At 42.0% G+C, this 72,089-nt stretch overlaps 3 protein-coding genes across 3 annotated transcripts in view; 2 read left to right on the forward strand and 1 right to left on the reverse strand.

Annotated features, from left to right (window-relative positions):
* LOC115822673 (cAMP-dependent protein kinase catalytic subunit PRKX-like) overlaps positions 1–5,475 on the forward strand; it is a 22,454-nt gene extending 16,979 nt beyond the window's left edge. The window contains exons 7-8 of the mRNA XM_030786587.1: positions 4,724–4,801; positions 5,350–5,475. Of these exons, the coding sequence (XP_030642447.1) occupies positions 4,724–4,801; positions 5,350–5,475 (204 nt within the window). The remainder of the gene's footprint in view (positions 1–4,723; positions 4,802–5,349) is intronic.
* Positions 5,476–24,409: 18,934 nt separating this feature from the next.
* On the forward strand, positions 24,410–34,665 carry mxra5b (matrix-remodelling associated 5b). The gene is made up of 8 exons (XM_030786588.1): positions 24,410–24,588; positions 25,239–25,368; positions 25,613–26,003; positions 26,415–28,432; positions 28,744–28,804; positions 28,965–30,476; positions 31,423–32,323; positions 32,757–34,665. The coding sequence occupies exons 1-8, from the start codon at positions 24,410–24,412 to the stop codon at positions 34,663–34,665; spliced, it is 7,101 nt and encodes a 2,366-aa protein (XP_030642448.1).
* A 20,150-nt stretch (positions 34,666–54,815) lies between these two features.
* Positions 54,816–66,361, reverse strand: arsh (arylsulfatase H). Its single transcript, XM_030786877.1, has 11 exons — positions 66,250–66,361; positions 64,401–64,448; positions 64,166–64,294; positions 63,734–63,855; positions 62,851–62,973; positions 61,236–61,659; positions 60,384–60,520; positions 59,603–59,737; positions 57,878–58,040; positions 56,669–56,790; positions 54,816–56,112 (listed from the first exon to the last, which is right to left on the reverse strand). The coding sequence occupies exons 2-11, from the start codon at positions 64,418–64,420 to the stop codon at positions 55,742–55,744; spliced, it is 1,746 nt and encodes a 581-aa protein (XP_030642737.1). The 5' UTR covers positions 64,421–64,448; positions 66,250–66,361; the 3' UTR covers positions 54,816–55,741.
* Positions 66,362–72,089: the final 5,728 nt, after the last annotated feature.

The raw sequence follows: 72,089 nt of genomic DNA on the forward strand, positions 1-72,089 counted from the left end.
AACCTTTAAGGGGAGTGTGTTCACCGTGGCCATACGCAGCAGAGGCGGAATACCACTTATAGGCCGTGAGGGGGAGGGATTGAATGCGACGCTCCGAGATGGAGAGGAATGTTACAAGCTCGACTCTCTCCCTCGGAACACGCCCAGCGGCAGGAAATGATGACGGATCAGGACTCACATAAAGGAAACCGTCGCTCAGCGTGAGCGTCTCGAGGGGGGGGGGGGTAGTTTCACCTTTGACTTTTGTTAAACCTCCATAAAGCGCTTGCATCCCTCCAGTTTGGACCAAGGTGTTCCCTCGTTTTTATGCACGGCTCGAAGGTCAAAGGTCAGCAGATTCTCAGACAAAATCTCTGACTCTTTTGACCGCCCTAGACCACCCCCCAAAAGCCATTAATGCTGTAAGAAAATGGACTAAATTTTCGGTGGAATCTTACTTAAAGCCACCATTGTAGCGCATGCTAAATGCAAATGCGACTGAAGTTTTAACCACAAAAGAACCTCTTTCAAGAGGTTGTGTAGTAAACGATTACGACATTTCTTTGTCGTCAGAAACACGGAGGCTGCTAAAAGCCAGTGGAGAGGACTAAGAAGTTGTTAGCCTATTTTGAAACATTATAGTAAAGTGCTAATCGATTTGTTCTTATAGATTTTAAGCACTGTGTGTCATTGTGTAAAACTTCTCAGTAAGACAAAGAGGGTGCACATAGTTAAGTTTCTTACAAACACAGATTCCATCGTATCACTGTGGAATACTGTACACATTACTGTACCTTTATGACCTTGTCGCACCATTGACTGAATTCATTGAGTCAGTTAGTGTGTTAATGGCAAGTTATGGAAACACTTATGTTTATGAGCAGAATCATTGTTTTTAGCAGATGTTATTAACCTTCCCTAGAGTTGCCTTAAATTCAAAGGCCAAAGTATATAACAGTGTTAATGCTGGCAGCATCTAGAGCTTCGAACGGTTTCTGATCCCGAATGGGTTTTTTTTAGTGTTCTCTGGGATGCAATTCGTGATGTGTGTTTTCACAACTGCAGCCATAAATATGGAAAAATGTAATATTTGGAAATATTAATGTGCCCCCATTTGATCATGAAGTAGACCAGATCAGACCTACCTCATAAATCTCCTATCTAGCATCTGTCTGGATCCGTGCATTCATAGAAATATTCATAGTCTCCGTTTAGGCTCAGCCAAGAGCTGTTTAATTTGGTTGAAATTTGAAAATAATACAACCCTGTCTTCTCTTTCCTAAATAACGCTGACGCGCGTCCGTCGTGCCCTGGGTTTTTCACAAAACGTTACTGGATCCCTCCGGTCGTATAATATCTTGACACTAATTTGCTTTGTCTGTCATCAGACTAAATGAGATGTCTGGAAGTGAGCGACTGATCCAGATAGATCTGTCCAACGTATCGGCGCTGACAGAAAAGGTTTCTGAAGACAAAGCTTGCACAGAGGCGTAATGCTTGGCTCCATAAATCGCATCGTTTTTTCGTTAAGAAGCACCCTTTGAGGTTCTAAAAGAGTCTCACAATATCTGAAAAAGCATTAAAGCCTCCAGACAGATCTATATATCTACATATATATATATATATATATCCATAGATCTATGTATACATATAAATGCACTTTTGCAAATATGCATTCTTCAGGGCATATAAATGTCACATGTTTAGACAGAGTGTCTGGTTTTTGCACATAACAGCCCAAACCACCAGACGTAAGCTGTGCTTTAGAGAACCTGGACTGTCTGTTCTCCTCACAATTGCAGGTTGTTTTAGGGGGGCTGGACTGGCTCAGTAGGAAAAGAGCTCCGGGACAAAAGCCTGGTGGTAGCATTTGTTTCCAGTTAGCGAGAGAGATCAAGGGCTTTTCTGAACAAGCGGTTGCACCATGGTGAGACTTCTTCCTCATCAGTTCTCTGCTGATTTACTCTCCAATCAGCAATGAGCATCTGTTCTGTGTGAACTTCACCTGAAAAAAGAAAAAAGTATCATTTTACCCCCCCCCCCCCCCAAAAAAAAACAAAAACAAAAACAAAACAAAAAACAAAGGCTCAGGTGTATGAAAGCAACAGTGGTTGAAAGTCTATGACCACTGTTGGTTTTAATGACCTCCTAATGATAATTATTCAGTCTTTAATGTGGATTGGACTCAATGGATGTTAAATTTTGGAAGCTTAACGCGGTTATACTGAGAACACCAACAGACCTCGAGGTTTAATGGGATAGTAATGAGTGTAATTTGAAATTCCCAGGAGCACGGTTTTATTTTCTACGCTGCGGCAACATACAATTCCACACGCCAAGGCCTCTCATTAGAACCGTTCAGACCATTCTGGATTCTGATGTCTTTCTCAGACTTCATCATTTATACTGGTTTTAGCTGGCACAATGGATTTTTACATTCTTTTGGCGTTAACATTATTAGTTCTAACACTCAAAAAAGTTTAAACGTTTTTTTTTTAAAAAACAATACCAGAGTAACAGAAAGGTTTTGTGCCGTGTTTCTTACGACTCCAGCCCAGTGGGCAGTGTACTCGCACACTCTCTCAGTTCTTTCTCTGCCCGTGTGTGGTGTGGTGTGCGTTAGCTCTGTTAGCATTAAGACTGATCTCAGCAGAGCTTTCAGTCTGAGAAGACCGCACATCTGGTGGCTGTGTTGTGTTTGCGTCTGCCTCACTGTTTGTTTTATTAGAGAGCCGTGCCAAGTGTGTCCGTGGCGTAGGGAGAGTGTGTGTGTGTGTTGCGTGCATGTGTGTGTTTGTATGTATGTCACAGTGTGTTGGTTTATCTTGTCGAAAGGAAGTTCTTCTCTGCAGTAGAGACAGCTCAGCATTAGGCTTTTTTTCAGAGAGCCTAGCCAAGTGTGCACACAGTGCAGGTAGTGTGTGTGTGTGTGTGTGTGCGTGTGCATGTGCATGTGGCTGTGAGTGTGTGTGTGAGTGTGCAGGTGAGTGTGTGCGAGTGTGTGTGTGTGTGGGTGGGTGAGTGAATGTATGTGTATGAGTGAGTGTGTGGATGAATGAATGTATGTGTGTGTATGTGTGTGTGTGAGTGAGTGTGTTAGCAGCTGTGTTGACACAGATTACCACGGGGAAGAGCACTCTTAACACCCCTCTTCCCCAGCGAGCCTCACACACAGCAGCCAGACGAGCTGGAGAGCCAATGTTTTATCTGGTCCCCGAGGACGGCCTGGGTTTACATTGTCACGCTTTAAGTCTTTTAACAACGACCTGAGTGAGGTGAACATACAGTCAGCGAAGCACCTCTCTGTCGTGTGATAAACCCTGACTAAACACAGTCCAGTGTGTGTGTGTGTGTGTGTGTGTGTGTGTGTTTTCTCTCTCTCTTTTTTTGATCTTTTGAATCACTTGACTCTCTCTTGAACCATCCTTGTGAATAGCTTTTGTCTTCTCCAGATGTCTGTTCCTAGCTCTCTTTTCTTTGGTTTAAGTTTAGCTGTTTTTTTCTGTTCTGTGACAGAGAAAAAGCTCAAGTGCAGATGCAGGAAGAATGTGATTTTTCAAAAAAAAAACAGCAAAAAAAGCGCTATAAGAGGAAAGCTTTTGATGTGCACTAACAGTCCAAATGCAGCCTTGTCTATCGCCGCTTGTTTCCTTTATGATTTACTATCAGGCCGGAGGTTAAAAATAAGGCCAGTGAGCATGTGTGTGTGTGCGCACGCGTGTGTGTGTGTGTGTATGTGTGTGTGTGTGTGTGTGTGTGTGAGCATGTGTGTGTGTGCGTGCGTGTGTTTGTGTTCACTTCTGTGTGTGTTTGTGTGTGTGTGTGTGCGTGCTTATTTATATTCTACATCCACTTATTCATCTTATATGTCTAGATACGTGTAATATCTGTGTGTTTGTGTGTGGTTGTGTTTGTGCACGTGTGTGTGTGTGTGTGCGTGCGTGCGTGCGTGCGTGTGTATGTGTGTGTGCGCGCGCGTGTGTGCGTGCGTGCGTGCGTGCGTGCGTGCGTGCGTGTGTGTGTGTGTGTGCGCACGCGTGTGTGTGTGAGGGTGTGTGTGTGTGAGTGTGTGTGTGTTTATTCGTGATAGAGAGTGGCGATGCCACTGTGACTACTCTCCGCGGCTGAGCGTTCCCAGACTCCTCTTTGGCAAAGCACAGCCCAGGGAACAAAGCAAATCTGGAGGGATTATTTTATCATGGATCTCTACCTCCTCCTCCGAACTTTCCCATGGAAAGTCTACAGGTTATAGAGGAGCGAGCAGAAAATGGGCCAGGCTTAGAGATGACAAGGAGATTGAAAGGAGAACATGCTTTGACGTGCGCTAGCTACATTAGGTCTAATAGATCCTATTCAGATGAGATAAGTGCCTTTTTAACCGGATTTGTTTACATTGCTGTTTTGGGCACAGAGCTAAAATTCTTAAATTCATGTTAACAAACTCCCCTGTTTTTTTTGTTTTTTTTTTTCACAACACAGTATTCACAGAAGTGTGAATGTCATTCTCATTTTATTTCCTTATCGGCTTCACTGACCGTGTACCCTCCATGGCATGTCAGTTAAAAAGGACTTGAAATCCCTTGCACGGTACAGCGTAATCATTTGTAATAAAACGTCAAAAGACGGTATGCAAGGCAGAAATTACGGTATGAGGTGTGTGCCACTGTCGTGGATATATGTAGCGGGAAAGTTCTTTTTTAAAAGGCCTCCCTCTGCTTTTGTGTCGTTTTTTTTTTTTTTTCAGAATGGAGCGGAGGATGTGAAGAAACACAGGTGGTTCAGACTAATAGACTGGGATGCAGTTCCTCACAGGAAACTGAAGGTGGGTGTGACGTAGTCTTAGCTTTCAAACTGGAGCCAGGTGGTGCGAGAAAAGCAAAGCACTTAGGAGAATGTATTTGCTTTGGCTTTCCGCTATCTCCTTTTTCTTCATTTCGCCCGCGTCTTTTTTTTTTTTTTTTTTTCACTACTGACCGAACCAAAAACGTGCGTTTGATTTGTACGCTTGAGCTCCCTCGAATTTTTACGTTCCTCTCGTAAAACGGTAGTTCCAGGGACCGCACGGTGGTGCAGGAGTGTCTTTTAATGTTGTTATTACCCCTGGTTAATGATGATTCATTGTACACAAGTGAAAAGGAGCAGGATTTGGGAAGGGGGGGGGCTGATTTTGGAATAAGGTTCGACATGAGGCTTTTGGGTTTTCCTCTCGCGGTCCAAAGCTCCAGATGTGTCGTCCGAATGCGAGAGTTTGACAGACAATACAGAATAACGGAGACCTGGCTGTCACCGTAATGAAAATATTTTCCCTCTTTTTCCCACTTTCATTCTCTCTTCTCTTCTCTTTCTTTCTCTCTCTCTCTCTATATTCAGCCACCCATAATTCCTAAAGTAGCACACGAGGGAGACTCATCAAACTTCGACACCTACCCAGAGGAGAAGAGGAAGAAGGAGCCGTCTGTTTCTCCCAAGGACTTGGAAATGTTTAAAAATTTCTGAATATCTATTTATCTGCATTTTGTGAAGTGTTTTAGTCTATGTTCTATGTGTTGCTATACAATAGTATGATCTATGCACTGGGGTATAAAAAGGGTAGGGAAGGGGATTAGAGACTCTATAAAGGACAGGTTTATCATTGTCTTTCACTGTTGTGTTCACCATTGTGTTCTTACCTCTGAGTTAGTCTAAGGCATTCTGCGGACAGTGATAGCTGAGCTTTAAGACCTGAATATTAGATTTCTTGAAAAAAAAAAAAGGCATAAACGTTGGCTTAGATTACTTTGAATCACGTTTTCATCGCGTATACAACTGTTGAATCATGAATCTCGAAATTCAGCATTCACTGCGCACCAAGAATACATCAGGTCTCTGTCAACAGAGTTGTTTTAAGGTAAAAACACGGCGATAGAAAAGATGAAATATTGATAAGCCGCTGCTTGAACTCACGGATATGTGTTACCGCTATATACACAAACAGCACCATGTCCTCAGCGATCCTGAACTGTTCTCTGTTAAAAGCATTTGCTTTGTTTAGCTTTGATGTCACACACACAAAAGCTTATGCATCGAATCACTAGAGAGTAAATTAGTGTTTTTTTTTCCCGCTCCGACCCAAAAAACAAGGCTACTCTCGGTAAGGCCTTTCTAATCCTTAGACTCAACACACCTGTCTCAGCTTGTCAAGGGCTTGATAATTAAATGAGAAGTTGAATCAGGTGTGTTAGCACAAGGCTTCGGCCAAAAAAAAAACTTTTGAGCGGGTTTCCCTCAGTGCTCTAAGAAAGAACCACCTCATTTGCAAATGGAGTCTGGGGAAGACCTGGTGTTTTTAGATAACCGTTTGGTGAAAACTTTGCATGACGTATCTTGTAAATTTCTCTTCCCACTTTGTTCTTATTCCGGACTATGGTGAACGACACAGTGAACGGTCATAAGTGATGAACAGGCTTTGGTTTCACATTTGTCCAGTTCATAATTACATTCATAGTGTTTCATCACCACAGCCTCCATCACTGAGGTCTATAAGCCATTAACAGCTTCTTCTTCTTCTTCCTCTTCCTCCTGTTGCTTTAAAATTCCCTTTCCAGTACAGGACCAGTGTTGAGATACATGTTGGGAAAATAATGGAGCATGAGAATTGGGTATTTTGGACTGATCAATACGAAACTGTTGGTGTGAAACTCTCTCTCTCAGTGGAGGATTGAATTTCTGTTAGCTGCCCGTGGAGGTGAACTTTCAGTATCTTTCAGTCATGCGTTCAGTATCTTTCTCCAAAGCTTGTAAAAGGGCAAAAAATGGAATGAGGCATGTGGCCCCGTCAGGCCTGGTTCATGCTATCACAGACCATCACTGAAACACAAAAGAAAAGGTTTGTCATGTCACCAGAGACTGTAATACTCTGGTTCTGTCACCTTTAGATTACGTTATTTAATGCACTAAACAATTAATATTAATGTGTTAATATGTTAATATTTGTTTCACTTGTCCCTGTCTAGTATAAGGAATTTCACCCATTGATGTTCTCCCATTTTGTGTTACGTGTGAATGTTTAGATGCAAATACACATTGTGTGATGAAATCCATTGCCCCTGTCTCCCAGGCACTGCCACTGTCATATCACTTCAATTCATTCACTCCTCTCTCAGGCGCTTAAACAGCGCTTTGCCATTTTCACTGAGTTAAAAGTACAAGAAATCAGAGAGAAATGTTCTCAGTTTGTCCACAACCTCAGCTATGACAATTTACCGCGATTATATCAATGCAAATTTCGCCCCCGGGATATGGCTGCACCCTCGAAGGGCTACGCGTTCAGCATGTTCTAGAATCTTCCGGAGACTCCGGAAAGACTGTATTGTGTTTGTTCCAGGCTTTCTCTACGTGGGGCCACATCCTAATGTCTATGGTTTACATTGGTGTAAATGGGCTGTTCTAGACCGATTAAAGGTAATGTGCCCTCTTTTAAAACAGGCCCCCATCACATACCCATAGGGAAGCGTTTAGGAAGCTATTCAGACGTGAGGCTCTCGCTCCTGTCTGGGTGAGTGTATGAAAATGGGAGGTTAGCATCACCTGCTCATTGGCTGTTGGCTTCCAAACAGGCATTGGTCCGAAGTCAGGGGTTCGTAGGCCAACCTCTGCATTGAGTTCATAGGCCAACCTCTGTATTGAGTTCAATGGCAAACCTCTGCTGGGCCCCTGGAAAAGGACATCATTTGTGTGAATCACAACCAGATTACCATCTCTGAAATACAGAACCTGAAACCTGCCCTAGGCTGACTGAATTATACCACCGTGTGATAAGCTGTTGAGAGAGCGGAAAGAACAAATTAAAAGTGTTATAAATCTTAAAAAAAAAAAAAAACTTTGAAGTTTTCCTGGAGTGGTGGGATAAAATTAGACCTTCTGATTTTTGTCTACCAGTTTGGCTTTTTTGGATAGTGGATCTCTAAAAAAAAATGGAAATTGGTAGACCTCAGACAGCTAAATGTAGCTGCCACAAATTTCAACTGGTACAGCTTCATGTTTTTTGGCATTTGGCATTTAAGGCAAAGATATTGTAGGACTTGTTTGTTTGTTGGTTTGTTTAATTTGGGAAAAGAGAAAGAGAGAAAAAGAAATCCAGAGAAATAGCAGCTAGTTGTGTTTTAAACACAGATGTGTGTTAATTACAGATCCCCTATCAGTGCTGGACTTCCTCCAGAGCTTTAAACATGTCAGCCCCTTTAAACAAGAAAACGAACTGCCTCCCTTCCCCTCCAGTGATGTTACACCACTGCAGTGTGTGTGTGTGTGTGTGTGTGTGCGTGCGTGCGTGCGTGCGTGTGAGTGTGTGTGTGTGTGTGTGTGTGTGTGTGTGTGTGTGTGCACATGTGATTATAATCCACCACTGATTTCATACACAAAAAGAAAAAACTTGGTAGTCAGCTGCTACCCAGTGAGAAGAACTTTTCCCCTTTTTTTATTTGATATCCAAGAGCGGTCGCCAGTAGGTTACGTAAGAAACTCTTAATGAAGAGAGAGCACATTTCAACACAGACCTGGAAAAATAGTATCCATAGCTGGTCATGCTTTATGAACACATTATCTGGACTCGACCTCTTTCTTTTTTTCAGCCTCTTACGGAACAAATTCCTGTTTTTGGTTGTTTTTTTTTTTCCTCACCGGCAGTACAGGAAACAGCTTGGGTGAAACTAGACCCCACAGGGTCACTCACCACCATTCTGGAACAATCCAATTATCCTCTTCTCTACCTGAAGTCAGCTTTGATTTAACCTGTCAAGATAGCCGCTGAGGTCTTTTGCATGTTTATTGCTAGATATTGAATGTGCAAAAGTTTGAAAGTGTTTCCCTCTGAAAGCAATTTATTCTTGGTGGTCTCGGCAGTGACCCCAGAATCCTTTTAAACTGGGAATATACACATATGCTACTGGGATAACGTATGTGTACTGGGAGGAGTGAATTCCCAGTGCTAGCTGAACTTGACCTCTAGCTGTGTTTACAATGATTGCTTTGTGTAGGGCGTATGTTTTTATGCATTGTGTTATTTCTCACACGGACTGCCTTTACAAAGCACTATTGGACAAGTATATGTTAATAAAGGCTTATTCATTTGTTCATCACATAAATGTCCCTGAGTTTCAGTTGTGTGCTGCCTGCTAACAAGTGCATGGCATTTTCAAATGCTGAGTTCTTTAAATGACTGCATCTATGACTCGTGAACTTGTGAAACTGGCTTTGATATAAGCTTATGTAACAAACGGCTAAATCTCTGCTCTTGTATTTTGACAGTCTGTTCTCAACTGCTTCTCCAGGTTCTGTTGCTTTTGGCATCTGTCGCAAGGACAGATAAAGCTTCGTTAAAATTGATCGTCCTCTTGGATTAACTTAAGTTATATAATTTTAGGTCTGTCTTTTTATCATGGCTAAATGAAGAAAACACACTTTCACCTGAAGTGAAGTCCAGATCCATTAGCAGCGTGGTCCAAATCGAGGGGATGACCTTAGAGGAAACTGCTGGATGTTTTATTCATAGCCATAACTACATATGCCCCTCCCACTGAGCATTAACAAGTCCTTCGAAGAAAGCTGATGGTTCCTCTCTCCCAGGTTGGCCTGGTATGACCCTTGGACGGAGCCAAAACAGCCCCCATTTATGTAAACCTGTTATTTTCCACAAGTTCCCACCTTCACGACTTACACGTGATAAGTCAGTAATCAGCCGAATAGATTCGACTGAATGAAGGTGTTCCCAGGACTGTTCCCTGTACTGTGTGTTGCTTTAACTGAGATTGTATGATATACTGAGAATGAAGGAAAAGCTCTGCAAGTCTGTAAAAAGAAAATTAAATTGTAATAGTGAGAAAATCCAGAAATCCCAAGATTAGACAACCGGTGACATTTATCATTCATAACAATGGCACAGTTCCCGGTAATAAAAAGGTATCTTATGTGGAACGCAACTCATGCTCTCCTTGGTCTTCATGATACTTTGCAGGTGAATTTCTATATACGTATAACTCTTTGCCAACCAGTTCTGCACTTCCAAAGAATAATACAATTAAATTAATATCTTCGTCAACAAAAACAGACCTCTGTTAACATAGACCAAGTCCTCTCTCAGGGCAATGGTTTTGATTACTGTGAAATTGCACAATAGACCTCTCTGTCTATCCTGAGCCTTGGCTCTATTCAGTTTCACTCACGCTAGTTCCCAAGCCCAACACTGACGCCGAACCATCGCACAGACAGAGAGAAATAAAAAGCGACAACAGGACAGAATCGTATTAATAGGACCAGAGGATCCAAGTGCAGACACACAGAGTTTATTACCAAAGTATCCTCCGAAAGATTCCAAAATGCAATCCAAAAGCTGAGGTTGATAAATCAAACTGAAGTCCGCATCAAGGACAAAGTCGCAATAAGAAATATCAACTCCAAACCGTTAGTCAAAAGGACTGGCTGGAGTTGTTCGTGTTGATGTTCTTAACCTTTCTGAGCACCATAATTGCGAAACTGACTCGGTTAAGGTGACTTGATTTAGCAGTGGATGCTTCTCTGAATGAACACCATATGCATGGACTTCCCTGTAATTTGCGTACGCTACTGTGAACCCATGGCCTGCTATCCCCCGGCACCAACCATACACTGTAAACCCCAACGTTCAGGTTACATAATTCTAAAATGTCCTTTAAAATTCTGAGTTGTTATAATGCTTAATCCAATTTGGAGTTATGTAAAGTAAAAACTGATTCATTTCAAATCACTTTTGGATTAAGTAATATGAACTCCAGATTATTAAATCACTATAACTTAAATTTTGGAGTTCCAATGTCCGGCGTCAGTGCCGTGGTGCATTATGGGGCACATCCGCTTACATTCAACCCAGCGAACTTTCTACAAATACTGAAAAGAGCTTTTAAAAAAGAGAATGGTCACTACAGTCAGCATTACAACTACTGTGCATTTGGTGCAGTGCTTGGCTGACAAGCCCATGGTGCCAGGCTACCATCTGTGAGATAATGACTGAAAGTCAGAATCTCGCCTAAACGCAAGGATTCCATGCCGTGACGATCCTTAACCGGCCTCGGATAGCCGGCACTCTCTCCTGGGGATCCCGGTAGGGTGGGCTGTCCGTGTCTGGGAGAGCAGGCCTGCTCTCAGCAACAACAGCTCTATTCTGGGTCAGACTCTTGTAAGAAACCCATGAAACAGGCAGTGTTTTAACTTAAACGGTTCAGCTCTGTTAACTTAATTTCATTTTTCAATTAAAAATATTACATTATTAGCACAATTTACTAAAATATTGGAGTTGATATAATCAGTAGTTTGATTGAACTTCAGTTAAATGGTACAAGCAATTATAACTTTAAAAAAAATAGCTCTGAAAACCTTTCACTTTTGAGTTAATTAACTTTTTTAACCAATCAGTTGCCTTCATTTTTTTTTTTGAAGTTCTGCTAACTTATTCAGGTTTACAGTATAAAAATGGGCACTTTCTTAAACACCATGGCACCATTGTACAGTTCTGCCCTCTATGAAAAAAAAAAAAAATTCCCCATGCTGCCCACTCTATCTTTACCCTCCTCTAAACCACCTCCTCTCCAGCCAAAGGCTCAGACACTGTTGATTTGTTTGCAGTCTGGATCCGTGCGTGTCAGGGGTCCAGGCGCTAAGAACAATCTGATATTCTGACCAGACGTTGTCTCATTCTGCCGCTAACGTAACGCCATTTCAACTCAAACGTAACCTCGCAGAAATCTCACAGGATACCTGAGTGTCTCCGACCCACTCTGATCCGCGATCTTCGTCCTTTTTTTCTCTCGCTTAATGGACGAAGCTGCTGATTTTGTGCCAGGTGACTCAAGGGTTTAGCTTAGCGTGCTTTTGTTCTCCAATTGAGCGATGACAGCTGTTAGGCTATGACTCGACTGCCAGAATTGGGTGGTTATACTTTGTCCTAAAACGACCCACTTCTGTTCTGTTCCTCTAGCCCATTTAGCTTGATTAGAGCGCTGCGAAGAGCCAGTACAAATTTAAAATCTGTAGAGTGCAAAACAAAATAAACTCTCTTACGATTAAAGGAAGGCAGAAATTTCTAGTCATCTGTACTGTTCAGTAGTTTTCCCCAGTCTTGTAGTGTATATGGAATGTTACTGAGATGATGAGAGCAGCAGTCGAGAGCTGGAGCGCCCCCTGGGGACCGGGTAGTAATATTCCAGACCCAACTGCAGTGCAGCAAGACTGGACTCCCTAACACACGAGTTAGTGTTCTGAATGTTTTTAAGGTGGGGCAGAACCTGAGTAACGACTGGTTGTCTGACCCTCTTGGGAGTCTAGCTAGGGGCAAAGTTAATCGAGAGGGAAACGGAACCGCCGTGAAGAGATCCAAATTCATTTTCGGAATGCGCCAGGAGCCAGCACTCACTGGCACTGCTCCCAAAATCTCCAGACCATGGGCTGGCTTTTCCCTGTGAGTTTCCTGAGCTGATCATGTGACTTGCCCATTAATGAAAAAAAAAAAAAACCCAGGTTGCACTGCAAGTGTACCATCCATCAAACACAGAGAGAGAGAGAAAGAGAGAGGGGGGCTTTTTTTTCAACCAGTTTTTAAATGAACTCTGAAAATGTTTATGTTGTCCCATGTGGTACAATATAAACACTCTCAGAGTTAATTTAACGCTGGCGAATTTGCTGTGTAGGATGATGAGTCGTATCCCTGTTCTCAGTGATGTAAACACACGTCCACACAACCCTGTTTCCCTCAGGACCTGGGCTTTCCTTAACGCAACAAAGCCATTCTGCATATCTGAACCCAGAGCTAGGTCAGACCTATCCAAGCATTATTAATACGGCCAACGTAAAGTCAGCCAGTTAGGTCAACCGAACAAGACCACTCAATTAGGGGGTCTGGACCTGGCTGGGTCGTTCCTTTTGTTTTGACTTTGCCAGAGATACAGTATATGAGAGAGTGGGGGGGAGCGCTTCATTTTCCACATGAGTAGGAGTTAAAGCCGGGCCGTCTGGTTCTGGTGCCAGAGACTAGGTCATACGGCAGTGATAGTACCAAATGGAATTCACATTCTGTTTCAAGCACTTGGTGCTGGCAGGTGATCATTCCCAGACAGATTGTATTCATTTGGACCTGAACCCACCCAAAATGCTTCCTGAGCCTCCTCCTGCTTTTCATCACTGACCTCTTCACTCACTCTCTCACAAACAAAACAGAGAGAGAGAGAGAGAGAGAGAGAGAGAGAGAGAGAGAGAACAATGTCAGCATTAAAAACCAACCGCCCATCAGACTGGATCTCCACAGGAGCTGTTCTGAACTGGGCATTGAAAATGGCTTTATAATGGAATCAGTGATGCATCTGGGAAATTTCTTTATTTTCACTTAGTTGGACTTTCAGTCTTGCGTAAAAGTTCTTCATGTCATACCTCGTTTTGGCTGAAATTTTAAATGGCACATCAAATCTCAAAGACAAAAAAAAAAAATAATAACACTTCAATTTCCTTTTTTTTCAGGTCTCTGGCTCTGGGTTTCTATGGCTATAATGAGTGGTTTGACATTGAATTTGACATAAACCTGATTTGTGTTGAATGGCGTGGTAGTCTTTTCTCCTTCCACACCCTCCACGCTCTGTTTTTTGGATCGTGACCATAATCATGTCGTTAATGTCCTCATTGGTAGCACAGTCACTAAGTCTCCACACACATCAGACCAATGCAGTCAGGCCTGGTCGTTAATGTCCTCATTGGAAGCACAGTCACTAAGTCTCCACGCACATCAGACCAATGCAGTCAGGACTGAAGTGTTTCCAAGTGTGTCACTGGTTTTAAAGGACATCACCACAAATTAGCTCTTAGGATATCCTGTTCATGCCGTCACAAAGAAGCAGGACTGAATGCTGAACAGACTGCACTGTTGCTAAGAATACGTTCTTATACGAGTTTAAACTTAGACCAAAAATACCAAAAAAAAAAAAAAAACACCAGGAGATTGATTCCTGTTGTGTTTCATGATTCTTGAGGTGATAACCTGCTGTGGATATGGCATGAAAGTTCATTAATATATTTCAGTTAAATTTAGGTGTATGAAACTACCACAGAATTGACTTGATGTTTGGTGTCAGTCTTACCTGTGTCTTGGTAACTGTGTGATTACGTAATGGTACAACGTAATATAGGATTTACTCTTGACTTGATGCTCTATAGTTAAATATTTACAGCTATGAAAAACAGTCTGAAAACAGGAGTTCTGAACACTGCAACACCTTCCTAAAGACAGTCATTACTACTCTGGCCCTTCTGAGAGGTCAAAGGTGAGCAAAGGACAGAAAAACCTGACCAATAGAACACAGGCAGACACTTGTCTAAACAAATATGATAATTACTGAAGTTCCAGGAATGGCATAAGTACTCAGTTCAAGTCTAGGGACGTTGGTTTTGAAGTCTTAAGGTTTTTTCGCTCAGTGACAATCAGTGCCTCTCTTAACTCTTCCTGCGACCGATGAGGAAAGTCCTTCGTCGTATGTGCCGTCATCTTTCAGGGACTTCTCAACTTCAAGCATCTTTCTTTCTTTTCGTTTTCCCTGTGCTTTACTGGGCTCTATTAGATCCAGTGCATGCTAAAATGCCTTTTCCAAATGGTTTTCATTTCATCTAAATGAACTTGACTGTGATAAGCTCCCAAAATAACGACTGGCACAAGTCTGAATTATGGATGAATCTTCTGCCAACCTTAAAATATTCTGCCAAAACATATCACAAAATATGGTTTCTGAATATCTCTACTTCTGCCCCCTGTCACTGTTCTAGGATTAGCTTAACACCACCCAAAACAAAATGGGCTCGGATTCAAACAGATCTTTTCGATTGAATAGTTCCTCTCCGGTTACATTTCAGTCTTTTTTTTTGTCCAAATAATGTTTTTTGAGGTCTGCATTTGTTTAGCCAGTGATCCTCATCATTAGCCGTGCTCCTTTCCAGGCAGTTTAACAGTCAGCGGAGTTAAAAGAGCTATTTTGAATTCAAATCAACTTTCTTTTTTTTTTTTTAAACGCAGCATGATTCAAAACACGTGGGACGATATACTGTTTGATGACAACCTTGGATAAAATCAAGCTGAGCATTCATCACGTACACAGCATATACTGGATTATGACCGGGTTACAGTAAAAAAAAAAAAAGAAAAAGAAAGAAAGAAAGAAAAGAAATTGTATTGGTTGGACAAGTTGTCTTCATGTTGGCCTCAGTGAAACTCTGATGATGAAACTCTAGGGATTAATAACTGCACGTTGCCCTGTGTACTGCTCAGTGTTTATTAGGCTTTGTCAGGGTGAGCAGAGAGGGCCGTCTCTGGGCTCTGACTTGCCAAATAGGCCATCTAGAAATCCTCTTTTGGCTCAGGGACAACAACTCGAGATGGAGTCTGAAGAAAAACTGAAAAACCGTTACGCAACCGACATGGACTCAGAGCACAAAGGGAGAGCATTCCTCTCTATACCGATCACATTAGCCATGACCATCTGAGATGGAATCCAAGTGTAAACATTTATCAACACTACGACGGCACCTCAGATTCCCCTGGCTTGGTCCCTGAGCTTCATCAATATTTACTTTGAATGGGATGTGAGATGTTTGCTGCCATGGCAACTCAGTGACATCTATAAGTTCCAGAAGGCTCCTACAAAGTGGAGAAAACCTGATTCAGGGACAAATGTCAGCGGACACTGAAAACTGATATCGGGACATCAAATCTGTCCAGTGTCATGATATATGGAACAGTAGGTCATCAACAGATGAAGCAGTAAATCTTGACAAACACAGAGAAAAGCGTTGCACATTTACTGAATCATTTGAAGAAGTACTTTATTGGTCACACACACACACACACTAGAAATGCAGCCTCTGCATTTAACCCTGTCCTATACACCAGTTGAGCACACACACACACACTAGGAGCAGTGGGCCAACTCCAGGTCTATTTTGCCAGTGCCTTGATCAAGGTCACTGATAGGAGTATTAATCCTAGCATACGTGTCTATAATGGGTGGGGGGAAACCAGAGCACCCAGAGGAAACCCATACACTCCACACAGAAAGGACCTGAGACGGCCAGGATTTGAACCCAGGGCCTTCTTGCTGTGAGGCAGCAGTGCTAACCACTGAGTCACATTGATGTTGATGGACAAAACGCAGCCTGGACTCCAGTTATTCTAAGCAGGGAGTCTGAGAGATGGAAGTTTTCCTTCAATGTCAGAGGTCATAAATCCAAGCCAAGACTCTTTGAGAGCAGCCAACATTACTTGTTTCTTGATAATATCATCAAGATTTTAACACAAGCCGTGAATAATAATAAAAAAAAAACGATAATCTTTCCGTTCACTCCCTATCATCCCACAGGGATGTGTCTTTATAACTCAAACATTTTTTCCTTTCTTTTCAGGAGAGAAAGATGGAACTCATAATCGGCCTCACCGATGACTCCAGCTTAACCTTCTTCAGGGAGCTGTCTTGCTTTATCAATGCTAGGAGTGGTCCTGCTTGAAACTAGGACATCCAACAATCGCTGGCAGGCTACAGGGGAATGAGGTTGACTCCAGAAGGATGTTTATCCCGCACCATATGCAGGACGCTGCTGAGTCCATTTAACCAAAGTTGCAAGGTCAGCTGTGCAGCAGACGACTGTTGTCTTTTTTTTTTTTTTTTTGTCTCTCGGGCTTTTGGATTGGGTTGATTGGACAATTTCTTCTGCCAAAGCTGTAAAAAAACAAAATTGCATTCATACCCCACGCCACAGTCTTACCCAATAACGCATGATTAACGGCGTCTTGGTTCTTTACAAGAAAAAAAAAAAAAAAAAAAAGGACAAGGTCAATGTCTCGAGAACTAGACGGTTGGGTAGTGTGAATGCAGTGGTTTCTCTTCACTTGATCATTCTCTTTGTCTCTCCCTCTTCTTTTCAGGTGGTTTTATAGTAAAGAACCCGACCATATGGTTTGTCATGTGCCGTCTTGAGCAGACATCTGCTCTGCAGAAACATTCGTGTTTGTCTCTGATCATCCATTGTTCATATGAAGTAATTTCAGAATAATCAGCAAATAAAACTGTTTTTAGGCTGGACCAGTGCATCAAATTCATCTGAAACTGGTGGAGAAAAGAGCTAAAGTCAACATTAATAATTTCATGAAAACGCAGTCCTTTAAACCTTTCCTATTCATCTGATGCATCGCCTTGGGGATTTGTGTGTGTGTGTGTGTGTGTGTGTGTGCAGTTTGTTATGTTCTAGATTGGGTTTGATTAGATGTATCATGTAAAAGCATTACAGGATTCTTTTCCCTGGGCCATGTCCGTATGGGCTCTGTAGATCCCCTCGAACAGGTATTATAGATGTTTTCCGCTGAGCTCTGACCTTTGCCCTAGCCCCCTTCTGACAGGGGTATGTAATGAATGTGAATGTGAGTAAAGCAGAATTTGTGTTTGTGCTTAGTCTTGGATTGTCATTGTGGTCCAAGTTAAACGATAAGGCTGCAGTTCAGTGCCGGCCCTTGGTTTCGGTGAAAATTGAGATTGAGACCTTCCAAACCGGTGGGTAACAGGGTTACGTCTACATGACTACAAGGAATCAGTCAACATAGACTTCTTCCATATGTTCCACACAGAGTTTCTCACTTAGCCAGGGGGGGGTTTCTGGTATTTTTTTAAGCCTCAGACGCTCCGTGTAATTGGACCTTTCATTTGTCACGACGCCTCACCAGCTCTGACGTGCTAAGCCACACAAAACGATCTTCCTCCTGGGTAATTAACACTACTACATGTGAATTTGGTTTTTACAGCAGAGCCGCGTTCCTCTGACATCCCACGCCATGAGTGTCTCTCACAGTCGCCGCTATGTTTACAACGAGTTCTACGGTGTCTTTTCCCAATCCGTAGAGACTCCCTAAAGAGACAGACATGAAATTAGGCTCCCCGAGCCCACGTTTCTCCTTCTCACACACCCTCGGAGGGAAGTGGTTTGGTCCTCTTTAAAGGAGGTGTTTGGGGTGGGGTGGGGGGGGGGGGGGTTGCTGGTTCTATGGGGTAACTTATGAAATATCCCAGTTCTGTCTTTCTCTCGCACACAACGAGCTATTTTTCCCATTTAAAGGCCTCTATCTCCCAGAAGAGTTTAGCCAGAATGTGCACTTCTTCCCAGACTTTCTGCTATGTGTTCATCCTCAGTTCTTCATTACACAGGCAGACTGACAGACAGAGCGGTAGGTTTTTTTTTTCGTAAATTTGTGTTTTAATGTGATTATGCATTAAAACAGCTGGTCACGTCTGCTTAAGCTCATTTTTGTCCTTCTTCTTTTTCCTCTTCCTCATCTTATTCTTCATTGTCATAGCATAGAGGCTCACCCTCCCTCTTTACTTTACATAGTAAGAGAGAGATGCAAAAAGAAGAAAACTTATGCTACATGTAACACATACAGTCATTACAATAAAGCTGATGTCTACTCCCAGCATGGCCTCTAATGCCCGTAAACCCTCTACAGTCTCTATATGGTTACTGGTTGTTGTCTTATTTATTCTGTATACTTCCAGAATGACCATTAATAAGCTCTATTTATCGATCAGCTGCATGGAGAGAAGGAACTCTAAAAATGCACAGACCGCTGCTGAAAGGCGAACAGCAAACATAAACAGAATCTCACAGCAAGTCCTGAGAGGGAATGAAACTGGGCTCAAAGCAAAACAAACGACTGAGTCTCACAGAGTGAGAGAGAGAGAGGGAGAGAGAGAGAGAGAGTTTGTGTTGCCTTGAGCTTATTATCGTTTATCACTTCCAACTGAAGATCACATCACGAGTTCCTATTGTTCATCAGCACAAATGCCGACCATCTGCACTCATTTGGTTTCATCTGGCAGGGAAAAGGTTCACAGACCTACGGTTCAACACTAATAAATCACATTCATTATTCTTCGATATGAAAAGTCACTTGATTCCTGTCGTTTGACACAAATTTGTATGAAACATTTCAACGGAAGCAGAGGTACATAACATGTCATTTTATCATAAATGACGGCCATTGTACTGTTGGAAAAATGTTCGTTATGTTTATATTTTCGATAATTTAAACAACAGTGAACAGTATTTCAGTAACATTTAACGTGATGAATGCCATGCATAATTACTTGTGACGGTTTTACTTTCTTAGATTATATGCTCTAGATATGCTATATAACTGTTACTAGATTCCTTATGGTTTCTTGTGGTTTCTTGATTGAGAGGGAATGTGGCCCGTCTATAACTTTGCAGTCGCCATATAATGATGTAAACATAACTAAACAAGTCGTAATTCACCCTGTCTTAAAGGACATTAGGAGTATATTACAGAGAATTAAATAAAGTGTTAACATAAAGGGGAAAAATAGAAAGTGGTTTCACTGTTTGTTAAACAGCAAAGTCTAACCCAACCCAACCCATCCTAAGGTCACTACCACGCCACCACATTCCCCTCCACTTTAATTAGTTCAAGACTTCGGTAAGGTTGGGCACCCTGCTCCCATAGCAGGAGAGGGAGAGAGAGAGAGAGAGAAAGAGAGAGAGAGAGAGAGAGTCTCTTTACGCAGAGACCTCAGTTTTGTGGAGATTATTTTTGCCACTGAAAGTTGTGAATCTGATCCTCCAAGCTGTTTCAGATAAAGTTGAAATCGACCAGCGGGCAGAGGCGCGATTAAAACAAACGAGGCTTATTACGACAGCTGTTTTTGCCCTGTTTACCCCATTCATCATCAAACAATACTTTAAAGAGAGGAAGAAAGAAAGAGAGAAAGAAAGAAAGAAAAGCTATGACGATCAGAGGAGAAAAGAAAAACCCCAGAGAATTCTGACTGGGTGCTTTCGTTGTGCAACATGTATATGTGATTATGACTTGAGTTTCTGTCATTATGTCTCCACGAGCACTCTTCCACTAAGCACACAGACAGAGCAAGCGGAGAAAATTCACTGCCGCTGAATGAGCTCTGACAGTGTTTGCACTGCAATATAAACAATCTCAGAGTTCATTTAACAGGGGCGGGTTTGCTCTGCCTAAACGGCTGTGGGCAAACGCCTTGTTTCGTTATAGACGGTTTAGTTTTGTATTGTTAAATATAACCTTCATAGGTTTTTAAAGAGTTGGAAGACTTATCAGGTCATTGGCATTAGTTTTGGGACCTGAGCAAATGCTTCATTTCAACAGCATGCGTTTAAGCATGTCCACGCAATTCACGAGATGCTCTTACGAAGATAGAACAGTGCCTAAAATAGCTCCCCAAAACAGCCATGTGTGCGTGATTAGGCTTGCGAAAAGTCAAGTTCTTGGCGACGAAAATTTATACCAATATCTGTGCTCTTTTCTAGTTTGACTGTTTCAAAACCTCACCTAAGTTTCAGACCCCAGCCTGAATTTTTCATTAACGTCAACCAGTCGGGTCTCGCTTTGTGGAATGACTTACTGACGCACACCATCCTCCACTCCCAGTCACAAATCCAGTCAAATGCCAAACCCTCCACACATAACGCGCAGGTAATCATCATAACGAAGCATGGCAGAGGAGATCTCCAAAGGCCACATACTGAAACGCATGCATGTTTTTGGACTACATTACCGCTACCTATTTGATGAAATTTACCAGCTGCACAAACAAGCCCCTTTCTGCTCGCATAAACATGAGATTCAAAAATCAAGTGTTTCCTAAACCATCACAGTAAACATTAGTTTAATCTCTGATTTGGATTTTTGGCATGTCCTCTGTCGGCACCACATTTCTGCGTGTTTATTTGAAGCTTGGAGACTGTTGGGATTTGCATTTAATCAAGAAATAAATTTCCGATTGCTGGTTTCAGCTCCGCCAAAACACATCGGGGGAAAAGCGAAGAACGTATAAAAAGCATGCCTGACTTTTTAGTGGAGCTTGCTTATTTTGCCACTGCATGTCAACATATTCGAAATAACTTAAAACGATACAAGATATACCTTCTTCTGAAATGTATATGACAAGATTATCTGTTTTCACTGCACATGACATCATCACCATCTACCTTATCAACGTTTTAGAGCACACATGCCTCCAGGCAGTATATCCTTTAAAAAATAAAATGGGACCACAAATTGGAATGACACATAACCAAATAAAAACTGGAGGGAACCCTAAATAAACAGATACCGAAGGGTTCTTTTTTTATGTGGGTTTGGACTTCTGTCTTCCATCGTGTAGGAGCCTGTTAATCACGTGTTTGACAGCTTGGTTTTGTAAAAAGAGATTTGTTTCATAGTTTTTTTGGTGTTCCTCGTCATGTGTTGAGTGTATCTCTCACTCATCAGCTTCACTAGAGAAAAACATTGTCTCTTTTCAACATAGTTTTTGTGAGGGACGTGTTGTGTGTTTGGTCTAGTTGACTGTAACAGTGACTTTTGCCGTGTCTTTGGGTTGTAACTTTGTGATATCTCTCTTTTTTTTTTTTCAGTTTTCTGATGGATTTAAACCATGGTCAAAGTTCACTTGACCACAGAGACCTGCTCTAACCCTTTATTTCCCAAACCCTCACCTCTGACATGCCTACATAGCCTTACGCCTTTTCAGCATCTGTCACTGCATTCCAGTCAGTCTTGTTCCAGACTCATTTTGGGAGTTAATTAAGAGGACTAATGACTTTTACATCACACTAAACTCTAGAGCTGAACCATCCTCCGTTTAATAGACTGTCGACTGTCACACTTTCACAGCAGTAACTCGAAAGAGAAGTGAAATGGTACAACCACTCCTGTTCAAACATAAAAATGCATGCTCTCTGTGTAAAGTCGAGATGCACAGACACTATTTATATGTGTAAGGGCTAACACTATGGGAAATCTGTCTAAGCAGGGTCAAAGCCACCAAAAGCGTAAAGGAAGGCTTTGAAATGGGCTTATCATGATCAGGTTTACGAAGTCATTGTGACACCTATGCAGGAGTTGATTACGAGACTGTTTGTTGTTTTAGATACGGTCATGGTTATGAAACCATTTAAAGTTGTGCTTTTATGCCAACACCATTCAACAGAGCAGAGGCATTACCTAATACCTTATGGTCCTGCACATGTTAAACAGAGTTACTGGGATGCAACCAACTCACATATGCTCCTGTCTATCTGCCTGTTATTCATTCTGTGTGTGGATATCCATTCTCCATGTGAGAAGGAAACACCTTTAAACAGGAGATTTTCAAACAGGGACATTAAAAGATACTGACGGGTTGCCACTGTAGAAGAGCCGTGAGTCATGATGACGCTGACGCTTAAAATAGACACCGTGACACAATCCAGTTCAGTAGGTGGCAGTGCTGCCCCAATAGCTCTTATCTCTCAACTGCTCCTTTCTCTTTTTTTAGCTCTTGTTTTATGTAGTTCAGAAGTCCTCAAGAAGGACCACCCCTACTGGTTCAGGAAGCTCTATGTGTGTGTGTGTGTGTGTGTGTGTGTGTGTGGGACCAGCCAACACAGCTGATACAATCTGCTGAGTAAACAGTATCAGCCCACATCCACCATGGCGTTTACAAACATTAAAAGTAAATGCCTCAGTTTTTGAATAAATGAAAAAAAAATAAAAAGGCTCAATATAATAACAGTTATTGTGAAACTGTTAAGCACACTCTACGCCTTCTCATGCAGGTTCTATTACATTGATATCCTTGCCTTTTGAAAGTGATGAATAGTTCATTCTTAGTCTGTTTTATTTATAGTAAAGAATGGTCTCAAATGACCAAAGGTCGAGAGCGTGCCGACAGAATGGGTATCAGTCTTAAAATAGGTATAATGGTGCCCACCCAAGACATTTAGTTTCCGTTTTAATAAAAGCAGAATTACCAGATTAAGTCCTACTGCAAATATCGTCCAGGATGATAAATGAGGAAGTCTGAAAAAAATAAAAAACGTTTTGTAGGGTACAATGTCATTTTTTAAGTTGTTCTGCTCAGCTACTGTTAAAGGCGGGGTGTGGTACTGGTAAATAGTTTGGCCCCTCCTTGCTGATTGCATCTCGCGCTGAACGTCATGATTACTTTGCGAGTCCACCTCTCTGTCTGGAGAGACTTAAGACATGCCTCGCGCACCGGCGTCTGGTAGCAGCATCCCCTGCATACGTTTCACACCTTACTTAAACGACGTTTTCTTTTCAACACATCTCCGGATTTTTTCACACCCAATTACTATCTAATGAGCCTTTTTTCGCTCTTTTGTTTAGGTTTTATTAGGATTTTCTATTGACTGAAGAGTCGAATACATTTTACTGGATTTGCTGTATTCTAGTGTATTTTTTATCTACTCGAGCGCAATACGGGAACCCAATCATTCATTCAAAACAAAGTTAAGCCCGTTTGAAACAAGCAGAAGAAAGAAATTAAAACTGCTGGTGGGGTCGTATAGCCTACCTTGAACGCAACTGCTAAGTGATGGATAGCTCCTGAATGGAAATTTCATTTCATTTTAGGAGAATTGTAGAGTACCTTGCTGAACTAAAACAATTATTTCTTGTCAAAGGACATGAAGAACTTTGATCGTTCTGGACGTAATTGAATGGTAAGACTTTAAGCACACTGGTGGTCGTATCTGTTAAATAAATGGAGAAAAAGTTATCTGTCCACATTTTGTCCTTGTTCAGCAGAGTGGGTTTTATAAAAAGTTCGTGCAGAATATTTGATCAGACTAACGAAATCGGAGTTTTAAAACTCCGGAATGTATTATTCCCTTATTCAACAGAGTCACATATTCTCTCAATGAGACCACTGGAGACCTGTATGTCGTTTTTATAGTGTATCAAGTTGCAAGTAATTGAATGCTTTGAAGTCGGTTGCTTCCCTGTGAGGATGTTAAAACTGTCTTTCGTTACGGTTTTGATTGATGTTTTTACGGTTTTGCGTTGTTTGGTCAGCGACTGGGTTTTGCAGACAACAGTCTACAGATGATAGGCTGTATTAAGCATCTCTTCTTTAATTAGTTCATTCATTGACTGACTGTATTTTGCGCCCCTTAAACTTGTCAGTGAAAGACTTCTCCCTTGTCTGTCTTCATTTTTTTTGTTGGTGCACGTGTTGATTTATTTCTTTTCAACAGTCCTTTAATTAGCAACATTACAGCCATTGAGCTCACTGGCTCTTTTACTCAGGATAGAGTGCCTTACGGCACGTTTTGAAAGTATGACCTGGAATAGGCTAATTTAGACGTGCTAAGCAGGGTTAACGGTTAAAGAATAGTTTCATGGTGTCTCTAACTAAATTAAAATGGACCGAGTCTATTTTTTAAAAATCTGCTTAATTTTCAAGGACATAACAGTAGTTTGTCTTGCACAAGTGCAAAGTAGTGAGTTGCAACTGCTTGCTTCAGTTACCTATTTATGTTTCGTTGACAGCATTCAACCCCTGAATGTAAAACGAAGATGGGCCTCCGGGAATCATTAATTCTTATGTTGGCGTTGCTGGCCATTTTACCAGACGATTGCCACTCCTGTCCGCACCCATGCGCCTGTTACCTTCCCACTGAAGTGCACTGCACTTTCCGCTCCCTGGTCACGGTGCCTGCTGCCATTCCCAAACAAGTGGAGCGCATGAACCTCGGGTAAACGCCCCCCTGTAACAAATTTCAGAATGACACAGTAATCCTCGACTGACTTGCACCCGCGAGCAGCTATGGGTTTACGTGTGGTTTGACTGGGTTTGGATGAATCAATGCATATAATCATTAATGTTGAACATTTTATTGACACTAACTCTGACTTAAATGGAGGTTCTATTGTGCATGCCGGGATTTTGCATACTGGATCCCATATTTTCTCTGTTTTCTGTTTAATTAAAACTGATTTGTCCATGAATTTTGTTATTGTTGTCCTACGTGTTTTAAGCGTTTCATAATAAGGCACATGGTGTCCGGTGGATTTTAGTAATTTAATCTGATCGTTACCAGCACCCACGTGGTTACAAAAAAAAGGTCTTGTTCGCGCATCAGTTACTCTGTTCACTATCCTGCAAAATGTTAGCAACAGAGTGCGAGAGTGAACAGCCTCATGATGTCATGTAAAGCACTTAAACTGTGCAGACCTAACCTATTCAACTTTGAAAACTACATATGTGTCATAGAATGTGTCAGGTTCCAATTTTAATTAATTATTCACAGTATAACTGGCCAAATACAAAACTTATTTGTGGGTTTTGTAGTTACTGTGCACACTGGGTGCTACAGAGGCTGATGGTAATCTTGTCTTGTCCCAGGTTTAACACCATAAACCGGATAACTGAGACTTCTTTTGCCGGATTAAGAAAATTGGAACTGCTCATGATGCATGGAAATGATATCCATAAAGTTCCAAATGGGGCCTTTCGGGATTTGATGTCTCTTCAGGTAGGGTACAGTAACTGTCAAAAAAGTATTCTGAACATGTATAAACAAGGTCTTTTTTGTTGTTCAGTCAATGACATGCACTGTAGCCAAACAACTGGTCTGGTTTGGTGCATTAATATTTCAGTAGGTTTAGAGAGCTGTCGTGTGAAAAACATGTCAAAATGGGATTGGTAGGTTACTCTCTTGCACAACTTACAGTATGTGTATATAAGTGTATACATACGGTTGTTTTGATTTATCACAGGTGTTGAAGATGAGCTATAACAAAGTAAAGGTGATTACTGGACACACTCTCCTCGGACTGACCAGTCTTGTGCGACTACATCTGGACCACAACCGCCTTGAGTTCATCCATCCGGATGCCTTTAAGGGGATGACATCACTCAGGCTGCTCCACTTAGAGGGGAACCACCTACAGAAACTGCACCCCGCCACCTTTTGCACCTTCTCCTTGCTGCAACATTTCCATATTTCCACTCTCAGGCACCTCTATCTGTCCGAGAATCTCCTGACCACACTGCCAAAAGACCTCCTGTGGAGCATGCCACAGCTGGAAAGCCTCTATCTCCATGGAAACCCCTGGAACTGTGACTGCAACATGAACTGGTTCAGAGAGTGGAGTGCACAGCATTTAGGTAATCTAGTTTTCTGATGACAGTTATGCTGTAAGGAGACATCAGATTTCATAGGCTTTCTTTAGAGGGCCATTGTTATTGTGAGGGATTGGTGTCCTTAAAAAGTGTAAAGTGTATCTAGTGAAAAATCAGTTTTGTCAAGAACAGTAAGAAAAATTTCCTTTGCAGTTTTCATACAATATAAGCAGCTGAAAGTGTTCTATAATGCACAAATGCATAATTATAAAGACTGGAAAGGCAAAGACAGAACATAAAACACATGTACAATATTTGTAAAAATGTGTCATATAACATACAACCGCAAATTGGATTGATATTAATTGATTTATTTATTTTGGTTGTTTAATTTAAGACTATTATGATAAATGGCACATTGAAACCACTGAACTTTCCTTCTGTTCTCTTCCTCAGAGGTTATGAAGTGTAAGAAGGACAGATCCTATGCCAGGGGTCAGCTTTGCCCAATGTGTGCCTCTCCAAGACTCTTAAGGAAAAAGGATATCTTGGACCTCAGGGAACTCATCTGCACAAGTCCAGTCATTAGCACCCCAGAAAAGGAGAGAGCCTCTGAGGACAACTTAAGTGAGCTGCTGACCCTTGAAGAATTCAAACAGCCTTTTGGAAACCTCACACTCAACCTCTCTGATGAACATGGGAACAAAGTCGACCTGGTGTGTCGAATCCTCGAGCCCAGAGAGTCTACAAAAGTCAGCTGGAATATTACGAAAGCCCAGCAGATTCTGACTAATGCGACCTTTTCTTTTGATCTGGAATGCCCGATCAATCGAGAGAACTATGAGAGTTTATGGAGGCTCATTGCCTATTACAGCGAAGTGCCAGTGCACCTGGAAAGAGAGATTATGCTCAGAAAAGAGCCAGAATTAAGCTACAGATACAGGCAAGACATTGGGAGGGATGCATACTACTATACTGGGGTGAGAGCCAACATTCAGTCCCATCCATCTTGGCTAATGCAATCTTTTGTGAACATACAGCTGAACAGGCCCTACTCCACCTCCAGAATTGTGAGGCTCATTCTTAGTACTCAGATGTCATCCACTATAGATACCGAGTTAATAAGAAGGCAAAGAAGACCTTGGGTCATGATAGAGTACAACAACAAAACCCAGACAGTGTTCAGCAGCATGGTGGGTGGCTTGATTGAGATGGATTGCAATGTTCTGAGTTCCGGGGATCCATCCGTTCAGTGGATGCTGCCAGACGGCTCTAAGATCAAAGCCCCTTACAACAGTCCTGACAACAGGCTGTCAGTGTCTAAGGGTGGCAGGCTCCTAATAAAAGCTGTCAAGCACTCAGACTCTGGTGTGTATTACTGTGTGGCAGAGACTCAGAGTGATACAGATTTCCTTCCTTTCCGACTGTCAGTCATGGAATCCTCAGCCCCGTCGCCGGGGGACGAGGTCGGACCTACCATGAACAAAGTCGTTGGAGAACCCATCTCTCTGCCTTGTTTTGCCTATGCATCTCCTGACGCTGAGATTCATTGGATTTTTCCGGATGGCACTTTGATGAATAGCAGGGCTAACTCGTCCAAGGTTTTCGTCTTTTCCAATGGCACTCTGTTCATGCCTCAGGGTTTGCTTAATGACAATGGATATTACAAATGTGTGGCTGTGAACCAACATGGTGCCGACATGCTGGCTACGAAACTGAGTGTCGTGAGGAAGCAGGGAATACCGCCAATCAGGAGATATCCCATGAGGCCACAGTCAGCCTCAGGGGTGTCCACTCAAGTAAGAGCCTTTGTGGAGAACACTGAGGAAGGTTCTGGAAATGATGACGATAATGATGATAAGGTCCAGGAAAGACCACCATCAAACAGAGTCCTGATAAACAGAAGGAGGGGACCTAAAACTAGAATGCGAGGACATCCATCCAGGAATTCCCAGCGTCGGTTTCCTGGTCAAAGGAAGCCTTTTGGGAATAACCCTGGCGGAGGACCAAGGAAAAATGCACCCGAAAACAGGAGAAATACATCAAAGACCAAAATTGACCCGCAGAAATGGGCAGACATCTTGGCCAAAATCCGTGAGAAAACAGCTCAGAAAACTGCAGCACCACCACCAACCTCAGTGGAAAGCAGCATTCCAGTAATAGCGGGACAGAGTGAAAACTCTCAGTTTTCAAACAGAAATAAGCCAGAAACCCCTGACAGCATTGAAGGATCTTCTCCAGATGATATTAGCTTGCTCAATGAAGGATCAAACACTGTCAGCACGCCACGCGTTGACCACCAACAAACCACAACCCCTTCCTATCCCGTGGATCAGAACAACAATGTATACCAAATTTCTCCTCCTAAGTTAAACCCTGAATCAAATGAAGTGACACAGAGCACCAGCGTCGCCTTGCCAACATCTGGATTTAATTCTGTCATCACAGAGATAAATGTGAGGGAGGAGAGCAATGTAAACAGTATACAAATGAGTACATCATATGGGCAAAGGAATGAAAATAAACAGTCAGACGACCGTTTTTCTACAGTTTCTTCTATCTCGCAACATTCTGTCACCAGACCATCAGAGTCAGAGAGTGTGAATGAGCTGAGCATGTCAGAAAAATCTGATTCACTCTCCCCCTCTGCTGATGTCGACTCTGCACCAAACACAGAGAGTGGCAAGAGTGTCACCTCTCCGTTTACAACCTCTGCACCAACTGTTAGACCTAATTTGACCAGTGGTGCAAGGCAGGGCTCACTTTCCAATTCTGTGCCATCTAGACCAAGAACACCCTGGAACTCCAGGAGATTTGGAGGCAGGAGGCGAATAAACAGATTGAGAGTAAGACCGTCCTTACGTCTAACCACAGTCAGACCACAGCTGTCTTCAGCAGTCACTGCAGCTGGAGCCAACTCACTATCAGTTATTACAACCACTTCCCCGTCATCAGTGGCTACAAACACATTAGCGTACACCGTATCACATATTTCTCAAAATGCAGCAACTGACAGCATTAGCCAAAATGAGAACTCAGTCTCCATCCCTGATGACAGTAAAGATGAAGTCCACAAACCGAAAGAGAGTGGAGTTTTGGAAAACCAAAGGGCAGCTAGCACCAGCACCCCACCGCAGGGACCTTCCATCATAAGCACTCCATCTGTATCAGAATCAGGGGTCATGGTCCAAGAAAAGAGCAATGAAAACACAGCTTCTTCAGAAGCAGCTCCAACATGGACTCCAGACCACAGAGCTGTCTCTCTGGCAGCTAGTCATGTGGAGTTTACAAGCATACTTCAAACAGGGCAGCCATTTCAAAAGGTTTACAGTGAGAATGTTGCAACAGACATAAGCTACACACTGAGTCCTGGCAAATCTCCACAGGATATCCTCCACGTTTCTAAGCCACATTCAGGAGGAAATCTCAGAGAAACTGTTCAAACTGAAACACAGAGCTCTGCTGAGACATTAAGCTCCGAAAAATTTACTGAGATTACATCCCCACTGCCTTACACCACACCCCAGTACCAAGACACCAAAATTCAAGATTTGGATCGGCACAAAGAGCGCAGTGAGGAATATAGTTATCAAGGTTCAACACCGTTGTCATCATTTTTTACTAGCACAGCACCTACTCCCACAACACTGACTGCCTCCACTGAAGAAGTACAGCAACCTGAGACTCTGTCCACAGTCTTCCAAACGCTGACTACTCAGTATGAAGATGATGTTCTCTTCCCCACACAGAGTATCCCAGCACTCGAAGGAGAAAAGGAACATACTTTGCAGCCCAAGCCAGATAAACTGATTACACCCCCAGTCATCGTTGAAAGTACATCTACCAGCACATCCACAACTACCCCAGCTACAACCACAACGCTACCACAATCAACCACAACAACTAGAACTTCTACAACTACAACAACTCCTCCTTGGTTGAGACCCAGATTACCTGTGCCTGACAGCAGGATACCATCATACTCAAGAAATACTGGAACAAACTATATCCCTGACAGGCATGGTGGAAGACTACCTATTCCTAACTACAGATACCCTTATTACCCCAATAACAGAAACACCTTTGTCGTAAACAGACCTGAGGTGCCAAAAACAACATCAGGGAACAATTCAACAGTAAACATAAGACCAGGTCTTGTCACTAATCCCCAACTAACACCAAATATCAAGCCAAATCCGGCAACAAATTTTACCACCGCAACACAAAGACCCACCAGTCATTCCACAACCACCCAAAGCACAACCACCCTGTCAAAAACCAAAACTCAGTCTCAGCCCAGTTCAGGCTCTACTTGGCACTCCAGCACAGACCTTTCTACGAGACAGGATAACAGTAGGCTTCCAAGACCACCAACTGCTCCTGTGTTGAAAGTAAGGCCCAGAATCTCCTCCTCTAACCTCCACACAGTCACCGTGAATGCAGAGACAGATGTTTTGTTGCCCTGTGACTCAGAGGGAGAACCAAAACCCTTCTTGACCTGGACCAGGACTGCCACTGGTAAATATAGATTTGTGTAATTCATGTTTATGGGGCGCACAGAGTGGCACTGTTACTGGCAAACATTAACTATGACTCAAGCAGGCTGCCATCTCACAAAATATACTTTACCAAATTATGGATCAGGTTCAAGCAATCCATTTCAGCACATGATATTCAGTCAAAACCTATGGGCAACCCCATAGCAGACCATTCTAATTCATACATGCAAGCAGTTAAAACTCCTCTTCAGCCTGATCAGAAAAGAAGTATAATTATTTTCCTACAGTGGCATTGCACTAAAACTGTGCTTCATAAAAATATAAAAAATCTGTATGGTTTATATGCCAGTTAGCTTCAAAGAGGCCATGTTACTCTTCATGTGAACTTTTATAACAGGTTTTCAGACTTTCAGGCTGAAGCCATCAACTTTTAATTGTAGATGCTTAACACCTGACTTTTTGCTCAGAGTCCATACATCAGAACTGCCATTCTTAAAATATTGATTTATTAATTGGGTGGTATAAACCACAGTTACACTCTGGATTAAATTCGAGCCACTCTGTCTCCAAGGGTAAAATGTTAAACAAACGGGAGTCATCAACATGACAAGTGTTTGTCTGGAAAACATCTGTGAACCTTATGTTTTTTCTAATGGGAGAGAAAAGACAGTTTAGATGATTTAAAATGATTTGGAGAAGTAATTTACTCTTTTGCACGAAACATAATAAGCAATGTTTGGCAGGAATTGTCAGTTAGGAAGAGTTACGAGTTTGTTCAGCTTATTCAAATTGGCTTGAACCTTTTGAGTGAAAAGTCTGTTGTCAGACAAAGAAATTATTTCTGTCCTTTAATTTCCAGCATGAGTACTGAACATTCATTGTATGTGCCTAAGTGGTTTACATTAATAACCTCAAACGTTACAAGCTACTGAAACATTCACTTCATATTTTCTTTCATTTTTTAGGCGCTGTCATGTCAGCTAACACCAGAGTTCAGAGGTATGAAGTCAGCTCCAACGGCACATTGATCATCCATAAAGCGCAGCTGCAGGACCGTGGCCAGTACCTTTGCACCGTCCAGAATCCATATGGTGTTGATAAGATGATTGTCACACTCATTGTGTTAGCTCAGCAACCACAGGTGCTTCAGCCTCGTCACCGTGACGTCACCATTTACTTAGGGGAGATGGCCAACCTGGAGTGCAATGCTCAGGGTTTACCAACACCCCAGATCAGTTGGACGTTGCCAAATCGGGCAGTGGTGAGAACGGTTAGCGGCACAGAACAGCGAGTCATGCTTTTGGCCAACGGTACCCTCCAGATCAAACAAACTAGCTACCACGACCGCGGGGTCTACAAATGCGTCGCGAGCAACGTTGCTGGCGCGGACGTGCTTTCGGTACGTCTCCATATCGCTGCACTGCCTCCAGTCATCCAGCAACAGCGCTACGAGAACTTCACCCTCTCTGAGGGCCAGATGGTTTACGTCCACTGCAGTGCCAAAGGAGCTCCGAACCCATCTATCCGCTGGCTTCTGTTTGATGGCACACAGGTGCGCCCCTCGCAGTTTGTGAACGGAAATGTGTTTGTCTTCCCCAACGGGACACTGTTTATTCGCAAACTGAGCACAAAGGACTCTGGGAATTATGAATGCATGGCTATAAATGTAGTTGGATTAGCTAAGAGGAGCATCAGCCTACAGGTGAAGCAAAGCTCCACTACAGCAAAGATTACCTCCACCTCCCCCCACAGTACGGAGGTAACTTATGGGGGGAAGCTGAACTTAGACTGCATTGCCTCAGGAAGCCCTGAGCCCAGAATCATCTGGAGGACCCCAACTAAGAAACTAGTGGATGCAAATTACAGGTGTGTGACATATTACAGATGTCATCTTAGCAGTTTGATCTAACTCTGAGGTGTTCTATTTTAGAGGCGTGGATTTAAAGTCAGAAACATTATTTGTTAAAACTGATGAATAAGGGCTGGCAGAAGGGAAAAGAAACTCATTTGTTCTGTGATGTTTTAAATAAATGTGTATTTTAGGCAGCTAATCACAGCAGCTAATGAACTTAAAAGATGTGTTTTTAGACGTCATTATATACATGTCCTATATTTGAAATATTTTTGAGCATGGCACATTAATAAAACATTACATGATTAATTCAGCATGTCCGTTACACTCAACAGCTTTGTCTTTCAACCATATTTAATGCTACAGAAAACTCAGGTTTTTTTCTAAGAGAGATTTATAACTATAGATTATTCTAACGGGACTCTTTGTTTTTGTTTTTCTTTTCAGCTTTGATCGCAGGATGAAAGTCTACACCAATGGCACACTCTCCATTAAATCAGTGACAGACAAAGATGAAGGTGACTATCTGTGTGTAGCCAGGAACAAGATGGGGGATGACTATGTGCTTCTGAAAGTAAACGTAATGATGAAAGCAGCTAAAATTGAACACAAGCAGCCTAAAGACCATAAGGTATCCTATGGTGGGGACCTGAAGGTGGACTGCATCGCATCTGGCCTCCCCAACCCAGAGATCAGGTGGAGTCTTCCAGATGGCACCATGGTGAATAGTGTCATGCAGGCGGATGACAGCGGCGTTCGGACCAGGCGCTACGTGGTTTTCAACAACGGAACCCTCTACTTCAATGACGTGGGTAAGAAGGAGGAAGGTGATTATACATGCTACGCTGAAAACCAGATTGGAAAGGATGAAATGAAAGTACACATCAAGGTGGTGTCAGATGCCCCGACTATTAAGAACAACACCTACGAAGTCATCAAGGTGCCCTATGGTGAGACTGTGTCATTAGCCTGTAGTGCTAAAGGTGAACCGGTGCCAACCATCACGTGGCTATCACAATCCAATCGCATCATCCCACGCATGTCAGACAAGTACCAAGTGCATACCAATGGAACCCTGTTTATTCAGAAGGTTCAGAGGTTTGACAGTGGCAATTACACCTGTGCTGCCAGCAACACTGCTGGTGTGGACAGGAAAGTAGTCAGAGTCGATGTACTGGTGTCCGCTCCCATAATCAATGGATTACAGAGCGAGTTGAGCACAACCAGGGAGACAGCCCTGAAGGATCAGCGTGTGCTGCTGCACTGCAAAGCTGAAGGAACACCGGTTCCACGGGTAATGTGGATTCTGCCAGAGAACATGGTGCTTTCCGCCCCATACTACGGCAGTCGAATCACTGTCCACCGGAACGGAACCTTGGACATTCGCAACTTACGGTCAAGCGACTCCATTCAGCTGCTCTGTATAGCTCGCAACGAGGGAGGGGAGGCCAGGTTACAGGTACACCTAGACGTGATAGAAGAGATAAAGAAGCCACAACTCAAGAGCCCAGTCACAGAATCTGTCTCATTCACTGAGGGAAACTCACTCTCCCTGAATTGCTCCATTGAAGGAAAACCCTCACCTGACGTTACCTGGATTCTCCCAAATGGAACTTCTCTTATGAGAGGAAATCACCTCTCCAGGTTCCAGCATAGGACGGATGGAACTTTAGTCATTGGTAGCCCGTCTGTGTCAGAAATTGGGAAGTACCGCTGTGTGGGACAGAATGCAGGTGGCCAAGTTGAAAGGGTAGTTACCCTAGAGTTGGGCAAAAAGCCAGATATCAGCCACAAGTACAATTCTCTAGTGAGCATTATCAATGGTGAGAATTTGAGGTTGAACTGCCTAACGAATGGCAACCATCCACAGAAGCTGACCTGGACTCTTCCCAGTGGTGTGGTCCTGACCAGACCTCAACAAATGGGACGTTTTGCGGTCATGGAGAATGGAACTCTTACAGTTCAACAAGCTTCTGTGTATGACCGGGGCTCCTATGTTTGTAAGACCACCAACAGCCATGGCTCATCTGCACTAACTATACCAGTGATTGTGATAGCCTATCTACCACGTATTACAAATGGTCCGGCTCCTGTGACCTATGCCAGGCCAGGGGTGGCCATACAGCTGAACTGCATGGCCATTGGCATCCCCAAACCTGAGGTGGTATGGGATATGCCAGACAGGACACAGTTCAAGGTAGGCTCTCAGCCACGTCTCTATGGCAACAAGTACCTGCACCCCCAGGGGTCCTTGGTCATTCAAAACCCATCCAGCAGAGACACTGGTTTCTACAAGTGCACTGCGAAGAATGTTGTGGGGAGCGATACCAAAGCAACATACGTACATGTGTTTTGACAGGAAAGTACTTTATTTAGAATTATGCCCAAAATAACTGCGACACCCAGTGCAGGAAATACTGTTTCTACAAATAAATCAGAGAGACATTGTAGAGATTCACCACACATTCATTATTTCGGACTGCCTGTAATTTATGATATTACTGTTCAGTGAAACTTGTGACTGTTCTGAAGAAGACCAACAGCAACACCTGAGCAACTGAAGGACACGAAAGATTAAATGACAGTATCACAAGTCAATAAATACTGAGTACAGTATAATAGAGACTGAATGGATTTGATTATTCCTATGAGGCTTTTTTGTTTGTTTGTTTGTCTGTTTGTTTTGTTGTGTGACAATGACATTTCTTGTCAAAATATATGAAGACACAGTATATTTACAATCTAGGCTAGACTGTGGGTACTCCAATACGGTGTTGAGATGAAGAGTAGAGAAGAAATTAAATGTCACACAGTACATCAGGGAAGAAAGCAGGAACTCCTTCAGCAGTAAGAGGGTCACCAACGCCGCTGTTGCTTTCTCGCTAGCTTTATTCATTTCAGTTGAGTGAGATATGAACCTTGGTGCATTACCTCTGCAGTCAAATGTCAAAAGTGTGCTTTTGTACATTTCTATGTTTATTTTAATTCAGAGAAGGAAATTTTATTTTGGATAGTTACTGTTTGCTTTTTTATATAGTAACACGTTGAATACTTAACCTGTTTTTGTTTTTTTTTAAATGCATTTTAACAAAATACACTGGCTGCCATAATGTTCAGTACATGTACATTTTTATGAGACAGAATACCCCAAAAACCCCAAAAACCATGCCTTACAGGGAAGGTGCTGCATGTAAAGATCGCAAAGATTCACAAAACCAGCTATTACTGGCCAAATGAAACATAATATCCTGTAAAGTTTCCCAATATTAATGTTTATTCCCTAAATTATTTGTCTGACAGGCTGATGTGTTTAAAACTGTTGGAAGTCTTATAATGAGAAAGTTATTACTCTGTGATGTATTATCCATTGTTACACAGAGATGTGGCTATATTTTTAACAGCCACATTTTTTTAAATAATAATAAAAATGGTGCAACAATTTTTTTTTTCAACCACACCTTCAATCCATAATCTATTACAAACATCCTTAAACTTCAACATCACTGCCATTTAAAACATTCTCATAAACAGACTGAAGTCAGAACATTCCAGAAGTAATGGGATCCACAGTTATGGAACCACTTTGCCTTGTGAGAAAGGCAATACAAAAGATTAAAATGAAAATTTATCCATAAAAAGGAGTAATTCTTTTCTGCTTAACTGTAGATCGTTCAAGATTTTTTCTGACTGGGAACCTGCAGAACAAACTTACATATAGCGTACTTTTGCCAAAGATGTTAACATACAGTGAGGAAAACCGATGATATAAAAAATTGATTTAAAGTGCAGTGTTTCTCCTTTGAGACTAGTTAGCCAGAGAGTGGACAGTCTATGAGTCAGCAGACAGGGATACAGAGCTCTGCAGTAGACCCCAATTTCTTACCACCCCCCCCCCCCCTCTCTCTCTCTCTCTCTCTCTCTCTCTCTCTTACTCTGCCTCTAAGCTTTGCTCGTTTCTGATGACTTTCCCTTGCCCTCCAAATGCGTTAGAGAGCTCCTCTGTGGAGCAAGTTTGATCACCAACATTTAGATAAGTGAGGAAATTAGAGTGACCCAAGTTTCCAGTTTTAAAGTGGTCCAAGTTCATTAGCTCACCGCAACACTGGTTACACAAGCATTTGGGTGCCAGATTAGATTTATGCTAAGGAGCGTAGCTCAGTGCATAAGACTGTTTTTTAGCATTAGCCTGACAGGATTGCACGCAGAGGAAAGAGGAAATAATCCACACCTTTCAGAGATATCCCACCAGAGTGACGACATGTTTGGCCAATGAATGGTCGCTTTGTGTTCCTCCAGTCTAGTGCTACAGTACGGGTGTCACCCAGTCCAAGGAAACACTGAGTCATCCCTATGGGTCAGAAATTTTCAGAAATGTTCATCTGTAGTTTTAAGGACATCTCAGATTCTCTGAAAGATTAACTTGCTGGTTTGAAAAGAAAACACAGTTATTTCAGTTGGTCTGTCAATGACTAAGAAAACATTCTTACTCACTCGCTCATTATCTAAACCGCTTATCCTAATTAGGGTCGCGGAGGATGCTGGAGCTTATCCCAGCATTCACTTGGGGAAAGGCGGGGAAACACCCTGGACAGGTTGCCAGTCCATCGCAGGACTAAGAAACATTATTTAATTATTTAATTTTTCCAGGTGAGTCCCATTAAGATTAAATGTCTTTTTCAAGGGAGCGCTGCCCAAGATAGTCAGAAGTAGCAGTAGTGGAGAAAAACAGAGAGATATTAAGGTCTCTGATTGATTCAGATAACAAAAAAAAAAAAAAATTGATGTTTGATGATGTTCAGCAGACACCTTATACACAGAGATGTAGGGGAGATCAGCATTAGTTGTCTCTGATTCCAAAAGGTTTTTTTTGTTTGTTTGTTTTTTGTTTTTTGGTTTGTTTTTTTTTTAATTATTTTTGATATGTGTACAATTATTCTTCCAGGTAAACATTTTAGATACATATCTTTGGTCTTTTAATTGATATGACTGTTTGCACAAGGACCTCAGTCCTGGCAGCGGTTCAAAGTAGTTTTAACAAACTAACAGCACAGCAAACACAATGTCAATGCTTTATTTTATTTCAAGAGATACTGCCTCTTCAAATCACGCAATACCTGAAACAGCTGACAGTGCAAAGGCTACAATTAAAAAGTCTCACGGATCAGTATGTGCTCATTACTCATATGCTCTCGAAACATAGATTCTTTATCCTGTTTTATTTCATAAGCGGAGCTGAACAGAAGAAACGCAGATAGGGGTCACCACTTTCTGCTTTTTAAAGTACTTCCATGGAAGCAGCTGGGAGAATCAGTCAGAGATGTAGCCGTGACCTACGAGACCTCTGCCGAGGCCGCCAGGTCAGGAGGAGAATTACAGAATAGGCTACTGGAGTGAAATTCCATTGTTCAGAACAGGGCAGAAAAAGAAATTAAGTGGTTACAGTGTTTGAGCAACACACACATGTTTTGAACACATTTTAGGGTCCATGCCGAGGATGAGAGAGAGAGGGGGACGGAGAGAGAGAGAGAGAGAGAGAGAGAGAGAGAGAGAGAGAGAGAGAGAGAGAGAGAGAGAGAGAGAAATGTGCAGTTGGAAGCCAGAGCTTGTAGGGGTTATTCTGACTTAAATAAAAACTGATGTCAGGTCTTGAGAGATACCAGCCACTATACCCACATCTGCACAGAGTGCAATTTCATTAGCTAACATTTTTGACTTCACCCACTCAGTGCATGCTGCCCAAGTAATATTAATAACTCACATATCTTGTGTGGCAATAGCTTGCACCTCTTAATTAAGATGTGTCAGTTTTGTCTGTATCATCATACGGCTATCTAAAATAACAAACAAACAAAAAGGTTGATCAGTGAGGGCCCTTTGGTGTGGGGTGAACGGAGGTCATAATAGGTGATAAGGTTTCTTTTCACTTCTGTCCATGATGAGTCACTGGCTCTTTCATTTCGGCCCTTCTGACCGGATTTGAAATGACTTGATGTTGACATTGGCAGTTACGCGTTGACTCCTCAGTGGTGGTCTGAATCCCTGAAGTGAGAGAGGGGGATGATTTCGAATTTTGTAAGAGGGGAACGGACATGAGAGGACACGACAGAGGCAGGGGGAGGGGGAGGGGCCGCGTATCTGTAGCCGCGGCTGATCCAGGACCACAGAGATGGGTAGTTTCGCTCTCCACTCCTCCTCCTCCTCCTCCTCCTCCCCCTCCAGCCCCAGGGCAGGTTCAGAGACCAGCTGTTGTAAGTGAGGGAAAGTCTGTTTGAGGCAGTAAATCGGAGGGAGTAAGTGACACTTGAGAGATGTGTGGCTTACTTTAAGAAAGAGTGCTTTTTGGAGGGAAACAAAGCCATAAATTAGAGTCCTGGGTTAGAAACAGCTGTGGAAGGCTTGAGTCCAACTTTGGAAGGGCTGCTTTAGACACCTCTGCTCTTATTTCTTTTTCACTTACACATTCTTCTTCTTCTTCTCTCTGTCTCTCTCTCTCTCTCTCTTCTCCCTCTCTTCTCCCTCACACACACACACACACACACACACAGTGGCACTTTGGATGCTAAGATCCAAAATCCTGAGCAGAAGCTAAAGGAATGAGGGCCTTTTATGCTCCATTCCTGTGCGTGAAGAGGAAACACTGTTGGTCGTGTCCAGAGTGGCACTGCTTACACTTGAAGTAAGGGGAGCGGGGGGGGGGGGGGGTCGGTCATGTGAAGCGAAGTAGATTATAATTAGTTACTTATTCAAGTTTATCACAGCATATAAATTTGTTGTAGTCATATCCGTAACTCTTTCATCTTAACATGCACCCTACCTGTAGCAGCACTCAAAGAAAAGAAAAGAAAAGAAAAGAAAAGAAAAGAAAAGAAAAGAAAAGAAAAGAAAGGACAAACTGACCCACCACACAAACCTGTGAAGGGTATTAAATGTTTCTGCAAAATGTTCTGACTTTGGGGTGTGTGTGTGTGTGTGTGTGTGTGTGCGAGCTGAAGTGTATCATAACTGACCTCAGTAAGGTTCAGTCTTCAAACACAGCAGGGCTTCATTAAAAGGAATTATCACAAGGAGAACAAACATCCTTTATGAGACAAGACTCTGTGAGATCAGGCAGATGGGATTCCTCACTCTGTCGATTCTTCACTCTGTTTTTTATCACAGATAAAATACACCGAGCTTTTCAGGACTTATTTAAGTGAACCAGAACAGGTCCACAAGTAAACATCAACCATAATCATGACTGAATCAGAAATGTGAACAGAAAACATCTGATAGTGATAGCCAATTACACTAACCACACATCAGCGCGGCCAAAAAAGGATCTGGTTCGGTGTGCCAGTGATCTTGGCTGTGGATTGCAGCTGGCCCGGGCTGTGGTGTCTTAGACCACCAGTTTAGAGTGAACACAAACTATGTCTCTCCAGTGAATAGACAGTTTAAAGCTGCTGTTTTCCTCATTTCCAATATTAAGCCCAATAGACCCATGAAGACAAGCCATAAATTTGTGTCTGTAATGTCTCAGTTTCTCTCTCTCTCTCTGTCTCTCTCTGTCTCTTTAATAGAAGCCAGTACAGTATAATAGCGGATAATATAATAATCCAGTATTATGATCATGCAAATATGAAGTGTTTTGGCCCATTAGAGTCGATAAAGTGAAACTGAATGAGTGAAGAGCATTTGATGAGAGGATCCACTTAACCAGACTACAGATCTCTTGAGAAATACACTCAGTCAGAGAGAAAAAAAGAACTAGGTCAAATTTAAGGAGGTGACAACGTTCTTCTGTAGCTTGTCTCCAATTTGAAAAAGGATTGTTTTAAAAAAAAAAAAAAATCGAAATTCTGGGAGTTATTACAATGTCATAGTTTCTTATACTTCAAATAGAAGAAACATCTGGACTCGGAGAGAGAGAGAGAGAGAGAGAGAGAGAGAGAGAGAGAGAGAGAGAGAGAGAGAGAGAAGATTCCACCAATAACAGGCTTAGGTCTTGGTGAAATGCACTGCTTGGCTGCAGGCTGTACTGTACTGCTCATCTTTGGAAGAGACTCTCAGTGAGATCATAGGATCTATTCAGCATCCATGTGGTACTCATCACTATGAAGACAGATACAAACTCCTCTTGTCATTCTATTGTCTTTGGAGCACTTTTGATGTGATTTGTGGCGATTGAAGTTGGCGTCTTTGGGTAACAGCGACATATTGTAATTAGATTAACATGTAGTGGTAAACTTTGGTACAACTAATCAAATCTGACTGCCAAATCAATAAAGTCAAATGAGAGTGTATAATGAAAACACCATCCATTGTGATTTTCTGTGCTTGAAAGCTAAACTTGAGCATAGTCCAACTTACACAGTGACAAACAATGAATATATCATCCTGGCAATATTTCACATTTGAACCTGGGAATAACCAAGCAATTAATCCTTCAAAGATTAAATGACATTTAATGGCAAGCTGTCTGTTGTTTATACTAAACAATGTACTGAGAATATATGGAGCATTTTATGGGGTTTTTGTTGTTGTTGTTTTTCTTTTGTTTTTCTCTTAAATGGACTAATACATTTACTTTCTTTGTTTTGAGGCAACTGTTTTCTTTCATTTGCGAGTTTCTCATAACAGTGCGAAAAGCATCTTTCAAAACTATTTACAAAATTAAACCACAGGTTGACTTCTCTCCTGTGAGGGCTCATCACCACTAAGATCTTACATAAGTATAAGAGAAGAGATTCCGTTTTTCACTGAAAGTCCTAACGGTGTGTTTACTATGGGCTTGTAAATTACCATTCAATGCAGTGTTCAGATCCACAGTTGATCACATCACAGCTACTTCAGTAGGAATATTTACAGTACAACAACTACATTACCCAGACTACCCACTTGGCTTCAGAATGTACAATGAATCATTCCAAACCATGAATCAAACTCCAGACAAGAATCAGATGTATTGTAGATTACAGATGCACAATTCGCATGGTTCTTAAAGGCGGCTCATGTTATATTCTGCCATGACACTGAGTCTGAAGGGGCTGAGAGTCAAATTTCTTTGCCAGACATCGCATTATGCGGTCTAAGACTAAGGCTAAACAGTAGACTAAAGCCAGACCAAAGACCTCCACCAAGATTGTTTTCACATCCACACCTTCTAATAGACCACACTGCAAACAATACAATGCATAATCTATTTGTCTTAAGTGTTCATATAAAAATAATATAATGAAATGTAACGTATGTATCCTCGCATGCCTCCTTGGTCAGTTAAAGGCAAACTCTATAAGGATGGCCGGCCAAATATCTTTAAACATGATTCATAAAAATTTTAAAAAAAAAATGATAATATAAGCATTATGAGTCTGTAGTTCACATGTTTAGCACTGAACATCTCTACAGGAAACAAAGGCATGAAAAACACACCAAAGGCCCTAACCTGCATTATCGTGGGTTGAACAAATCCCAGAGAAAAAAGTAGATTGTGCAGAAAATATTCTCTTAAGATTCTGGAGATTGCCAAACATCGTTTAACATCATTCTAATTTTAGAAATACCAGACAGATAAATGATTGTAAATGTCTTTCTTTTTTTTTTTTTCTTTTTTTTCAGAAAGTCTAAGATTGACTTCAGGGTAGACTTGTATTAAAATTTTGATCCCTGGGTGATGGTGGTCCAGCATTTCTCAATCTGTTTCACAGTCGCTGTGTCTCATCTCTAATTTAGTGGACTGTTGGTAGGTGATGTGCATCCTTACTGGATACATCCTATAAATCTATTACGTCCCTGCTCTATTGGTAGAAAATGTGAGAAAGAACAGTCCTCAAAGTAACCATGGTTACAGTATGTTCCCACCCCTGTTCTTGCCAGATGCTAGAGTAATAAACCTTTATGTGTCATAATTGTTTTGTGAATAAAAGCGTTAACAGATCTGTTTTTGAAAAAGGGACAAGGTAGACTACCAGGTTTTTCTTCAGGTCCTTGTGGGGTAATTATGTTACTTCTTGGACAGAGGCTTATTATGATCGAATTTTCAGTAGCAGGACCTTCCTTTGAGACGGCCAGAGAGAGAATCTTACCTGGACTTGGTGACAATTTCACCACGGTCAGATTCACACAGCTTCTGTACAACACATTCGTTTGCGTTTCATTTCCTCCTACATTCACTAAATCTGTCTCCACATCGTACCACCTGAACGTTTGCCCAGGGTCTTTGGACGATTTCTGTTGTCTGCACTATGCTGATCCAAAGTTTTGAACCTGGTTTTTCACTCTGTCTCCTGACAAATGTTTCCCCTCTGTTTGTTCTCTTGTCCTTCTGTCTTTCTCTTTGGCGGTGAGGTATGTTTGGTGTGAGTGGTTCCGGAGAAATGTGAGACATTCCCCTGATCCTCCTCCCCATGAAAAGCTTGGGCCATTTATTCTCTATGAACTACTTGCCCTGACCTCAGATCTGGCGGCTTCTGGGCCTATTTTCTTAAAATGCTGAACTTGTTGACGTTGAGCATGAAAACTCTTGATGAGGTACTTTCATGGACTGGTATCCATTAGAAGTCTCATGAATTCTGAAGATGGTAAAAATGATTCTCAGCCCATAGTACAGTAATACCAGTTGTCAGTGCTGACTGGTTCACAACCTCAATATATCTTGATTTGCTATATTTCTGCAGGAAGCTATCAGCAGCAACTATCCACCAGGGTCTTACCTATACGCTGAGGTCAGTGAGGTGTTCCATCCTGATCTGCGAATGCTGATGTCAGATCTCACATCTTTCCACCAGATTGTGGAGTCCTGCTGACCGAGTCCTGACTTTGGCTGGAAAGCTGTCTGTGAAGTTTTCCAGCATTTTAAAATGCCACATATGTACTAGAATCAGGAGCCTCTCCCCTTGTTAGACGAACATCATCGAACGAAACTGAGATGATCTAGAATGGCTTCTTGTCTTTGTGAACCAGTCTTTTTCATTGCAAGTTTTCAGCTGTTTGTAGCTGATCCGTATCCTGGGCCCTCTGGATTTGTTCCAGCTTTGTTTTGCTTTTAGAGGCAGATGTTGCAATATGTGGTCACAAAAAATGCTCCAATAAAGTTTCGAATATGTTGTTTCCTGCTAAAATGCCAGATCTCAGTAGTGCTCTTGAGGGCAGATCAGCAGTAAATAGCTGTTTGTGGGGAACATATATAATCGGGCACTTAAACCTCAGCAGTAACTCTGATCTCTGATTCTCAGAGTTCTTGGGGATAAATCAGTAACTTAAATGAGTGAGAAATGAGTGACCTGAATCCCAACCGTGAGATAAACTGGGTTTTTTTGTGTGCACCTCACAACCTCAGGCCATTCACTGGAACACTTTGCATGCCCATGTCACCCTAAGGGCTCCTTCTGACCTGGGGGACAGGCATAATGGAGAACAGTGGGAGAGAGACAGAGACCACTCAAGAAATGTGCACAAATCTTTGAGCAAGTGCTCAAAACCGTTCATAATAATAACTTTTTTGTCTTTTAATGATATCAGAATAAATGTAAACATCGATATACAGCAAGACCCCAAAATTCTGCAGCAGTCTGAGTTTATTTATTGTGTCCTGTGCAGTCCATCCTCCATATCCAGAGCTGTCATAGGGATTGACCGTTGACAAACACGTGTTTCGCCCACTGACAGTTAAATTAAAAAGGAGTAAAATAATCAAATAGTGAGTGGCTCAGTCTGTGAGGAAACATCTGTGAATGAAATCCCTGTCCTTCAAAACACCCCGCAGAGGTCGTCAGACAATGCACAACTGAAGTGTTTGGTCCTTATTCATTAGCTCCCGTAGACTCTGAAAGACTGTAAAACATTGTGGTAAGGCTACAAACTTCACACAATCACAAAGTCAGGCATTTTCCTGCCCTGTCTGTCTCTGTCACCTCTGTCTGTGGGGAGCGTTGATGCCGGACTGGCGCTGAGTGCGGTTCCAGCGCTCAGATTAAGCATGGCTGCTCTCCGGTCAGTGCAAGGTCCCGTCTGTGTATGCAGTTTGCCTCTTTTTTAATTCAGCTAGTTATTTCACCCGTCTCACCTACGTACTCTGGCTTCAAGTCTTCGTGCTGACCAGCGGAAAAAATATCTAGAAAATGTTCTCTGCGCATGGTCTCCCTTGGCGCGCACAATTCCAATAAGTTTTTTACAGCACCCTTTCCAGTCCTCCAACTGGCAAGATTTCAGTGTATTGTCTGATTTCTCAGATAAGTGGCCTGATTTGTGTGCCGGAGTGTTCTGCCTGGATTTTGGTTGCATAAACCTTTAATCCTTTCGCTTTTGTGTTTTTATTTCAAAGTAACAGAGGCTGCTCTTCTCTTCTTGTGATGTCTGATCTGTCTTACTGTTTTGTCGGAGTCAATTTGTCGTTTTGAGAGAATGAGAGAGACTGAAGTCTGTGACGCCAACCACGACTGGTCTCTGATCGCGTTTTCTAGCAAAAATGCCATATGTGGGACCCAAGACAAGCTTGTACAGAGAAGTAAAGAAGCTCTCTGCTTTCAGCTGTCAATCTCTGTCAGTGGAGCTGGATTGCTTACGTATCACATCGGTCCAGATAAGGGAAAAACACCTATTTACTGATATCATACTCCTTTTATAGTCTTTATAGTGTTCAGGACAAGGCATTTGAAATGTCTAGTTGTCAGCTCTCATACAGAGGAGAAGTGTCATTTGGGTCTACTGGCACTCATGACTAGCAGCTAAAGGTGCCCAGGTGACTTAGTTCTTTGAAATTAAAGTTACGAGAAGTCTCCCCACATTCTCTCTTCCTTGTGTCCTCATCTCCTATGTCTCAGAATTACTACTGTGGTACTAACTGCTGTTCTCATGTTTCCACAAGTACACCGCGCATATTACCGATTAACTTCCTCTTTTGCCTTTATCAATCGTCGGAGGTTTTGATTGATTGTTTCATAATTGGATCTCAAGGCTCAAAACGTGGTCTGGCGGAGTGAATTTGCGGAAAAGTGGAGGGAGGGGGGGGGGGGGGTTACGGTTTCCACCTGCCATCTGCTCCCCGTTAGTTCCGACACATGCACACACTAATCAGTGCCTGCACCCTCCGCCATGCCTCACACACTTTCCACGCGGATCAAAGCCGTGCAGACCAGAGCGGGAGATGAAGGATGAAGTCAGTAGGAAGTGCTCACCGTTACACTCTCTGAGAGGAAACATCACAAATGTTGTCCATCGTAGATTTCTTTTTTTTTTTTTTCCTCTTCTGTTTAAAAATAAAGTTGAGGTAATTTAATAGCGTACTTGGTTCGGTATATTCAGCTGTTTAAAACTTTAGTTTGTAGAGAGCAGATGTTTGAAAGCTGCACGTTGTTTAAAGGTTCTCTTCTGATTCGGGTGTTTTATTCTGAATGGGGGTTCCGAACACAGGGAGCGCATTAATCCAGTTTAATCAGTACCTTACTTCAGTAATAACATGTCCTAGCTGTGTTATTCACTGGTCTTTCATTCCGCTCCGAAGAGCAGATTCAAAAAGGCCCGAGTCTTCCACATTTGTGATTTCGTTTTCCGGATAACGTAAAGTTGAAGCCAGCGGTAAAAGAATAACATGTTGCATGTGTGATAATCACCATTTGTCTCGCATGCCTGTAAGGGGAAAAGCATCATTTCACACTGTTCAGTCCGAAAGTTAAAAACACCCCTCCGTCAAGGATTACGCCCTGGAGTATTTTGAGTAAGTTAATTAATGTGGGCGGGCTCATTAAGAACAGTACACTCTGACGCCTCATTCGCTCCCCTTACCCCCAGTCACAGCAATGGTAAGAGCATGCAAATAGCCCAGTTTCTTTTTTTTCTTTGTCCTAGCATTGGCCTGATTTAATATGACTTTCCTGTTTCTCTCTCTCTCTCTCTCTCTCTCTCTCTCTCTCTCTGTCCCAAACAAATTGTTTAGTCTATGGATAATGTGAAATTGGAACACGGCAGAAAAATACTGTATTCTTGGTAGCATATATGGCCCTAACAGGTGCCAGAGGACTGACAACCAAACAGCTGAGGAAACTCAGGACCACTGAGACCCATCACAAGACCCCAGCTATTTTCAGACAAACACCGTCACTCCTGTTGTATACAGACGGTACAAACAGAATGTCATTTCTCCAATGTCATATTTCCAATGAGCTCTGCCGTAGTCACTCCAGTCATCAGATCTCAATCTAATCAGCCATCTGTGAAATGAGGTGAAAATTGTGCCATTTGGGGCAGAGAGTCGGCACAAACAGGGAAAGCAACGGAGACGACAGTTTTCCGGCATCTTCCCGGTACCTTTCGGAGTCTGTGCCCAGACAAACTCAAAACTCAAGCAATTCTGGGGCCCAAAGGGAGATCAGCTATCAGGCAGGTGTATCCAGTGAAAAGAAAAAACACTACTCAATTGACATGATCCCAACAACACAGACTATAATTATACCTATCGCATTTGCTATGTGCCATTGGTCATTTCTCACTCGAGCCAATCAAACGCTCAAAATGTTCGCCCAGTGGAAATGCGGAGAGGAACAACCCCAGAGAAACTTCAGACTCTCCAGCCGAGCCCGGTTAACTTATGCCATGCGGCAGAGAGCAACCAGGGGGATGACTGACAAAAACAAACAAAAGCAACGATGCAAAAACAAGTTGCAAACCTTTCACGGACGACTGAAAAAGATGAAATGTGGCAAGTCAGGGGCAGCCCAGACAGACTTCGTCTCAGGAATCACAGTCAGATGTGTGTTTTTATGGAGATCTCCATCTACCACCATCAAAAAAAACCAAAACAAAACGACAACAAAAACAAAACAAAACAAAACAAAACAGAACATCCTGTGGAACACAGGAACAAGACAGGACATCCAAGGGCTTTTGGAAGAGAGCCAGTGTGTGATAAAAACATCTTTTTGGGGTTGTAGATGGGGATTAAAGCGGCTGGCTAGAATAGAGCCGCCTCTGTGCGTCCATAAGTGGAAATTTAGGTTAATCGTCTCGTGTTTCAATCTACCGTTCAGTATTTGGGAACATGTGGTCTTCATTTGTACTTATTTGCACCTCCAATACTACAACTCAGAAGCCACCCTCTCTCCAGAACATCAAGTTCATGCTGTGTTATAATGCCGTCACAGTAGTTTGTGGTTGCCGGAACTTGTTGGGGAGTGAATATCGCTTACCTTGATAGCCTCTTTACTCTGTTTCGCTCCTTTTGAAGCCTTTTCTGACATTGAAGCTCGCTTAAAAAAAAAAAAAAGAAAAGAAAAGAAAAGAAAAGAAAAGAAAAGATGGATAAAAATGGCCATACGTCCCTGAATGGCGGATCAGAGGTTCTGTTCAGGAAAAGGTTTTTTGTTTTTTTGTTTTTTCCTTTCACTGTTAGGTCACGGTCTGAAATTTCTGCTCCTGGTTATTAGGGCTCTCAGACAGCTGAGGGAGTTTCTAGGTCCATTCCTCCTCATCGTGTTGGTGGAATTCAAAAAAAGAACAAAAGGAAATGAGTGGTAAAAAAAAAAGTCTTTTTAGAGAGTTGGCATTGTTTACTGTATCCGCTTTGAATAGCTGATCTTTTAAGGATGTAAGAAATTAATTATTGCACAGAACATTACAATACACCAGAGGGAGAACAGTATTTTGAGACTCACAACTAACGGCTTAGATGTCATCTCTTTTGTGTCTGGAATGCTTTGAGTTTGTTTGTGTCTCTGCATTTGGGATGGGTGGGTTGTTGACTTCTCACCCATGTGTTAAGCTGTTTCTCTCTCATTCTAAAAACACACATGCACGTACACACACACACACACAGACACAGACACACACAGACACAGACACAGACTAAAGAGGTGCTGAGAGAAAGAAAGCAAAATATATGGTTTATCTTTGTGGATCCATTAAATATGACATATTATATCTTCATTCTGCAACCCTGGCAAAGGTACAACAGGGCAGGTCATCTGGCACCAGTTGGAGGCAATGTTGTCCTCATTCTCGCATAAACAAGACCCAAAATCCTAGCCTGCATTTTATCCCCTGTCAAGCCATGAAAACATAATTTCAAACCCTGTCTCAATCGAGTGTCATGCGTATTAATTCAGTCGGCTGGTCGCAATAATGAACTGTTATGGAAATAATTATATTGTGTCTTTAGTTTCATGTGTGAGTTGGCAGCACTGTGTGCCTGCAGACCATACAAATACGCACTGGGATGGTTCGTTTTTTTTCGGAGAGAAAGCCAATGAGACACAGATTGAATGAGTCCTTCTTCATACACGTGAACAAATGGTAAAGTGCAGGATCACCTTAAGGGATGGGTGGCATATACACTGCCATCTTCTCTATCAGTGGGAAGGAACTTTGATGTGTAAGCGCTAATATTCACTGCCTTCGAAAACCACGCAAGACGCAAAGCTGTGTGTTACTGAGTTGTGTATTTAAAAAAAACCCTATGGTTTCTTCTTGATTGCAGAGGAGCAAACTAAACAGAAACATGGCCACGCAAAACCAGAAGAGAACATTTTGATGTGTGTGTGCGTAAATCAACAAAGCCAGCTTTGATCCCTCGCTAAAGCCATTTTTATTATCCTGATTAAAAACAACTGAGTAAGCCTCACACCAAAAGGACTTTGCTCAGTGCCACGCCAGACTTCAGGGCACAGATCTGGCTCTGACGATTCATCAAGACTCCATGCGTATGAAATGGTACCGTGTCCGCTTCAGAGAACAAATAAAAATCACCTAGGTGAAATGAATTCGCTGTCTCCGAATAAGAACTTCATTTCGTCGGCGAAACTGTACATCTTTGATTAACTTACACAATTATAGCGTACTCGTGCTATAAAATGACAGTTAATATTTTAAATTGATAAAAATTTGAACTGTTTGTCCCACAGAGCCAGTTTTTTTTATGTCTAAATTTTGGTATTAACTTTGAGGAGTTGGGCAAGTGTTTCTTTGCTAAAGAGACGTTAGCGTTGAAGCTAATTCTGGTTTGTGCTCTTCAGATGACAGTGACCTACAGCCAGCGGACCAGATCCTGAATGGAGTGTCATTTTTTTTTAACATTAAAACACATCGTACAGAATGAATGTGAATGACTGTAAGTAGAGGTAAGCTCTCAGACGCTGCTGAAAGCGCCTATAGAAGCTGTACTTGTCGGTAATTGTCGGCAGCCTGCAGAAACCTATTCCTGTAGCTTTTATAGCCGCATTCTTGAGGGAGAGCATATAGTCTTGGTTTTGCATTTCCTGTTGTGTATACGGTTCCTTGCTTCAAAGCTAAACCAAGCCATTCTGTCTCCTGGCTCCACATTACTCCATTCACCAACATGCAGTGTTTCCTTAAAGTTGTACTGTTCTTTTTTTTGTTGTTTTTTGTTTTTTTTAAATAGTACACTGCGTTCCCAACTGCTTTTGCCTTTCTTCAGCCGCTCTTCGACGGCTGTTTTCCATTTTGTCTGAACCTTTAGTGATAGATTTACTGAAAAATGTATTATACAAATGTAGGGTATCCTGTTCACAACCCAGAGCAGGACCAGCGTGAGCCCTGAGACACACTGGAAACTACTGGTGCACTGAAAAAGTGATGTGACTCTTATTAATTTGTCTGTATTCCTACCACATCCCTGGAAAGGAGCACTTATTCACGTGGTCGGTGAAGGGTGATGACAGCCAAGGAGAGACAGGTCCGGGGAGGAAGATAGCTACCTCACATCTGACTTGGTCTTCGTCTGCTGGTTTGATAAATGGTTCACAGCTGCATGCTGAGCTCTGCTATACTGTAGCTTTACGAAAAAAAAAAAAAAAGAAAGGGTGAGGGCTTCTTTGAATGGACATCTCATCTCTGCCAAACGAGTCACAGGTCAGTGTCAACAATTAGTTCAGAATTTAACAAACTGTCGAGCGACCTTTTGCGTTCCATCAAGATCTAAGATTTTTGTATCTGCTTCCATATGGAAGATGTTCTGGTTCTGGTTCAGGTCCATGAATTAAACAAACTTGGTTCTGGTGACCTTTGGACCTAACCCCTGATTAAATTTACACTTGCCCTGTATCTTTCAGTAGGTTATGTATTTTTTTGTTTTTTGGGGGGGTTTTTTTCAGTGAGCAGAGGTCCTGTTTGACCTATTTCACAGTGTGAGGCGTTCAAAGCCACAAGCTTCATTCCCTCTCCATGAGCCTCTTAATCCCAGCCAGATGAGTCCTCCTAAAAACCCCCAGAACGTCAAAGGGGCTCCCCAACCAACCTCGCAGGGGGCACTTATCCAAATGAACAAATCCATAGACTAAAACAAAACAAAACAAAACAAAACAAAAAAGGCAGTAACAAGCATTACTGTAATTGTCAGAGAAGAAGTATAGCAAAGCTTAGAATCACACACACACACACACACACACACACCCCCACTCAAACATAAATATAAATACAAATATAAACAGCCTAGCTTTGCTATTTTCTGTCTTGCTGCTGAGCAACTTCATGCTTCAAGGCTGCCCTGTGTCGGACTCGTTTTTAAATGCAGTCATTTCTGCGCGCTGTCCGAAGATTACAGCTCGGCCGTACTATAAAGAGCGTCCAAAACGAGCAAGGCCAGTTTGAAATCAACATTCTGTACAGGGATCAGAGAAAGTCCACAGTTAACGACTGTGTCCTAAACACTGTAGCCTCCAGGTTTTTTTTTTTTTTTCCTAGACAAGCACTCTTTCAATTTTTGTACCTCCAAATAGCATCTTGATGCCTGTGGTATTACTCTAGTGTATCCAGAGCCACTGCATCGGGTCAACAGCTGTTTCTAAAGTTTTGTTCTGTTTCTAAGGCAATGGAAAGGAAAATGACTCTCTAATTCCCTTTTGTTTCAGCGAACAGTTTTCCAAAATGACAGTTTTTTCCCCCTCATTGCACAAATAAGCCACTAATCAATACAATACTGATTTACATATACAAACTATATGGAGGCTGCTACCTGCAATCAACCAAAAGAAAAAAACAAAGACTTAGAAGCACAGTCTCTCTCACTCTATTGCTCGTTGCTTTTCTAGGTGGGTCAATAATGTCCAGAACCAGAGCCAGTTAACCTAGTTAATGCACACACGTCATGGGTTCCCACATGCCACTGCCATGGCTAGTTCCATTTTCATTGCCAAGGCTTGTCTCAACACAAAGCTCACTCACTCACTCACTCTCTCTCTCTCTCTCTCTTTCTAATTGATGTTAGCATGTCCTATGATGCCCATGGCGGTGCTGTAAAGCTTTCCACTGAGCTCAGTACCCTGGTTCTCGTCCTTTAGGAAACGCAGTGGAACCATTAGAGGCTCCAGAAACGGACGGTTCAAGCATGAGTCATTAGCACTCTTCCCTAAGGCCAGCGGAGACAGGGAGGAGGGAGTGAAGGAGTGAGAAAGAGGAGGACAGTTGACGCCCTTCACTCCCCTGAGGGTGGAGGGGGTCGGTGTGGGTGTGGGTGTGGGGTGTGTGTGTGTGTGTGTGTGTGTGTGGAGGGGGGGGGGGGGGGTGGGGGGGGGGGGGGTCCACAACAATTCCTTGGCAAGGGTCCAAAGGCCTCCAGAGCTCCAAACAAGCTGTTTGAACTACATAAATACTGTAATCGCAAGCCCACATTATGGGTTAATAAGGCCATTTACGCAGCAAAAGTAAATAGCTACAACAGCTGAAGCCTCATGGGGGAGATTGTTCTCCAGGGCAGGAACAGAGGAACTCTGGTGGGGTGGTTTTTTTTTTTTTTTTTTTCTTTTCGCTATGTGGTGGTCAAAATCAATGACAATTACAGCCTCTAAACACACTTAAGAGAAAGTTGTGAATCAGGGAATCAGTGGGCTGTTAACATTTTTCACAAATGTTTCCAGAGCTTTTGGTGCACCAACCAGGAGTTGGGGAGGGGGGGGGGGGGGTTCCACAGCTTTGGCATACCATTATAAAGTTAGACCGAAGGATGGAATTATGTACCATTCCAGAACTATCACTGTGCTGGTGATTCACTTCCGACACATTGATGTGCAGGGAATATAAAGAGCAATTCTGACTCTGAATCCACTGTCATTAGCGCCTTGAGTTGTGAGTGTTGATTTACGCTATCCTTAAGTTACTGGAGCTGTCTGCTGCATGCCTACCCACGCCATCCCGGGTACCATTTTAAATCTGGCCTTTTAAAAAAAGGCCAAACCGCAAGCAAGAGAAACACAAAAAGGAAAGTTAAATTTGTTTTTGTTTTTGTTTTCTCTCGCTGTAATTCATCACATACGCTGTTTACAGACACGTCAGAGCTGTAAATACCATATAACGAGCAGAGAAGAAGATGGGATGAGAAGATAAATATCCACGAGATATCCAATATGCATTACTTCTCTTATGTGCCCATTTCCATTTAAGATCTACGTCTTAATCTTAATTCAATCTTAAATTCAACTGTAAAATACAAACATATTACACGATGTCTATCTTAAAACGTCAAGTCTTATACATTCAGAAGAGCGGATAAATGTGGTATATCTTTCAGACTGCCTTGAATAATGTTTCAATGGCGCAAGGACGGAGCTATACGTTTTGAGTTTCCTCTCTTTACTCGTTACTTCCAAGCTGGGTGGAAGTCTTATGGAAGTAATTTTCCTAATACGTATCTCGTGCGATGGCCCATCTATGGAGCCAGATTAGAGGGAAACACTGAAGCTTCTGTAGGAGTTTTAAGAGTGAGTCTTTTACGAGAGAAAACTAACGGATCTTACAGTGTAGACTAAAAGGTTACATCACAACAAATTTTATAGCTTTTGCCAACCTTATGAAATCTACTTATCACCAGAGGATGTCAGGGTAGTAGCCATTTCGTATCAATTTCGACGTTTTACGTTTCGTTTTCGCGGTTTGTCCGCAAGGTGACCTGCGACGTGCCCTATTGCTGCCCATTTTTAAAAGTTCTCTGAAGCGAAAGGTCGAGGTCAAACACATTAGCATATCCGTCTGTCAACTCCGCGACAAGCGGAGATCCTGACGTTTTGGATTATGCTTATTTAAACCGACGGGTCTTAAACCACATAAACACAGCAGGGATAGATTTGCTTCAGAAAAGAAGACCAGAGATTTAGTGTGCATGCCATCTTCATTCAATGGCCAGGGTAGACAGAGAGGCAGAGAGTAACCATTGTGAAGTCACTCAAAGTCCATGAAACACTCATTACCACAAAGGCCCTTGTGTCACCTCTGTGTCTGACCTGGGTTTTGATATTCAACATATTTAAATGCGGCCCTTTCATGTGAGGGCCCTTGAGAAGACACAAAAGGAATTTGGGTGGAAGAGCTGTTCCTTTTGATGAATGCTGTTCAATGTGTCCTGGATTCTTTCCCAACACGCAATTACTGCGATGATTTGTTGCCCGTTTTTAAAGTCATGCTCAAGTCATTTCACCTCAGTGCCAAAAAAACAAGACTGCTCTCTAACTACTTTCTTTTCTTTTCCATGTCTTATTCATCAGGTCAAGTATTTCACTCAAAATGTAGTCTACCAATGCGTGGCATTCCTTGCCATGGCCCTAAAGAGGCAGAGGAACCATATAAGGTTTTACTTTAGTCAAATGGATACGCTTCACTAAGACAGCGCAAGTCCTTCTCTATCCTGTCTTTCAATCAAGCCGTTGTGTATCTATCTGAAGCATTCCATACGCTTATACAGAAGCCGTAAAACATCTGTAAGCTTCACAGAAAGTTTGGCCTCGGTCAACGTAACGCGCTCCATCACGGCCGTGCTAACGTCCGCCTGGGTCGAAGTCGATATTTGTTGCTCCCGAACGCTTCATGGAGACTAGGGGGAGTTATTTTACTGGCCCTAATGGAGGACAGTGATCCCTGTGAGAAAGCTCTCGCTCTCGCTCTCTCTCTCTCTCTCTCTCCCCCTGCAGCGTACATTTCAGAAATCTCTGGTGATTTGTGATAGCTGGGCACACTCCATTAATCTATTTGCAATATCTGCAAGGTCCGTCAGGAAAAGAAAGAAAAAAAAAATTACACCGCAACATTCCTCTGAAGCGTGAACATTGTCCAGGACAGGGTGTGTGTGTGTGTGTGTGTGTATGTGTGTGTGAGAGCGAGAGAGAGAGAGAGAGAGAGAGAGAGAGAAGGGCAATGGCAGATATTTTTGATGACTTTTTAGATAGATTGAATTTGATCTCAACCTTCATTCACTTCATTTAATACATATAGGGTAAGAGGGGCTAAGGGAAACAGGAGGTTTCTGCTTCTGCCTGAATCCACTATCTCAAAAGGCTCATGCCTGACCTCTGCTTCACCAAATGGGAGAAACCATGAATCAATACACATGGTTACAATCAGTTTGAGCCTTGACTATGTAACTTGTTTGAGACACAGTAGGAGACGCACATCCTGAAATGCTTCACCTAATTCAGTGAAATTACACACCTGTCAGCGTAAGCAATGGAGGGTTGTTTTGTATCATAGAACAGATGAGACAACATGCGATAGAATTGCTTTTTAATACGGATTAAATATAACGCAGCGTTTTTGTTTAGCTTTCAATTATGTTGTTGGTGAAAGCATAGACCAAACACTGCCATAACAGTAATACACATTTCCTATTGGCTTCAAGTTCAAGGACAAAGCTCTCTTATAGACAACAAAAGAGCCATTTGTGCTTGTTCTTACAGAGAGGCAAACTTTGATTCGTAGGATTCTTATTGACAGACAATCAGCAGGGCTGAGGTAGGACTTGTTTACATGTTCATCGACGGTGTATTGAACAGTTGGGCGTGATATCAAGCCCTACTGGAGTGCATCTACTGTCTCATAGCCTTGGTTTCAGCGCCCTCTCTTGGAGAGTTATACAAATTACAAGCTTGACCAGTTTGGTATTGATGCTCTTTGTGCTGATATAGACCTCTTAAATTGGTCTTCTGTTTGAATTTTACATGTAAACTACCCAGTTCTGACAAACCTCAGGACTCAAACACAATGCTGTTTGGATCTGGTAATTTAAAAAAAACAGCATTACAGAAAAAAAAAAAAAAAGAGTGAACTAGGTCCCCAAATCAAAACCGTTAGGAAAAGAGGAATGTTTACTTTGGGGAAAAGGTGGTCATATGCATTAGTTACAGATTACCCCTGCTTTACTGCTAACTTGTTAGAAAATTGTACACCTTCAGGATATTTCCTTTGATGTTTTCTAGAGGAATCACATCATAAACATTTTTGAAAAGAAGATCTTAATAAATCTTTACTTCTTATCACTCAAAATTCAAGTATTACGGCAAAATCCTAAAGACGGTCTCTACTGAAAACACGCTACGGTTTACGTTATTCTCCTCTGAGTTGTAGTCATGAAAGGGATTACTGCGTCGCTGCATAAGATGGAGTTCTGAACATCTAAGTTCAACATCATTATCACTGCCTTCATAAACCCGGTTCTGAGATGGTCAGGTTCTGGTTCCGTTCTGTCATCCCGCTGGTGCCGAGGTACTGTTAGCCTCCGCGCAGGAGCAGAAGGGAAAGGTCCCGCAGCACGGCTGTAGCCAAGGCTTCCACAGGATGTTGCTCCAGGTGAGCTGGTTTTGGACGGGGAGCAAAGTTTGCCGGTGCTTTTCGATGGCTCCGGCGACCTGTCGCAGGACCTCGGCGTAGCGCGGCTCCGTTTCGGCGGAGAGAGGCCGGCTCTCAGACGGGTCGTCGGACAGATCAAACAGCAGCGGAGGATCGTGGTACGTTACGAAACCGCGGTGACACAAGCACACTTTGGTGTCGTAACAGCCGCCGGCGCCCGGCGGAGAGAAGTTGGGTGTGAACAGATGGGCTTTGAAAACGGAGCCACCTGAGGAGAGGACGGACGAGGACAGAACTCTTTCAGAGACATTATAATGGCCACTTTGTCCTGCCTGCTCCTGGGACCAATCTGAACACGCTTCAGAACGAACCGCTGAGGCAGCATAAAGCCACAGTCGTTCATTCCACACAAGACTGAACTGGATCGTTTGAAGATATATAACCACGTTCATGATACAGATTTAGGAAATGATAATGGTGATGTTTAATGGGGCTTAACCCATGCACTTGCAGTTTGTGTATGTGTGTGTGTGTGTGCATGTATTGGTATCTTTCTGGGGAAAGTCCCGAGTGAGATAGCAAAATCTGACAAATGTGCCTGGTGGGGACCAAAATGCTAGTCCCCACTAGGAGAACGTTTTTCTAAACTATATTGTTGTCACCGATAAAACAAATAGTGTCAAAACATTTCTTTGGTTAAGGTTAGGGTTAGGGATAGGTTAGCGTTCTTTAGTTACAGGATAATGGGAGTCAATAGGAAGTCCCCACTAGGATATGAATACAAACGTGTGTGTGTGTGTGTGTGTGTGTGTGCGTGTACTCACTGCCCGGTGGGTGCCAGCGCACTGCGTTGAGGTACATCCCACAGTAGTGAAACATGAACTCATGCTCCGATCGCTCTGTTCTGCCCTCCAGCAACGGCATCAGATCATGCCCGTCTATAACCCTACCATTACCCCACACAAACAAACAAACAAACAAACAAACATACATACATCAAATCAGGCTCATCTACAACTATGACATCAGGAAAAAAACACACACATACATACACAAATCCACACCATTCCAATAGACGTGAATAGACCCTGTGAGGTGGTAACTTGGGAAAGGTGAACTCGGTAACAGTGGAAAGGTGAAATTGATACCTATGGAACGTCAGCAATGAATTAAAGTACTATGTAATGGTTATGACTTTAGCACAAACGGCACTAAATACAGAAGTGAGGAGATATGAGGAAAGGCCAATAGAAAACTGTCAGTCTTATTTCCAGGGAGCTTAACTATCATCCCATCAATTCTACCTCATCTGAAACAAAACCTCCGCTTTCTCACCGGATGTTCCTCTCTCTCTCTCTCTCTCTCTCCCCTTCTGTCAGGCCCAGTTTACATCAAACAATAAAATTCATTCTTAATCAGATCTGGCACTAGGTCTCACATAGCTGGGCGGGTGTAAACACACAAAAGCTCCATTTTAATTGGACTGTAATCAGATCTGTCAGCTACAGAAGTGCAGAATGATACACTTTGGCAGCATCTAAAACAAGAGTAGTCGCTGCCTGTTTTGACAGGTCAGTCATCACACCTAGTATCGTACAACGAAGCACCGCTCTGGATAGTGAATACTGCTTTGCGAAGGCCCCAGTCAGCACATTTTACGTTCAGCAAACTCTGGAAATGGTGAACACACATGAATGAAACTAGCTGTTAAACTTAAATATTTATTAAACAGGACAGCAGCAAAAGACATCACCAATGAAGATGAAAATGGCCAAGAAAATGGAGACAAATCCTCCGCCCGTCACCGCACAGCACAAAAGACAGTGAAACACGACGACTGTGTCGTACGTGAGTGCATTTCAAGATGCATTTTAACACCAAGCACGAATGCACATTCATCTATCAGAGGACTGTTGGACTACAGCCTCCCAAAAAGCCGTGTTTCTGCTGTTCAAAGCCGTGTTTCTGCTGTTCAAAGCCGTGTTTCTGCTGTTCAAAGCCGGGCGTAAAGGGGAGTGTGTCTCCCGTCTCACCTGTCCTGTGGGAGCTCTCCCCCGGCCAGTTTAACCAGTGTGGGATAGACGTCCATGAGACTCGTCGGTTCGTCGATCACTCTCCCCGCGGGCAGTCGTCCCGGCCAACGGAAAATCCCGGGCACACGGATTCCACCCTCCCAGCCCCCCATGGCCTTACCACCTGCGGGACGTCATTAACGCTATTACTGAAGCCACATTCCTTAAACATTCCTTAAACCTTAAACCTGACAGGGGCGCAAACCCTTTAAAAGGCTAGCTATGTCAAGCTGACATGTACATGCTGGTTCAAGCTGACATGGGTGTAAACTTTTCAAGAACTGGATATATGTCAAGCTAACATGGCTTTGAAATGTTAAATGATTGGCTATGTCAAGCTAACTTTATAAATCTTTAAAGGATTGCCTATGTCAAGCTAGTATGCATATACATTTTAAAAGGACTGGCTAGATCAAGCTAACGTGAGTCTAAACTTTTCAACTATTGGCTACGTCAAGCTAACATGTATTAAGTTTTTGAGGACTGCCTATGTCTAGCTTCTGTGGATGTAATCTTTTAAAAGGACTGGCCATCTCAATGCTGTTTTCCATTGAGGATGGGCTCTACTACCCCATTATCAATTACCTCTGAGTTGTAAAATGTCCTTCTACAAGGTTCATACAGATAACTGTAGGTAGAATGAAATCAAAAAGAGACATTACACAAGTTGTGGCGCTGTAAAAACACGTCTACGAACGTTTAGTACGGGTCATAATGCTTCTACACCGTGACAGTTTCTGCCAAATACACACGCATCAAATGATGAGTTATGACATTAAAACGAATCCATCTCTAAATGGTGTGTCCAGAGTAATAAAACACGACACTTCAGGTCTCCGCCTGAGGTCAACTGTTCAGTGTTCCGCACAGAGGAACAACAGACCCATAATGATCCAGTTTCCCAGGACTCCAGAATTTAGAGGAATTCTGGAGGCAAACTCCGAAGCCTTTTTGCTGGGTTTTGACCCAGAATGACTGCAGTCTCTCTCATGGTTCCTGGACTTTTGATCTTGGCTCATTACATAATTAACCACAGTATCATTGCGTGGTATGATCTCACAAACGCTGCCCGGAAACACGGAGTGAAAACAATCCCTTTATTATTTGCATCTGTGATTTCCAAGTCACAAACACACGCTGTGTCTAATGGGTCTAACCATCACAAATATGAACCGTCTGACCAGCTGAAAGATGTATTTCATATTTTTTTTCTCTTCATATTCATCAATAATACGTGCTGATTGTTGTGTGAACGTTTCACTCAGCTGCATAATCTTCTCTGTTTAATTTTGTTATTTTCAGCAGTAATGAGAACTTGGAATTAGATATTTCAGAATAACTTGGTTATGGCCTTGTTTCGTCTCTGAGTCTGAGGGAAGGGAGAAAACTTGCCATCAAGTTGTCCTGTCGCTCTTTCGCTCTTCTTGTTCCCAGCAGAAAATGAAGGGATAGAAGCAAACCGTCCGGATTCAGTGTTATTTTTAACATACTATGTGTCCTTGAGTTTCTGAAACATCAGTCCTATCTGAAGTGAGTCCATTTTTTTATGGTTTTTGTTTTGCTCTGACATGTTTTGTCTACTTTGTGATTCCTGGTACCAAATTAACTGACTGTCCAAAAAGTGTATATGTATGTGTATTTGTGTGTGTGTGTGTGTGTGTGTGTGTGCGCGTGTGGTTGTTTTACCCCGGTAGATTCCATTCCAGCCTCCTTTCTGTCCACGTTCGTCCGCATCTTCGATGTGACCTCCATGGTCAGAGGTGAAGTACATTAGGGTTTTCTCAGAGAGGCCAAGTCTGTCAATGACCTTGACCATCCGACCTGGGACACACAGAGAGGACACAGAAAATCATCACTGATCAATATCAATACCACACATAAACTAACAATCTCTAAAGATTCCCAACTGTTACCCACTGAGCTAATGATCGATCCCCACTGGGTTATGGTGAATATTTTACACGCTTGGGTCAACCTACATTAAATCCAAAATACACGTCAAATTTTTCCTGTGTGTAAATATGTATTTAAATTATAAATTACTGGATGTCATAAACTGTCTCAGTGTCTTTGCATAACTCTAAGTGAATGATCACACATCACTAGTCCCATACAAAAGGGTGGAACTTCTGTGGTGAGTTTCAGAAATACAGAGGTAATGAGGCATTAATGGAACAAATTTAATTAACATCATTGGATATGCGCTATGACATATTACATATAACACAATTCATGATGCGTGTCAATGTAACCATGGGAACACATTCAAAGAAATAAATAATTAGTCAATACAGTAATCAGCATTTTGTCAGTGGATAAAGAGACAAAACAGAAAGAGAGAGAGAGACAGAGAGAGAGAGAAAGAGAGAGAGAGAAATAGAAAGAGAGAGAGAAAGAGAGAGATTGATTCAGGGGAACTGTGTTTTATGTGAGGAAACAGCCTTGTGGGCCAGCAGTCCCCTCTCACCAATCATCCAGTCCACCTCCTCCACATTATCCCCGTAGAGGCCATGTTTGCTTTTTCCAGCAAAGTCAGGGGATACGAAGAGTGGCGTGTGTACGTGAGCCAAGGAAAAGAAGAGCAGGAAGGGCTTGTGCTGGTTTCTGTGCTCATAAATCAAACGGCAGAAAAAAGATTCACAGGTGAGTCAGGGCAGAGAAATGTCCCTTAGGCAACACAAAAAGGCCATGACACAAAAAGCGTGGGAATATATGGGTGGGAGGGAGAGAGAGAGAGAGAGAGAGAGAGAGAAAAAATCTGTGTTCATATGAAAAAAAACAGATGTGTTGTTAGGACAAGTCTAAGAAATTACCAAAAACATATTGCCTAAAACTGGCATGACACCACACGAGAAATGAACACACAGAAAGCATTGACATGTCAAGCTAATAATATTGTAATGTGAGAGGCCTATGAATAAACACCGCTCATGCTTACAAAATACATAACCCCATTTAAGCTTCTCAGTTTCCCTGAATCAAGTGAATAGCATTTTTATTACTCACTACACTGGATGACAACAAGGGGAAATACAACAAATATGAATAGAGAGGTTTTTTAATAAATGAATTCCTAAGATTATTCTGTCAGGGATTCAATGGATTAAGTCATTGATTCACTCCCTCATTAGTTATTTAGTGAAATGAAGGTATTGGTGCTAAAGGTGTTTTGCTAAAGGTATTGGCGATCCATTAACAAATGAGGCAAACAAAGGTTTTTTTTTGTTTTGTTTTTTTCTGGCGTGAACAACTAAACTTCTTTGAAGGGGAGAGAAAAGAAAAGTCCTCTGTCAAACTCAATCAGACAAACAAACGATACCTCTCCACAAACTGCTCTGCCTCCCTCATCAGTCTCTCCGTCAGCGTGGCCAAGTTCGTCGGCTGCTCCACCACCTCCTGGTTCCTCATGAGGATGCAGTTCCAGGTCCGGAGGAGTTTAAAAGGCACGTACCACACACTGAAACCCAACAGACAGAGGAGACCCAGCAGAACCAGAACCTTCCCGCTGATCTCCAGCAGCCCAAGGGACCGCACACAGGCCAGAGTCACCAGAGCCAGCCCCACCATCAGGGAGAGGTCCCGCAGCGCCTGCTGGAGGTCGGCCAAGACGTCGGTGCCCTCCCCAGGTTTGCAGTCGTTGAAGTGGGTGAAAGGCAGGCCGTAGAAGTAGTCAAAGCCGTGATTGTTGGGGTGGTGGCAGTGATCGTTCCTCTGTTCACAGTTTACCCCCAAATGCCACTTACCTACGCAAACACACATCAGTAGACTTACTGCAGGCCCCGTTCATCTGCTGTGTTCGGTGTTAGAAAACTGCACTCATTTCTGAGAACATTATTCAGTGCACTTAAGCAGCTTATTACACTGAATCAAGATAGTTAAATGTATAGAGTGGTTGTCAACGACTCTATTTATCAAGCAGTTGATTAATTAAACTAAAGTAATTATAAACAAGAGAATTGGCAGAAAAAATTAAATGAAAAATAAGCACTAAATTTCATTCATAATTTATATGTTCAGGGCATACTAGGGCTGTGCCCGACTCAGACTTTTGTCAGTCGGATCGGATTTGGCCGTTCAATACGAAGACTCGACTATTCCTTCCTTTTCTTTTTTTCATTCAGACTATCTGGCGATCAGACAATCCACTGGCATGAGTTTCAGTGATGACTTCAACCACGGTAACGTAGTCAAATGCAACAGAGTCGTGGGAACACATTTTTGAGTGTTTAAAAAGTCAATAAAAGACGGCTGCGTTATGATGCAAGATTTGAGTCACGGCCCATTTGAACTGCTGACATGTAAGGTCGGGCTACAACATGGATTTGTCAGAATAATGAGAAAGGCAGCACACATGCATTTCCGTTTAAATCAAGCTCTTCTAGCCTAAATGTAAATGAATAATGTAAATGAATAAACTGGCTATGCAACTTGCCCGTTTCAATCGGTTTGCCGTGTTCGACGTTGTTGAATGATGAGCGGATTCTTGCATACAGAATTTGCATTTAACTTTGTTAGGGTTGTCCTACAAAAGATCGAAATGCCGCCATACTTTAGACTTCTTCTGAGACATGGTTATAGCTAGCCTAGTTTACCAACCACTCTGTCTCAGGTTTCAGCTTCTCTCATCAGTTAAACCACCAGCACACGTTGCCAGGCCGGCCAGCCCTGCTAGAATATAAAAATATATTTATGATTCCCCTTATTTATAATGCCTCATTGAAATGCTATCCCTGTGCATTTTTGTAAGCTTTATCTGTTTTATCCTGTTACTGTTACTGACTGAAAAAAAAAAATTCTGCTCAACTTGAAGAATGTCAGTCAACTGACAGGTTTCCGACAGATGATTGGACTAGTCCATTTTCAGGGGGCAGCCCTAGGCCATAACTGAGAAATGAGGTGATTTGCATTTTGGAACTGAACGAAGCAGATCTTACCCACAATGCCCGTAGTGTAACCTTGTTTCTGTAGAAGCTTGGCAAAGGTTGTCTCATTGGACGGCAGCCCTCCCGATCCTCCCAAAAACAGGATCACCTGAACTCTACCTGTACTTCCCAACCCTTAAAAAAAAAAAAAAAAAAAAAAAAGACACATTTTACCACAGCGTACCGACTTTATAAACTACATACAAAAATCACTCTCAGTCAATTGGTACCAGTTTATCAGCACGCGCTGGGAGTGAGAGTGTTTGAACTTGTGATAATGTTCGTTTATTTTTGCCCAGGTGGAGGCACTGCAACAGTCTCACAAGGCTTTTTTTGTCTGTTTGTTTGTTTAATAAACCTCTTTGTTTGTTCGTTTGTTTGTTTTTATGTATAAGCATTTTTAGGTCTTTAATGGTACTAAAATATTTTCTGAAATTTGTGCTGCATTTATGAATGAGACCTCCAGACAAAACACATCTTAATCAATGGGCCTCCAGACACAAATAACCTGAGAGAGAGAAAGTTATTGACTTTATTGTTAGGCGTAGAGCTATTAGAATGAATGGAATTCACAATAAGAGATTGTTGTGTTTCCTCCCATAATTACCCCCAAAAAAAATGTATTGGGCAAAAAATCTCCTCTAACTTTGAGTGCCAAGAACAGAGTAAGTCTGATCAAATATCATCTCACTTTATCCTAGATTCACTGATCAAAATATCATGCAAAAAGCGATATGTGGAGCTCTATTATTAATCTTTTCTCGATCTATCTTTTGCTTAAACAACCAACAAACGACCAGAGGAATCTGCCAACCCCCTACAACTAGTGCATAGATTCTTAACATATGAGCTCAAATGTATCAACGTTTTTTTTTTAAAAAACTACGAGACCCACCGGAGCGGAGGGCGTAGCGGCCGGTCATGAAAGCCGCTCGGCTCGGCGTACAGAGCGGTGCCGCTGACAGGTGCTGGGTCAGCTTTATCCCGTCTTCGGCCAGCTTGTCTATGTTTGGGGTCCTGTTAGCCAGCAAAAACAGGAGCGGAGGGTCCGTAAAAAAATGTGAGTGACTCAAACACCACCGCGGCAGCGGATCGGTTATTAACTTTGCCTAAAATCTGATCCTGCCTAAATAAATGAGTACTGTTTAAAAAAAAAAGCAGAATTCAAAACAGTTATATGTCTTCATCAGAAAATATTCCAGGATACTGAAAAGGCCCCGGCATTTTTTTCATGTAACAATAAACCCTAAAATGTTAGATGATTTTTATAGCAATCCATTTCGAATGTCAGGCTGTTTAACACCTGGAGGGGGGGGTGGGGGAGTACCTGATAGTGTCGTTTCCGAAGCATCCTATGTCGCCAATGCCCAGATCATCCACCATCATAAGGACAAAGTTGGGTTTGGAGTCATTTTCAGAGTATGAGAAACTCACCAACAAACCAAGCAGCCATAACCTGCAAAAGAGTGAACATCACATCAAGTTCCGACCATGGATGCAATGGGGTGGGTGTGGGGGAACGTGTTGTTAATAATCCAAAATTACCCACATGCAGTACATACCTCTGGCACAGGTGTTCCATTGGCAGTGATATCCAGTTCTATGGTACACTGTTAACAGAACATATTCTTTCAGTTGAAGTTACACTCACAACAGAAAGGTTAGTTTAAATATTTCGATATTTCCTATCTACATATTTTCAGTGACCAACAATAATGTTCAATGCATAGGAGAGTTAAATCTGTGAGCATACAGATCTTGAGGGAATGTTGAGTACAAAACATGAGGTAAGAGATGTTTGAGTGTTTAAAGAACACTGTTCACAAATTCAGTCTCGGACAGCCTGAAAATACCAGCTTCCTCAATACTCACTTTTCAAAACAAAAAAAGCAACCAGACATACACACATACATACATAGACAGAGGCTCTGACAATAGCCTAGTAAGCATCAAAACATGCATGGTTCCCCAACTGATGCATAACATTAGAGGCTGCGTGTATGGGTTCATATATGTATATAGATAGATAGATAGATAGATAGATAGCAATATACAGATATGAACCAACATATATTTATTTATTTATTTATTCATGTAAACCAACCAAAAAAGTATGTAGATATTTGGCTCAAAAACTATACGCATACAAAGTTCATACATTCAGAAAAACTCTACTTATAGCTCCACGCTCTGAACACTAAACATAGAAACTACTCAGAATAACTCCTAATTAGCCATAACATATATTAAATAACAGTTTTAATGTTGAAAGTCTTCAAAAGCTAAGTTCCTGGATACCACATTCAGTGAACTAGTAGATAATTCATAGCGTAATCAATGAATGTCAATGTCTGTTACAACAATCAAACTCAAACTGTACAGAATAAAGCTATCATTGAATAAACTGGGGTTACGGTGGGACTAGGACACATTCACTACACACATGCGCGCGCGCACACCCATACAACAACATCTTAAGTACACACACAGGAGGCCTGACAAACCAGTGATAGACCGCAACAGCCTCGCTCCCTAAGTATACCTGAATGCAATAACTTTGCACGTGAATAAATTACCACTCACGAAGAGACACACTTAACCAAAAGACACTATCTGAGTGATAATCGAGTGGGCTTACTTGCACTAATGGTAATGAGGAAAGGTGAGTAAAGGGCGAAGAACTTAAGAGTTATTTGAGGGTCGCCAATGACGAAACTTGGTTCGGAGGCAGACGAAGACTTTCGCGTCAGGGAAGTTCCGGATGTTTGGGGACAGTCTGTGCAATTTTAATCTCAGAATCAGTGAAATATTTATTCGCGCATATAAGGTAAATGTCCCCTGACAGGTTCTGGACCAGAATTAATGTTAGTCATGTTCGATTCCACCCTCCTGAACTACTAACCTCCGTCCATATACGATATAATATGACTGAGAGTCGCGTCGCGCGCAGAACCATAGGACAAGTTCACGTGACCTCACACCGTGTTTCGTAACTGCAGAGGCAGGTTGAAAGGTTTATTGCTTGCAAATCAGAACTATGTGAAGCAATACTTTACTGCTTATGTCAAAATATGTCAAAGTCGTAACAAAGTGCAACAGTATGCTAAATACGAACAGCTGCAGATAGTTGTATCGTACGACAAAGTATTAAGGCCACATTAAGAAAAAAATCAGAGATTTCGAGAATAAGGTCGTAATTGAGAAAAAAGTCGTAATTTAATTAGCCTGAGCCTGCCTCTAGCAGATGGTGTTGATGTGCCAAAAGATTACATATTTCGTCATTTGTGAAGCTTATTTGTGAGACCCGTCGTGGTATCGTATGAACAACGATTACATCTTATTTTGAGAAAAATACAAAAGTATGCAGGAATCCCAGAAACTATATGGTGAGTTGTGTTTCCCAATGCTTACCTTCTTCTCCACAAATTGCTAGCGAGAAGCAAGGACGTTTTTTCTGTGCGCGGTCAAATACCGCAGTTTAAAAATAAATTATTAATTCATTTTTACTGAACGACGGACAAAGTCTTTCACAAAAATATGTCTAAATCGACTACATAACACCACATCAATGCAAAGTTCAGTGGTACAGAGGCGGAAATAAACCCGCGCGTACATGAGACTTTCAAGTTAAAAGTCCCAATCAAGGTATCATCTTGCAGTCCCAAACTTTGAGTAGGCGACAGTAATATGGTGCTCACAGGTAGGGAGTTTGTGGATAATTTTGTTGTCTTAATACACTCATTGAGATCACTTGTGAAAATCGAAAGAATAGTTTACAATCATTGAATATGCAGATATGGTATCTGGCAAGCAAAAAATAAGATTAGTGAAAATATTTACTCCAGTCTTTTTTCGTATAATAAAACACACGCAAACGTTGCACTGAGTTACCAAACATTTCTTACGGTGACGTTTGGTGTGCCTACCCCATTAATACCCACCTATAAACGCATGTCACATCGTCTGGTCACGCCATCAAAGTTCTGTTCTCATTTTCCACCGTTTTTCGCATCTTTGTGTGTAGCAAGCTTACACAGTAGCCTTTGTGATTTCATTTGTTCAAAGATGATTCCGTAACTACACTTCTATTACATAATCTCAATTCAATGTATGACCATTTTAAAAAGTGCGTTACATATAATGGACTTTATGCTGGCCACAGTAGGCGGCTTGTTAAGTGAATGAAAAGACACGTGGAATCAAGAAGACATCTCGTTTTTCATAAGGGCAAAACAGTGAGTGTGGAGCAGTGTGTATAGTTCAGAAATCACTGCGTTTATATGACACTTTTTTTAGATTGTGTAAACACTTTGTGTGCTGGGTCACTGGTTCTAACGAAAGCGTGACAACTTCCTAGAAATCAAGAACAGCACGAGCTCCGAGGATTACAATCATCTACGGAGGATTCAAGACAACACACGTCCCTCCCTTGGCGTCTGCCTCTTCTTTCCTTGCGATGCCCTTTGCCACGTCCCATCTCTCCTTCTCTCACTGAGTATCTGATGTATCTGTCTTGACGACGTGATGACTGTAAACATTCGACCAATCAATAGGACTAAGTCAGCCCTACATTTATAATTTTTTAGCTGTCAACTACAAAATATTGAAAAACAGACAAAAAAAAACCTGATCAAAAACTGGTTCATGTTATTACTTGCCCTGCAAAATATTAAAATTGCACACATACCGAGATACACACAACCAACCCTTTATTCAATTCGACAGTATTTACACAATTCAAACAGAGAGGGGAAACAAAAAAGTAAGCGCTAAAAGATAACCATGTGACACAAAATCAGAATGTAAATTTACCACAGTGAAACATTTACTAAAGCAATGACAAAAAAAAATCGCTAACATAAGATTTGACACTGAATAAAGTTATAAAGACTAATGATTGATGAATAAGAAGAAACTAGATCTAAGACATTTAATGAAAACAAAAGTGCGTCCCCAAAGAAGGCTACCTTACACATACACACACCAAAAAAAAACAACAAAAAAAACAAAACAAAACATCACACTCATAAACACACACAAAAACAGATACACACACACACACACACACACACGAGCACACTTAAACCCATCATCCCTGTTCATTATCTATACAGCTTACATTCAGAGTAAAACAGTCCTAAAGCATCTGAACCAACATTGTCTATCTGCACAGTAGAAGATGAGAGTGTTTTGTCTTTCAGAGGTAAGGTACTTAGAGAGGTAACTCCAAAAAAAAAAACAACAAAAAAAAACAACCTATTCTCTGTGCTGTGTCTAAAATGATATTATGCATCCATAAAAAAAAACAAACCAAAAAAAAATCCTCTGTTCATTAAAAGACTCTGCCAATAGATGTTCTCAGTAAGTTCACCATGCACTGCCCATGTGCAAAGAAAAAGACACCTCTCCAGATGAATGCATATCCACAGTATATCAGCTCCAGCTCCAACCTTTCACAGTAGCCTCATGGGAATTTCGTCATTAGGCAGATGTTCCTCAGTATGACTGCATATGACGGGAGGTTACGAGGAACTGAGGAGATTGCTCAGAACTGTAAATAAAGAATTAAAACACACAGTTATGTGTTTGTTTGGGGGGTTTTGTTGTTGTTGTTTGTTCTTGTTTATTTATTTGTTACAACACGATGAATAAGAGTATAAATGTATGTACTAAATGAATAAAGAAAAATGTAATATCCAAAAGAGAGGGAAAAAAAACAAACTAGTGATGCATGTTAGCGTTTTGACCTATTTTCTATGCTATGCATAGTAACACAGTCATGTGGTGCATAGTTTCCAGTATTTGCCCTCAGCTAAGCTGTTATTCCCCCTACCCCTGTTTCTTGACTCAAGGGCCCTTGTCCTGCGTGTTTCTGTTTCGACTCCGCCTGTTATGACTGAGGTGAGTAGCTGATGGCAAAACTGTTTATCATACATTTCATTCAGTTGTGCACCAGACAGGTGTGTTACGTGAGACGGTGAGAGCTGAGGTGAGAAACGCTACTCTACCTCGTTATGAAATAAGAGTGCTTGAGGGTGGATATCGTTTGATTATTTCTGCGTGAATATCGTCTGTTAAGCCCACGAGTAAGTGAATGAAGAATAAATACATTTTTTAAAAAAAAACATGAACGACAGAAACTGTGGCTTTTGGCTTTACCCTGAGGCTCGTTCTGGGCTCCATTCTCCTCTTTAGTGGCTCTCTCAGGATCACCTGACAATAAAACACATCATTAGACTCTGTCTGTCCATCCATCCACCCATCCATCCATCCATCCATCCACGGGTCAGTTCATTCACTCAGGCACTCAGCAGTCTCTCCATTCATCTGTTCTTATGATTAAGATGTATCAGTGATTGCAGTTTGCTCACTGTGCTCAGTTTTGTCCCATGTTCTGAGGACTATCTGAATGCTGACATCAAACCTCTTTGATCGTGACAGGAATACACTCTGTGCGGTCTGACCGGTTTGGTTTAAACAGGCCAAGAGAAAATGCCACGTACCTCCCTGGCCCTTGAAGCACAGTTTCTTCTTCTGGTAAGCAAAGTATCCCGTTACTGCCCCAATGAGTGCCACTCCGATTCCACTCACGATCCCTGCTACTTTTCCAGATCCAGCAGCTTAAAGTCAAATGAATTAAAGTTTTGGTTTTCAGAAAGCATTTCACAAAATGAAACATATCAACAAAAACCTTGCCCTGAAACAGCACACGAAGAGAACCGGTGTGTAAAATGATGTGTTAGATTACATGCGAGTTGATACCAACTATAGTGATAATTACATCTTCCACGAGGGGGCAGTATGGAGTCACATGCATTAATTATGGGTTTTCTGCTGATATAAAATTATATGCTGTCTATTTTTACAATTTAAGTAAGAACGAGCCAAACACAACCTGTAATCTACTGTCATAAATAACCAGAGCGTGCCGTATAATTAGGCTATTTGCATAGATGATTTCACATTAACTCTTTTTCAAATCTTCTCTACATCTTGTCATACAGGGTCACAATGCAACAGCTGTCAGATACAGAACCTGAACAGAATGAGTCCTGTCTGACGCACGTCAAACAACAGAATACCAGCGCTGTTGCTAATGTTGGTGCTGGTGCTAAATGCTAATATAAACGCTAATAATAATGCTGATATATATCCAGTGAGTCACCTGATATTTTATGGATGAGTAAGACTCCACTAATGAGAACCTTATGTGGGGTGTGTACTGCTGTGTGGTGGAGGTATTTAAATTTCATTTTAAGTGATTAAAGTGTAAATAAATAATATAAAATGAGAAATTATAGAAACCATTCAAAATCAAACCATTTAAAATTACTGAATATTTCACGAAAAAATTTCAAGCGTCGCATTTTCCCATGATGTAATTTGAAACTGTGCAATCAGCGCTTTGTCTGAAAGTAGCTTGTGAGTCCCAACAAACGTAAGGCACGACTTCAACCGCAGCATATCATTACACCGAGTTTTATTCATTCCAGTTTTTGCACAAGCCTGTAATCCCTCCAGGTGCAAACCGAATAAAAGCTTCAAAGAACCCCGGGTGTGTACTGCCAGAGAAAGTCAGCCCATGCTTAACTGTGCAGTAAATAACAACTTCTAAAGAACTTTAACTGAACAATCGGATCCAGGCGTAATTAAAACTGACTCTCATCTGCTCTGCTTCACTCAGCAGAACCATGATTGTCTGGAGGAGGGTTTTTTTGTTTGTTTGTTTGTTGTTTTTTGTTGTTTTGGGTTTTGTTGTTTGTTTGTTTTTTTGCCTGCCTCCCTCATTCTGCAAGATACACCCCGTCTGTTCTGAGTTGTGAGTGTTTGCAAAAAATCGTACGGATCGATAATCCGACCCAGACCCCCTCCTCCCCCCGTGTTTTCTCTCTCCGTGTCTGACTGTCACACTAGTCCCCTAGGACGGCCACGTTTGATGGAGCTGAGCAAGATCTGACACATTCGGCGACTGGAATGTGAGCGCCAAAAAAAAGAAAAAGAAAAAGAAAAAGAAAAAAAGGAAAGAGGAGGAAGAAAAAAAAAAAAAAACCTCTCGAAAATAAAAGCAGACAAGATGGAGCTTGATCTTCCTTTATGGGAACTTAATGCCAGATGACAGTCTCAAAGAAAGTTAAGGAAGATTCTACTGACTCAATGACATGTGAGCAGTCATTAGCCTATGTCTATCATGATTCACGTAATCACTGTTTATATGTCTTCGGAAGAGGACTCGTATTTTAAAGTTAATGTTTTTTTTTAATAGCACGGCACTGACAGTAAATGCACCCTGTGAAATGGTGGTGGTTGTGCCTAATAACCTGACCACTCTCTGTGTGTCTTTTAACAGAATGTCTGAGATAAACCAAACGACAACATTTTATACAACAGTGAAATACTTCCACTGCGCGCACATATGAGGTACGCCGGATTAAACACTCTTATCCGTGTAATGACAGGTAAATTATCGAGTCTTTTGTAAAGGAAAACAAAAAAAACACAATAAGAAATATTCAGAGTGACTATCGTGAGAATAACACAACACTGTATTTTAAAAGTAAACGATAAAAATTACCTTGAGGTTCAGCCGCTTCTATAGAACAAGAGATGAATACAGTGTATGTAAGAAAGAGAGAAAGACAAAAGCCTTTTTAGTATGATTAAAATTAGTTTTACAAGATCATTCTTCCTGTAGATACAATTCAAAAATATTTACATGACTTCTATGCTGAGTTTAATCAATCAATTTTTCAAAAATCTCTCTCACATAACTGTCAACTCATGTGATACACAGAGCGTCTATGCAGGTAACCCCGGCAGGTAATTTCACCTGTTAACGTTAAAACTAGAACTGCAAAACCTACAAACACGACCTCTTGTAAGATGTCAGATTTAATTATTTGAAACTTTGTATCTTTACATCATTGGTCTTGTCTTTGAACACATGTTTAAAATGTCGTTAAATGTCGACTACAAAAAAGAGAAAATGGTGACACGCGTGTCTTTGTGTTACAGAGGCAAAAGAGGAAAAACTAGTTCCTAACTATGCGTTTGCATGTACAGTACATGTATGTGTCACTGATCCATGGGGGTGGGGGGTGGGGGGTGGGGGCGGGAGGTTTCGGGGGGGGGGGGGGGGGTTACTGTGGTATTTCTGAAAAACAAAGTGAGTGTTAAAACAAACAAAAGCTAGGCACATACCATTTGGTCCAGAGGCAGCTTCGGCAAATCGCGCTGAAAAGGGACAAACAAAC

Source organism: Chanos chanos, chromosome 10, assembly GCF_902362185.1.
Source record: "Chanos chanos chromosome 10, fChaCha1.1, whole genome shotgun sequence".
Lineage (NCBI taxonomy): Eukaryota > Metazoa > Chordata > Actinopteri > Gonorynchiformes > Chanidae > Chanos > Chanos chanos.

Coding starts and splice junctions, on each gene's coding strand:
- mxra5b (XM_030786588.1), top strand. CDS start 24,410: ATGGGCCTCCGGGAATCATTAATTCTTATGTTGGCGTTGCTGGCCATT. Junction 24,589..25,238: donor GTGGAGCGCATGAACCTCGG/GTAAACGCCCCC, acceptor GTCTTGTCCCAG/GTTTAACACCATAAACCGGA. Junction 32,324..32,756: donor CTAGTGGATGCAAATTACAG/GTGTGTGACATA, acceptor TTTTCTTTTCAG/CTTTGATCGCAGGATGAAAG.
- arsh (XM_030786877.1), bottom strand. CDS start 64,420: ATGGAACACCTGTGCCAGAG. Junction 61,660..62,850: donor TTACACTACGGGCATTGTGG/GTAAGATCTGCT, acceptor GTGTTTGCGTAG/GTAAGTGGCATTTGGGGGTA. Junction 60,521..61,235: donor GCAGAGCAGTTTGTGGAGAG/GTATCGTTTGTT, acceptor TTATGAGCACAG/AAACCAGCACAAGCCCTTCC.